This window comes from Gavia stellata, chromosome 32, assembly GCF_030936135.1.
Source record: "Gavia stellata isolate bGavSte3 chromosome 32, bGavSte3.hap2, whole genome shotgun sequence".
NCBI classification, from domain to species: domain Eukaryota; kingdom Metazoa; phylum Chordata; class Aves; order Gaviiformes; family Gaviidae; genus Gavia; species Gavia stellata.
The window spans coordinates 5,196,814-5,266,617 of NC_082625.1; the positions used below are offsets into that span (position 1 = coordinate 5,196,814).

The following is a 69,804-nucleotide window of genomic DNA, read 5'->3' on the forward strand; positions in this document are numbered from 1 at the left end:
CCTCCTCTGGGCCCCTATCACCTTCCTGACTTCCAAAGATGTGACTCCTTACTGCCTCTCTCCTCCCGTCTTTAAGCAAGGAAAGGAGGAGGAGCAGGTGGAGGAAGGAGCAGGGGATGCATCCCTGTTTGGGGGGGCTCTCTGGACATTTGCAGAAAGCTCCCTGGCTGTCTAGGGCAGGCAGGGAGACCTTCGAAAGTCCCCTGAGACCTGCGGTGGGCTGTGGTCCTCCAGGACCTCTTCCACTTCTTCTTACGCCTTCAACCAGAACGGGTGCCTCCATGCAGGGTGAGAGCCGGGCTGGGTGGCACAGGAAAGCCGGGCAGGGGCAGACACTGTGCTGGGTGGTGCCTCTCACCCGGACCACATCCTTGGGAAGAAAAACCTCAGAAATGGGTCGCTCCAGTCCATCCCTAGGTCCGGTTGGGCGTTGATGCAGCACCATCTTCAGGGCCTCTTTCTATGCAGGGCAAGGGCAGAGGCAGGTCAGTGAGGTCACCCCAAGGTACCGTACCGGGACGTGGGAGCGTCACCTGGAAAGGTCTCAGCCCCGGGGGGAGGTTTGGGGTGCCCGGGGGTTGTTTCCCTTGTCTCAGAGCACACGAGGAGCCCCGTGGCTTCGCCGGCTCAGGTCATGACAGCTGATTGTCTCTCCTTCTCTCGTCTGCACTTGGGATTTGACCCACAGAGCTGGATAAAGCAAAAAAAAGAAACAACCAAAAAACCAAACCCAAAGCATGGCGAGGAGCTGGACCCCACGGCGGCAGGTGGGACGGGTGGGCACACACACCGGGGTCCAGTGCCCCAGATACCCTTACCCTGTTCGCCGGGCACGGGGCCACGCCGTGCGCCCCGTCCTCCCCGGGGGTCCTCCGAGCAGCCCCCTGCCTCCCCACATCGCTGCCACGTGATTTTCAGGGTGAGGAAAGGAAGAAAAGAGGCGAAGGAAGAAACCAAGGGGATAAACGACGACTCTCCCGTGGTTGCGTGAGTTGGAAAAAAACGTGATCCATGCAGAGAAGTCCTCATCAACCAAAAACTCGTGGACAAAAAAAGCACAGTTTGTCCCCTCCCGCTCCCACCCGACCACCCCTCCCCGAATAATTATTACATTACTTCAAGAAAGAGTATATTTTTTTCATGCATAAATCAAATTCTCATCTTGTCTTTTTTTTTTTGTCTTTTTTTTTGTCTTCTTTAAATTACATTTGAACACAGAACACATATAATAAATACTCTTGTACGACATGACTCAGAGAAAAGTAACACATCTGAACGCAAAGGTATCATCATCATTATTAGTTTTTCTTTTTTTTCTTTTTTTTTTTAAAAGGACTTGTTTAAATATGAAATCTGTAAACTCCAAGGGTCCTTTTTTTAATCTTTCTCTCTCTCTTTCTCTCTCTCTTTCTCTCTCTTTTTTTTTAAATCGTGAAACTATCCCGCTTTCATTTCCTTAACATTCAATATGTCTCCCATTGAACGCGTCAAAGAAATAAGAACATGCCGTCTTCTGCAAAATTATAATTTAACAGTATAAAGCTTCAAGTCACAAATTCCAAAAACTAGCTAAGTAATTTTTTTTTTTATCACATAAACTATACATTAAATATTTTGAGGTATTTCAGAGAACATTGTCAAAGGCTTGTAAGGTCTGTGCTGGGTGGAAAAGAAGGCTTTCTCCTGCATAGAGAACGTCTTTGGTATCACAAGCCATGTGGGTATCAGGTAGAAGTGGGGTGGCTCGGCCACGGGGTTGGGCAAGATCTGGCCAAGGCAGTAGTGTGGAGGGGGAGCAGGGGGACGGGGAGGCGATGGGGTGCGGGATGCTCTGACCTGCTCTGTCAGGTTGCCCAACATGATGGGGGTCCCGGCCGGGCTTGTTGTCGCCAGGGCGGGTGGCCCTGGGCAAGTTTGGTCCAACTCAAAAGGAGCCACCTCAGCCGGAGCCTGAACCAAGTAGGTACAATTCAACCCAAGATTTCCCTAAACTAGACATTCTGGAGATTGCTGCGGAAGAGCATCTTCTCCGGCGGGTTCTCCCGTTGCCTTTTGCTAAAGCTGAGCGGCGGAGTGGAGCGGACCCAGCTGCACCCATCTCCCCCAACAAGCCAAAAATGCCCTTTTGGGGACTTGGAAACGATTTCTGCTGAAAGGTTTCACAGCTCCAAACCGTTCCCTACAGGAGGGGTTGGGAAAAAGCCCAGGGTGAGGCCTTCCACCACTCCTGCCTTCGTCTTCCCGGACAGAAATGCCACAAACCCTCCCTGCGCTACCAAAAAGGGAAAACGAAGCACAAGTCTGAGCTGAGCGAGGAAGAAACACCCCGTGATGAAACCCATGTCTTCATCTCATCGGCTTCCGTGCAGTCCCAGCGCCAAGCCAGCGAAGGACATGGCGCAAGGCCTTTCCCCAGGAGAAACGCCCCACAGAAGGGACCCAGACACCAGGTCAGTGCTCCTGGGGCAAGGGGGGCTGGATGGAGGGACCCTGGGGACCACGCCAGGTTGGGGGGCACAGGGACATCTGAGAGGGTGGCATGCCGGGGAACCAGCACCCCTCCTGCAGCGGGAGGCAAGGGGGATGTTTTCTCTTCAATTAGGACAAGGGTTGGGTTTCTTTCCTTCATCCCAACACCCAAAGACTACAAGAGTTGCCAGAATCCGACCCTTTGGAGAGCTGAGGTAATAGTGAGTCTTTAGGATCAAAGCAGAGGAGCAAAGAAATGGCCACACACCTTTGGTACAAGAAAAAGGCACTCATCTACCACGCTGCCATCCCGGAGTCGCTCGCTTGCCTTCTCCCTCGCTCTCTGGGGACGGGGCTGGGGGGGGTCTGGGGGCAGCGAGAGGCTCTCGGCCGGGGTGGGGGGCTCTCGGCCGGCCCGTCTGTGGGGAGCAGGGAAAGTGGCGTTTCCAGCACAGACCAGACAAGGCAACAAAATCTTTGGTATCAGACGTGATTTTCAAATCACAAAAATTGAAAACTCAAGTGAGGTAGCCTTTATTCTCGGGTTCTCACTAGAAATGTCTTTTGCATCCTTGAGGGCCTGTAGCATTTACTTTTTTTTTTTCTTTTCTTTTTTTTTTCTTTTTCTTTCTTTTCCTTTTTTTCCCTTTTTTTTTTTCTGTGTGTTTTTCACTTCCCAAACCAAGGCCCCCTTCCTGGCTTTTCAGCCCTTGAATACTACTTGATGGGGTTCAGGAATCCACCACCATCGTCACCACGTCACGACAAGACAAGAAGAAACAACGTTAGGGGAAAAAATCAGTGGCGGGGAGTGGGGTCCTGGGGGGGTGAGATTCGCTTTGCCGTTAGTTTTTGGGTTGTGGTTGGCAAAATACGCTGCGGCACCTGCCCCTTCCCGCTCCTTCCCTCTCTCCATCCCTCCCTCCCTCCCACCCTCTCTTTCCAGCAATAAATTGGTTGAGTTTGGTGTGACCGTGTACAGTTTGACACCCCCGACCCCTCCACTGCCCACCTACCCCAGGAGCTCTTTGGTTAAAGATGTCCTCTAACCCCGCCGGTGACCACGGCCGGTCAGGGCTTCGTGTGCAGGGGTTTTTCTTTCTCTCATTCTTTTGTCCTTTTTTCCCTCTTTTTTCGGGGTGCTTTTTGGGGGGTTTTTTGGTGAACACATACACTTTTTTTTTCCTTTTTTCCTTCTTTTCAACAAGGTGCCTTCCTGTTACACAACAGATCGCTCTCAAAGTAAAGTGAATCGAAGAAACCATAGCGCTAGAACACAGATGGTACTATTTTACCCGCATAAATTCAATAGTGTCCCTCTTTCTTTTTTTTTGGTTGATGGTTGGTTTTGGAGGATTTTTTTTTTTTCCTCAAGTGGTGGGGGAAGGAGGGGACCTTGCCTCCCCTCCATCCCCAAGCCTCTCCCAGCCCTTCCCTGTCCCCAGCAGCACCTCCTGCTCCTCCCAAGGACACCCCAGGCTGGCAAGGAGCCCGTGGGGCGGCTGGGACGAGGGCTGATTGTAAGGGTTTGGCCTCATGATTGCTATTTTATATGGCACAAGTCACCATCGAGAGCTCGGAGGAAACGATCGTTTTGAAGCTAGTACCATTGCTCCAGAAATTCGCGTTTTAAGGCAGGTTGTTAATTGGCACAAAAAAAAAAAATCTGGCGTCTTTTTGGTTAGTTGCCGGTCTTTGCGTTGAGATTGTTTGGTTGTGGTTTCTGTTGTTATTCCTTTTTTTGGGTTGTTTTTTTCCCTTTTGATCTCATCGGGGAGTTTTCCCCTTTCTCACACCCAGGGCTGGATTTTGCCACCAGATCCCTCGGATTTTTCTTTTCCCACCGTACACCGACGTTGGTTCCCAGGAGGGAATTTTTTTGTTGTTGGGTTTTTGGTTTTGTAATTTCTTTGGTAACAGAGAAGAAGAGGGGGGATGGGAAGGGGCAATGGTGTGTGTTGAGAGGTGGATGGGGCGAGACACAAAGCCAACAAATCTGCTTTGTCTGAGTCCATTCCTCAACCGAAAAGTGAACCAGAAATCCAGCGGTGAATGGTGGAGCCAGTCACCAGGAAAGATCAGATCCTTCACTCCAAGTCTCTCCTCCCGTCTCCTTTCAAACAATTATTATTTTTAAATACCCGATTTCTGTAGCTAAAATGTGCTTCTTTGACCTGCATGGGCGCCAGGCGACGCGGTGCAGCCGCGGTCCCCCTCCAGCCGCGGCGCTGGGGGATGCTCGGGCGCGCGGAGGCGGGCGGCCACGGCGAGGCGTCTCCTTTGCCGTGGAGTTTCTCTGGGAGGGATCCAGGGACGGGTGCTCTCATGGGTCAGGGTGCGTGTGTGCATGGGGGGCTGGGGAATGTGGGTGCTCTTGGGGGTGTCCGGGGGGACGTGTCAGAGGAAGATGCCCGTGGAGGAGACTGGGGCTGCAGGAATGCCCTCGGCCAGGTTTTCAAAACTTTCAAGGGAGAGAAGCGCCCGTATGTCAATGGCAGAGGGTCTGGCTGCCTCGGGGAACTCCGCTGCACCTCAGAGGGGAAAAAGCTTCAGCAGCCAGAGACCTGGCAGGAGCCCGGGGTCACCCTCCAGGCACGCGGGGAGCATTTTCCCTGCTCATCCCCCTTTGAACCACGGGGGGTTTGGCCCTGGTTCAGCGGGGTTGTGCCAGAGCCCAGCCCCATGACCCCACTTCTTGTATCTCCCCCACCTTTACCCCTCCACTGTGGGAGCCATGAGGGTGGCTGTGGCAGAGATGTAGGTTGTTGGGGGGGGTCAGGGGGTGCCCCTCTCCCCAAAGACCCTGGTGGGCAGGTGAAGACAAGGTTCTGTGGTCCCTGAGGACCAGGGATGCTTCCAAACAGCACCTCACCCTCTCCCTCCATCCCACATTCCTCCCCTCACTCCACAGGGGTTTCCTCCGAGCCTTTCCGGGGATGGACCTGACCTGGTTGCAAACCCTTTCCCTGCTCCACGAGCTGGGAGGACATGGCAGCAGGATGTGGCACAAGGCCTATATCCAGGGGTGACACCCAGCTGAGGGTTTGGGAGGCTGATGGACCCGCAGCATCCAAAAGCACCCACCCCGGTCGACTCGGGGCACGCGTGTGAGTCTGGGGTTGGCTTTGTCATGAGGAGGATGTCCGGGAAGGGGCAGGGAGGGCTGGGGGACATCATGCTTTGGAGAAAGTGCTTGTAGAAGAAGAGGGGACTCCGGGGTTGGTGCCTGGCTCCTCCTGCCAGCGGTTCATACACCGCCGGCGGGCATTCATGAAGAAGTTGCTGACGGTGTTGAGCTCCAAGCCCAGCTGCTGCGAGATGGTCATCTGCATCTCCTTGGATGGGCGCTTGTTCTCCTTGAAGATGGCGATCAGGGTGCGGCGCTGGAGGTCTGTGAAGACCAGCCGCTGCTTCTTGGGCTGCAGGCTCCTGTCTTTCTGCTGCTCTTGCTCTTTGCGTTTGCAAGCTAGATGTTCAAAAGAGAGAATAGGGCCATTAATTGGTGCTCACCACCCTGGCCCACTTGCAGGTTGCCTGGCTGCCTCCCAAAAAACAGGCCCTTCCCTCCAGTACACCTGCTGGATTGTTGCCCACCACCTCCCTACGCTACCTCCCTCCTCTTCCTCCCTGTGCCTCCTGAGCATCTGCTGAGATGGGACAACAGCCTCTTGCGACAAGAAAAGCCTGGATGAAGCCCATCACCTCTTCAGATGCCCAGGAAAAGCCCAAGTCTCAGCATCTCCAGCTGACCCTGGGACTAGAGACCAAGGAAACTCCTGGGCTGGCTCTGCTCCCACTGCCTGGCTATTGGGACCTGCTCCATCCCTAAATTTTGGGGGTCATCCATCAGCCTCCCTCCCTTGCTGCACTCTGGCGTGGTCTCCCTCGCCTCTTCATTGCCTCTACGGATCTCACTGGAGGACTCAGGGAACTGGTGTCTCTTGGCCATCACATCCAGCTGCCACCTCCGAAATGCAGGGAAGAGCCGGGGACAGGGATGTGAAAAGGCCGGTCTGCAACCACCACGTCCCACGGCAGACAGCCTGGAAGGACCGTTCATGGTTCCACCCGCTCTGGGAAGGGGTTTTCCTGCCTCCGGAGGCTGGAGAATAGCCTGAGCCGCCTGAAACTCCAGGAAATTCAGTCTCCCCTATGTGTCTTTGCTACCAGATCCTTTGGCACATGTGTCAGGTTGAGCCAGCACCAAATTAAAAGCCTCCCCTACAGATTTGGCTTGAGCTAGATCAGGACAGAGGTGCTGTCACCTGAGGACGGGCTGCCGGGAGCCAGGAAAGCCCTCTTGACACCGCCACGCTGTGTGCAAGGGAGGGAGGGAGGCGGGTACGCACCTTTTGGTAAATATATTAATTTTAACTGCAGGAATAATAAGTGTGCTGTTAGTGGAAGGGTTGAGAAAAGGAGCTCTTTGCTATGATATTTTTCTAGAAAATTACAGAATAACTGAGGTTGGTGAAGGCTGCTGGTCCAGTTCCTCCTCAAAGCTGTTGAGGTTAGATCAGGGTGCTCAGGGACTTCGCTGGGTCAAGATTTGGCAAGAAATGTGCGGGCACTGCAGGAGCACGAGATGCCCATGGGCAAGACAGGGCACGGATCTGGCCCTCCAAGGCTGGGGACACAACGTTTCTTCCTGAAAGTTCAGAAAAGTGTCAGGAAACTGTGGGCTAAAGACTTCGAGGCAAGCCCCACTCTTGCCCCAGACAACAGCAGTTTTCAGCCTTTGGGGTTTCTTGGTTCAATCTTTCAAAGGATTTTGCAGGGAGGGCACAGGTCCTTCAAGACACTCGCTGTCGGAAGGTTGCTGGATGACAGATTTCAACTTGCTTCTCTCAGATACTTCCAGGAGCCTCTTTGATCTGGTGCACAGACCTTGGAGGGGCCAGAGGCAAAGGCTGAATGCCACTGCCGCAGCAATGGGACGGCATCTCAGGTCCATCGGACGGGTATTCCCCTCGGGCTAACTACCTGCCTGCTATACAAATGCACCTCCACGGCCAGGCTGAGTAAAAGGGTAGGCAGCTGTGTAGCCTAGGAGTAACAGGAGGGTGTTTGAAGTCATTTCTTCCTCATTACAGAACAAGCAAAGTCTTCCTCTGGTTTTTCTTCAGCTGGCCTGCACTATGAGTCCTCTTTACATCACCTTGAACTAACAGAGAAGGATGACATGGACCCCTTCCACCCAAAGCTGGGGAGATCTAGAGCTCAGTAAAGAGATAATTTATCCAACAAACTTAGCCTTGTTTCCCCAGCTGCTGAGCTCGATCCTTGCCCCGTCCCCATGCGGGTGGTGGGAGCCATCAGTTCTGCTCCCACTGGGGCAGGGGACAGGAGGCACCAAGCTTGGCACAACCAACCACACTCAGTCAAAATCAGCCATCCCTGGCAAAGACGGTTAGTGGAGAGCCTTCCCCTCCCCTTCTCCCCCCCAGGGAGGTTTGGCTGCAAGCCACCATCCTTAGGGACAAGGGACAGTCTGAGCCCTGGAGGTGCCAGGAGACCCTGTCCCAGGGGTACCTTACTCAAACAGCCAGCAGAGAATGGTTTAGCGGAAACCTACCCTATGACCATCAGATGCTTGCAAAAAGAACAAACAAAAAAAGCCTTTATAGAAAATTTGACTTTTTTCCAGACATGAATAATAAAAAAAAAAGACCCCCCCCAACTCCCCCCAAACCAAACAACAAACAGAAGAAGTCCCCCCCACACCGTACGTGCACATTCGGAGCAGCGTGTCTTCGCCATGCTGGACCCCTCGCCCACCCGCCGCGTGCCCTCCCAGCGTCCCCCTCCGCGTGCTCGGCTCCAGCCCCGTGCCAGTGGCACGGGTGGGACCTCGTGTCGATGGTGGGCACCTCGCACGCTCCCTGTGAGCACGGCTTTTGGATGGCACTTAGACTGTAGCTCTCTACCACATATACACCAGGTACATACAAATGTGTGGAGGTACGTGTAAATACACCCATACCCCCACGGGACATGCCGGGTGATGTGCTGACCCAGCTGTAACCTTAGCAAAGCCACTGGGATCCAGGCTGTCCTCTGGCAACCATTCCCACCAGCGGTACTGGACAGCCAGCCTGAGACCCAGCATTTCGGCTTAACCTCACATTCCCCCCCCCCATTCAATTTTTATGAGTAATTATTACAAACTAGTCACCTATTAATAACTCAAAGCTCCGAGGCAAACACTAACCATCAGGGTCTTCCTGGTAAAACTGATCCAGCGTTTAAACCGGTGCTGAGCATTGCTTAGACAGAGGTGACACCCTGCTCCGCACCCCTTGATACCCCTGTTATTTTTGGCCTGCGACGCCAGCGGTGGACGCATCCCACATTTCCTGTGCTCGTTTGTTTATTTATTAATTTCTTTTTCTGCTGACGCAGCCCAACACCCCTCTTCCCCAGTTCAATCTAATTACAGCTCCGCACAACAGAAATCAATAGCGACGCTGGTCAGATCTATTTACGGCGGCCATCAAACCCCCCCAACGGAGGATCTTTTTCCTATTCCACATCCCCGAGGCGCTGCTTTCCCAGGCAGGCTGGCGGTGGCCATCCCCGTGTCCCCGCAGGCGGTGGGAGCTGGGGATGGGGGGCAGCCAGGGGCACAGCTCTGACTCCCACCCAGGTCAGCATAGGGTGAGGGTTTTCCTTTGTGCTTCAAAATGCTTTTTCTCCAAGTCCAAAGGAGAAAAGAGATCCAAAGGACTCATCCTTGGCTTAATGCTGTTCTTCGGTCACGTCCCTCTGGGGTCTGTGGGTTTGGCCGCAGCCCGTGGGCATGGGGACACGCTTCAGGGCGCTTCCACCCCTGCCTCTGCGTTATCTCCCCAGCAAATGCCCAAAGCAGGGACTTTATTCCCTGGCTTGTCCGGCTCCCCACTCCTCCTGGGGCACAGAAGACCCTGGTGGTACCAGGACCAACAGTCAGAGAGAAGGACCGGGGTCCCCTGTGGCCAGGGGGGATGCTCTGATGGCCAGTAAGGGGTTGAGCTCACCCACAATGAAGGTCTTTCTCTCCTCTCTCCATCTCTCCCCAGCTCATTTCACAACACCTGCACCTCTGAGACCTCCACAGCTCAGCCAGGCTTGGCTGAAACCAGCCAACAAGTGCAGGAGTGACAAGGAGGGAATGCCAGATGCCATGGGATGGGGTGATTGCATGGAGCCCCCTCCTCCTGGACACCGGGCACACAACCCTAGCGGTATTTCATCCCTAAGGTAGCTGACCTGGCTGTGGAAAAACCACCGGGAGCAAAGGCAAGGAGGAACCTCGGGGGGGAAAGCAGGAGGAAAGACCTCTGAAAGCGGAGGCATCCCACCTGCTTCCCCCGAAGGATTTCTGCTGAGGGTTTCTGCCTCCCTGGAGACTTATGTCAGAGGGAGCGCGTTTTCCTTGACTTAACCTTGACAGCTCAAAGCAAAATATCTCCCAAATCATTTCTAAAGGGACATAATAGAGACAATCAAATGGCTGCTGTTCAGAAGCTGTGATTATGCCTCCCAGCGTGAACTCCGCAAAGCATTTAACTAATACCTGATGGCTTTGCAGGCTTCCACAGCCTGCCAGACACTGGTTTCTCTATTATACCTGCAAACCTCTGTTTTCTCAGCCCCAGCGTGCTCTCCCTCTCCATTCACTTGCAATACAACCTGTAATTTTCTGCCCACTTTGCTTAAGTGCTGGTGATTTGTTGAAATCACAAAAGACAGCCAGGGGCTTTCAGAGCCGGCATGCTGACTGTAAGCGAGGTTAGGGGGAAAAAAAAACCCCACCAGCTTTTCTCTTTTTCTCCCAGTCAAATCGGCTCACAGCGGTGCAAGGGGACAAGGGGATGGAGGAGCATTTGAGGGTTCAAAGGGAGGTGGAGGAAGGGATGGAGAGGGGGTACCTGGACGTGGTCGGCCAGGTCGGGGCAGGTTTCTTCGGTGCAGAGGTGAGACGGGCTTTTTTCACTGGTGGGCACCTGGTGGGAAATGGCCCTGAGCAAAGCTGGCTTCTCTCCATGCTTTCAAGATGGTTCTAGCCCCTGGGCTGCCTCAGTTTCCCCCTCTCCTTGAAGGGGCAGAGGGATCTCAACCTCTTTCACAGAGAAGGGGGGGCTGGGTGTAGGGTTGTGCAATGGGTGTTACTGGTTCAGACCCTGCCTTGGGATTCTGGAATTTTTTGGGAGCTGCAGCTCTGAGCAAACTGGGATGAGCCCAGTGCCTCCCACAGCAGAGCAGTGTCTGATCCTGAGATGAATTAACCTCATGGCATCTGCTCCCAAACAGCTGGAGCAGAGTCTGGACCAGAGATCAGGGGGCTTCATCTGCAAAACAGAAATCCGCTGGGCCAGCCGGGATGCTCAAAACTGGGGCAACTTAGTAACTGCGAGAGGTTTGTTTGACTTTTCTTTACATTATAGGAAAATGGCTCAAAGAGATTTGTCACAAATAGGCTTCTCCAGCCTAATCTTTTCTGAAACCCAATTTATTCCAAAAACTAATGAACACACAGGCAAAGGGGATGCAATGTAAACCACACAACTGCTGGGGCAGAGCTTGCCCCACGCTGCCCATCCCTGCAAATGGCAACCTGCAACACTGCAACCCTGTGATCCCTTAGACTTCAGCAGCACACGATTAAAAAAAAAAAACCTTCTGGGCTCCAAAACCGGGGGGGATTTCGACAGCTGTGGTCCCACAGCATCTGACAGCTTTGAACCATGCCGTAGTAAAAACTGCCCCACTCTATAAACCTACGGGTTCGGAAAACCGTATGTCAGAGGCCATCCAGAGCCCAAGAGATGCGGTTAGGAGCTGCAACATGCCTGCAGAGCTGCAGACTCACGGTCCTGCTGGGTCAGTGTGACGCGGTCTGGCCAGAGCACCCGGCCCCGTGTGTGCCCTGCCTCGGTGGGAACAGGCTTCCCCGCTGGTGTTCCTGGGAGCTGCCAGCGGACGAGACCCGAGGCCCGGGGAGAGCCCCTGGTCATTGGTATGCAGCCAGCACGCTGCAGGGTGAGCCACTTCCCGAGCCCAGCAAATTAAATCTTCCTCTGAATGCTGCAAATGAGGAGATGAGATGAGACAAAGCACTTGCCTCTGCGTTGCTGGGTGCATTTCCCTTCCCTCGCGAAGGGTTTCAGTGACTCGTTCCAGCAAGCAGCTCCGATCGACCCATCCGGAGCTGCGAGGCATCACCAGCCGCCTGCACTGATGTCCCCAGCGCATTCCCCAACAGCCCAGGGGCTTTCATAGCAGCGCAGGTTGGCAGGAGGAGGGAAGGGGCTGGAAATTAAAGCGCAAGTCCTCGGTCCTCTACTCAGATGACGACAGTCACTCCCAAGACAAGCAGAGCCGCCCAAAGGTGCAGCTCCCCCCAGACCCAAGGAAATCACAGCAAAGCAGCGACACCAGCCCCACGGGACGCCTCGGTTTGCCGGGATGCCTCGGTTTGCCTCTCCTGCGCTTCTCAAGCTTTGTCTGTTTTTTCATGGCGTGGCATTTTCAGCTTTTCCAGTGCTGAAGCCTATGAGTTTGGTCTGAGGGCAGATGAAGGGACACAAAGAAGCTGTGGCAGCTGCAGGTGTGCTTGGCTCCATCCTTGCCTGTTTGCCCTATTTTTATTGTTGTCCTTTCCAGGTAAGCTGCTACCAGCCCCACCAGAGGCAGCCCTGGGCTGAGTCAGCTGCATCAGACTCCTCTCATGGACACAGAAATAAACAGTTTGAGATGACTTAAAAATGTGGGTTTGTTGTTAAAAGCATTTCCTATCTGCAGAGGTTTGATTTTTCACTCGCTTTTCTGGAGACTTTTGCAAAGGGAGATCTGGTGCCCCGCTCCGCTCTCCCCAGCACCGGGCTCAACCCCCGGCTCTGCCATCACATCTGCTGGCAAAGTCGCTTCCCCCATGTGTCCCCTTTTCTCCCTTTCGAGGCCTTTTTTTGGATCAGGGTCAGCTGCTTCTTATTGTCCCAGTGGAGACCACTGCTGTCACAAGCTGCTCGGTGCTCATGCTGCCAGCACGGCCCGGGACTGGACCAGCTGCTGGTGCGAGGCAGGGCCGGGCAGAGGTGCCCTGGGAGTCCTCCCGGCTGCTCCGTTCTCCTTACCCTTCTCCCGAGTCATTGCCACTTAGTGTGACGAGAGCAAATTGGTGCTAATGAAGTGCTGGAGTCAGACAGCGTGGCAGGCAGAAGCCAGCAGCGCCGCAAGGGATGGCAGCAGCAGGGGAAGGTCGTCGCCTTCTGGGAGAGAGGGAGGACACAGGGATGGTTCAGGGGGAGCGGCTGGAAACCCTCTAACCCCTGAAATAAGTTTTCTTTGGAGACGGTGACACTTGCTTGTGCTCAGCTTCGGTGCAAGAGCCCCAGCTGCAGAATCCGGGGGCAAAAAGGGAGTTTGGGGTTTGATTCATGCCACAATGATAGGGAGAACCAAGTAACGCCAGACAAGAAGCCTCCCCCGGGCATCTGGGGCAAGTGACATCCCTGTGACCCACACAGCTGTGGGTCCCGTGCAGTCCACCTCCATCCTCGCTCCTTCGCACAGGAGAGGAGCAGCAAGGCTCTCCCTTTGGCATCAGCACGGGCTACTGCTAAGTGACTCTCATCAGCCCGTTCCTGTCAGGCTCCTTCTGCCAAACTCCTGCTGCCTTCAGCAGCTCCCAGATCTGGCTCTCTGAGTGGGCAGGATAAACAAATTCAGCAATCAATGAAGCATATTTCATCAGAGCACATGTTGCTCCCCAGCCGCTCTCAGTGGAGAGATGGTGTCCAGAGAGGGCTCAGAGCTGTTATTAGCCAAGGACCATTTGCTGGAGAGAGGGGAAAAGAAGTGGGTGGGAAAAACCAACAATTTTCTGCGTTTCCTGATTAAATCTGGTCTCAGGTGGATTTATCGGGTGTGAGATGGGAAGCTCCCTTAGGGTTTGGACGAGTCAATTCTCAGATGGCTGCTGGCTTTCTTGCTCTGCGGTGCTGTGAAAAACAGGAAAATCTGTAATCCTCTGGGTTTCGGTGTTCAAGGTTTGGTTCACCAGGGTTTGAAACCCTCTGAAGGCAGGCAGGAGGGCCTGAGCGGGGACACTGGCTGCTCTCAGGTTATCCCTCAGCTCCAGCAGCGCATCGCAGGAGGGAGCTTCCAGATGTGAGCCCTTCCCTGTCGCCAGGCCCCGCTCTGGAAGGCCTTGGAGCTCTGAAAGCAATTTCCAGCCCAACCTCGACGGGTGCCACAGCCTGGCTCTGGGTGTAACCCAATTCCCGCCTATTCACACCCAGCACAAAGCCGTCCATGTCGCGAGGCAGCAGCCAGCATGGGTGGCACGTGCCCAGGCTGGTCACCGCACACTTGAGGAGGGGGCTGGGGACAAGGGCAGGGCCTGGCGCCCTGTTTTGCCACGTAGGGGGAGCCCGGGGCTGCTCCGGGGAGGGGGCTGACACCGGGCCGCCACTCAGACCCCGCGGGAGGACCCTGCCTGGTCCCCTGGGGCGAGTTCCCCCACCAGGCCCGTGCAGGCCTGGGGCGACGCCAGGCCCCCCTCACCCCCGGCCTGGGCAAGGAGGCCTCGGCCGCACCTGCCCCCGGGCTGGGCCATGAGGGCGGCAGGGCCGAGGCGGCGCTGAGAGGGCTCCCGGCCACGAGGCCCCGGTAACCGCCGAGGCACGGCGAGGCCCACCCCACCGCCCTGCCGCCATTTTGGAGCTCTGGTCCCGGCCGGTTCCCCCCGCACGGCGGGGAATGGTTTGGTCCGCCCCCCCCTCCCCTCAGCCACGATGGGCCGTCCCCGCCGCGCTGGCGCCCCCCCGCGGATGGACGGGCGCATTTCCCCCCCGGGGGGCGGTGGCAGTGGTACAGCTCGCCCCGCCCTCCCGCCGCTGCCCAATGGCGCGTTGCGGCCGCCCCTCGCCATGAGGGCGATGGGACATTCCCGACACCCCCCCGCTCAGCGCGATGGGCCGTTCCAGCCGCCCCTCACACACGGGGCGCGCTGGGCTGGAGCGGTCCACCCGCGTCCCGGCGCGGGGGGGGACGGACGGGGCCAGGCAGGCCAGGGAGCCGCGGGAATGGCATGTCCCGCCCCAGCTGTGGGGTGGGGAACCTCCGCCTGCCCCACGGCTGCCCCACGGCTGCCCCGTCACTGCCCCACGGCCTCCCCATTATCACCCCCTATAGTGTCCCATCAGTGCCCAACGACGGCCCCATTGCTGCCCCACATGCTGCCCCATCACCACCCCATCGCTGCCCCACACACTGCCCCATCACTGCCCCACATGCTGCCCCATCACCACCCCATCGCTGCCCCACACACTGCCCCATCACTGCCCCACATGCTGCCCCATCACCACCCCATCACTGCCCCACACACTGCCCCATCACTGCCCCACATGCTGCCCCATCACCACCCCATCGCTGCCCCACACACTGCCCCATCACTGCCCCACATGCTGCCCCATCACCACCCCATCGCTGCCCCACACACTGCCCCATCACTGCCCCACATGCTGCCCCATCACCACCCCATCGCTGCCCCACACACTGCCCCATCACTGCCCCACATGCTGCCCCATCACCACCCCATCGCTGCCCCCACACACTGCCCCATCACTGCCCCACATGCTGCCCCATCACCACCCCATCGCTGCCCCACACACTGCCCCATCACTGCCCCACATGCTGCCCCATCACCACCCCATCGCTGCCCCACACACTGCCCCATCACTGCCCCACATGCTGCCCCATCACCACCCCATCGCTGCCCCACACACTGCCCCATCACTGCCCCACATGCTGCCCCATCACCACCCCATCGCTGCCCCACACACTGCCCCATCACTGCCCCACATGCTGCCCCATCACCACCCCATCGCTGCCCCACGCACTGCCCCATCACTGCCCCACATGCTGCCCCATCACCACCCCATCGCTGCCCCACACACTGCCCCATCACTGCCCCACATGCTGCCCCACCACCCACCCCATCACTGCCCCACACACTGCCCCATCACTGCCCCACATGCTGCCCCATCACCACCCCATCGCTGCCCCACACACTGCCCCATCACTGCCCCACATGCTGCCCCATCACCACCCCATCGCTGCCCCACACGCTGCCTCACAAACAACCCCACGGCTGCCCCACAAGGCCATCATCCCCTCCTCATCGCCCCCCAACTCCAGCCACACAACCACCCCCCCCCTGGAACCCGCTGCCCCCCGGGGCGGCTCAGCCCGTCCCCCCACACATGTGGGGCTGGGGTGGCTGCGGCCGACGCTAAGCCAGTGACTGTTAATACACCGCTCCGGCCTTATTAGTTCAGCTCCCAAGGTATTTCCCGGAGTAATTGCGGTGATCTGCCAGGGATTACGCGCTGCCGCTGTAAGGACGGATGATGTTTTAATTGGAGCCGGGCCCGGGCCGGGGACCCTCGAGCGCTGGGAGAGGGCGCGAAGAGCGGCCGGAGGCCCTCGCCGCTGGCCTGGGAGGGGGTTTAGGGTAAGGAGCAGCCAGAAACCCGGACCCCGCGGGGCGACCCAGCGTCAAGCGATTCCCTGGCGGGGAGCCTGGCCTGCTCCACGACGGGCAGCCGGCGCCGGGACGCCAGCGATCCCAGTTGGCTGGGGTTCAGCATCCCCGCCATGGCTGCAAAGCAGCCGGGGATGCTCCCGAGCGGCTACGGAGGGTCCTTCCCAACTCCCAAACAGGGGAACGACCAGCCCGGGCTGTGCCCGCTCTCGCTGCCCCCCCGGGTCCTGCTCCGTGCCCCTCTCCGACCCCGTCCTGCCGGGATTGGGAAGCTCCCGGAGGAAAAGGGCTTTTGCTTCCTCCCATCCAAACACGGCAGAGAAACGTCCCCCTCAACGTTACCTTTAAAAATGACCCCCACACAGAGCTGTTCCTTCTGGTAAAGCAGCAATTAATCACGGCAAGTATGGGATAGATTTGTAATCAGCTCCCCCCCCCCCCACCGCCCCCATTTCACAGCCCTGGGTATTTTTCCTGCACCCCCCCCGTGTGCGGGGATGGGGCCAGGGCCAGCGCAGCCCATTGATCCTGCCCGGTCGATTTTATTGAAACTCCCACGAGTGGCTTTAACTGCGTGTTGGATATTGCTGGCACATCAGTTTGATGGCTACGTGACCGGCGGGGAGCTCGCGGAGGGAGGGAGGCAAAGGGGAAGGGGCTGCGGGAGCGGGGGGTTCATCCCGATGGAGTTGGGTTGTTCCCTGGGTTGTTCCCCAGGCTTCTCCCTGGAGGTGGGAGAGCGAAAGGTGATGGCACGGCTTGAGGGGGAGAGTTTGGGGGGGGTGGTTGAAGGGAATGGTTTCTCTTGGCCGAATGTCATTGCTGGGTGGGAAAGGGGCTGTGGGGCAAAGTGGGCTGAGAAAGGAAGGAGAGAAGGGGGGGGAAAGAAAAAAGGAAAAAAGGGAAAGAAAAGGGAGAAGGTAAAAGGGTAAAGGGAGAAGGGAAGAGGAAGAGGAAGAAGAGGAAGAGGAGGAAAAGGAGAAAAGGAGGGAAGGGAAAAGAAAAGGAGAAGAAAAAGAGAAGAAGAAGAAGGAGAAGAAGATAAAAAGAAGGAGAAGAAGAAAGGAAAAGAAAAAGAAAAAGAAAAGGGAAAAGAAAAAAAAGGAAAAGAAAAAGAATAAAAGAAGAAGAAAAAGAAGAAGAAGAAGAAGAAGGAAAAGGAAAAGGAAAAGGAAAAGGAAAAGGAAAAGGAAAAAAGAAAAAGAAAGAAAAAGGAAAAAAGAAAAAGAGAAAGAAAAAGAGAAGAAAAAGGAAAAAAGAAGGAAAAAAAGAAAAAGGAAAAAAGAAAAAGAGAAAGAAAAAGAGAAGAAAAGGGAAAAAATAAAAAGAAAGAAAAAGAAAAGGATAAGGAAAAAATAGAGAAAGAAAAAGAAAAGCAAAAGAAACAAAGAAAAAAGAAAAAGAAGAAAAAATTAAAAAATAAAAATAAAGAAGAAAAAAATTAAAAAGAAAGAGAAAGAGAAAAAGAGGAGAAGAAAGCGAAAAGGGATGGAAAGGAATGGAGCGAGTGGATCCCAGCCGCTGTCCCAGCATGTCACAGCTCTGTCCAAGCCCAACGCCCAGCAGCCACCAGCCCCTTTGTTTTCCCCACGTTCCCGTCCCCCTTTCCCTTCCTGGCTGTTCTCTCCCATTTTGGCAGAACAGGAGACAGCCAAGAGGGGGGTCTCTGCGGGGTGATGGTGCCGCTGCCCGGGGGGCCACCCCCTCCCACCGCCAGCACCCCCCGTGTTCGGGCTGGGCTCCGGCACCTTCAGGAGCATCAGAGCGACGGGTGCGAGGAGCCGTCTGGAATGAAATCATCATCCAGAGGACGTATAAACCCTCCGTAAACACCACTAGAAAAGCTCCCGAGCGGGAGGCCGAGGGGGACGTCTGAGCCCCCCAGTTCACCAAACGTCCCCCCAGTTCACCAAACGTCCCCCCGAGGTCCCTTTTCCTGGGGAGATGGTGGCTGTAACGGCACCATCGGGGCTGAAGATCCCGGATCCGCCCGTGTCGATTAAGCAGTATGTTCTGCGGAGAACAGGGCCGATCCTCTTCCACCCCCGGGCACCCGCCAGCGGGGTAACCGCCTCGCGACGGTGCCAAAAATCAAAGCAAATAAAGAATTGGGTTTTTTTCTTGGAGGTGTTGAAGGCAGAGGAATCGCTGGGAATCATCAATTTGGGGCAGAAAAGGCTGTTTCAGTTTTGGGGAGATGCTTTTGAATTTTCTCTGGGAAAAGCAAGCCGGTTTGAAATCAGCATTATTTTGAATAAATGCCCCAATTTGGATGACTTAGTTTTCAATTTCTTTTTTTTTTCTCTTGGCATGCAAAGCATCTGATGATACCCGCGCCCTTCACCGCCTCTTTGACTCGCTTCCTTTCACCCCGTTTCTGACCCACCCGAACCGAAACCAGCTGCAACGCAGACGCGTGTTCCAACACCCACCTCACCGCAAACACGCAACAGAAAGCAAATGAAACGCCCTAAACCAAGCGTGGTCCCGCTTCTGGCTGCCTGTGTGCGCGGGCAGGTGGGTGAGTGGCTTTGGGGGGGTCCGGCAGGAGCCCCCCCGTACAGCAGCTCCCCTGGGAGTATCAGGGTAGGGGTTCACTGCCTCCTGTGTGAGAAATGTCATCAAAATCCCGAAGTTTGGCCCCAAAAAGAGAATTAAAGGCGGGCATTGATCCACGGATCCATTTCCAGAGGTCTCTTGACTTCGCAGCCCAGCAGCGCGGTGCCACTGTCCCACCCTCCCTCCTCCTCCTCCTCACCCCCTGCGATTTGGGAGGCAGATGGGGAAGGGACCTCCCCGCATCCCAGGGGGGCTTCGGAAGCACAAATCATGGCGGTACCAACCCCGGCACTTTTTCAAGCCTCACATTTGAGCCAAACTGGGCCAGATGCTGGTCCATCCCTCGAGCAACCACTGAGTAAAACCCAACGGAGCTCCATCCCCCATCCTGGGCTGTAATTTATCCGGGGGGAGCAGACAAGGGACCCTCGAAAGATGGGAAAAAATACAAAGTAGGGCCAGATCTCCGGAGAAATTGCAAGGGATGGGATGCTGCTTGCAGGCACCGGTGTCATTGCCACGCGCTGCTGCGCTCCCCGGCCCTGCGACAGGCGCTGAGCGCCGGGGTCTGCCATGCTCTGTAGGGGAGCAGCCTTTGCCAGCGGCAGAGCAGAGCCGTTGATATCTCTGTCAGCCCCTGATACCATCACCCGTCAGCAGCTCCCAATGCATTTGCAATTTTATCCCTAATGGAGAGTTCGCTCATTACCTGCTCTTTATCAGCCGAGGGTAGCGTGACTCCTACAAAGGGGCATCACTCTCTGGAGCTCATCTTCCAGCTTGAAGGTTTGGCCTTTTACGTGGCATCACCGAGTTCCTCGGCTTTAATAACCCAGCGCTGATGTCTTCATACGCTCTGTAAAAGCATTGTCATCCCCATTCTTACATGTGGGGAAACTGAGGCACGGAGGGATTTGCGGATGCTCAGCCCGTCGACCCACGGCCAAGTCACGACTTGTGTCCCTTCAGTCGTGGGGTGGCACTTGGTGTGGGGAGGGGAGACGAGGCTTTGGGACATTTCCCGGTGGTCAGAGACAGCCCTGCCGTGGCTCTCAGCTTCTCTGGGCTGTGCCCTCCCCGTGCCGGGGCTCCTCGGGGAGACCATCACCTTCACAGCCTTTTGAAGACCGCTTTGGCATGAGGTGTTTCCCCTGATTTTGGTCCAGTTTGGGTTTTTTAGGGTCCCTGACAGCCAAACCTGATGCATCGGTTTCCCAGAGCCGTGCCACACACCAATCCCTCCCAGCACGCCCCAAGCCTGCCGGCCCCCAATATTGAGGTCTCCCTGGATTCATGCCAACAGCAGGAGACCTCGGTTCTCCTCCAACCTGGGTGGGAGACCAGCAGCCCCCTGCTCCCCTTGCTGCCTCCTCCTGCCGAGACCCGGCCTCAGCAGAGCTGGGTCGGTTACCGCTGCCTGCGCCCTCAGCAGCAGAAAAAGCTGCAATTTGCTTTTCCTTCGTATTTTTTTAATCAAGATGTCGGGGTTTTCCTCGCTGCTCTGCAAGCAAGGAGATGACAGCCAGTCCCAACAAGTGCCTTCGCACAACCAGCCCCTGCTTCCCCCTTGGCAGGCTCCTGCACGGGGATTTTCTGGCTCCTTCTCCCAAGCTGGGCAGAGCCGAGCCGCCGCCAGCCTGCCAGGGGTGACGAGGTTTCCCACACCCCAAAGGGGTCACTCCCTCTTGGGGATTTCTATACCTTGGGTTTGGGAATGGAAAAAGAAGAGGGACAATCACAGAGATACAGAACCGAGGCGGGACGGCGGGTCCAGGTCTCCCAATGGGGACATTGCCCAACGCAGGGCAGCGGTGGTGTCATCTGCCATTCCCCAGGTTAGGGGCCGGGCAGCAAATTCCACCCCGCAGCTCCCCAAACTCAGCTGACGGCGACACTGAGTCCTCCTGCATTCAGAAACGATCCCGGAGGAAATCAGGACACGGTTTGGTTCAAGCGACAAGGTCCTGCAGTGCAGAGCTTGGCAGCAAAACCCCGGGGATGAGAAGGCGAAGGAAAGGACCGTCACTGATCCCTAATGAGGGGGCAAAAAGTCGGTACCCACGGCAGGATGGGGCCAGGGAACACGAGCATCCTCGCTGCAGCCCTGCTTGTCTCAGCCCATCACCTCTGCCTGCATCCCACCCATCGTGGGTGTATATGGGTGGACGTCTTCTCACCATGCGGCACCTCCGGCAAAGCATTGCCTTCTCCGTGCCTTAAATTCACCACCTGTGAAACACCCTGAACCCCACTGAATCCCTTTTAAAAAATTTCTGGACCTCCTCGCCTTGCACTGCAGAAACCGCCAGGACTTAGAGCAACGGTGCATATCCCTGATGGAATACATGTATATATATATATATATAAAAATATATAAATATATATATAAAGACAGAGTTATTAAGGTCATTCTTGAAATCCTAACCATGTCCCTGCAATTGTGTCTTGATTTTAATAGTGGGTCTTTAATTTTTAAATGTCCTGGCCCCTCCTTCCAGTAACAGAGAATCCAGGTTGCCTTTTTGTTTCGCTATTTTTTAACAACCTGAATGTTTTAAAAATCCATCATCCGTTTTGCCTGTCCGCCCCCGCCTTGGTTTAAATCTTGCTGGAGATGCTTTATATCATTCGAGGTATTAACGAGGTTTTTGAATTTCCGTTTAATCAGCAAAATCTTGCCACTCGATGGCCACCGTCCTGCGCGGAGCCAGTAATAAATGCACTCGGCTGCTGAAACCGGCTGCTCGCCGGCGCCTCGCCGCCCCGGCGCAGCCCTGCATCGCTCCCGTTGCACCCACCCAGCATTGCTTTTGGCTACGGATGGGTGGGCTGGAGGAGAAAATTTTTGTCTCCAACTTCCCTTTTTTGCCAGTTTTCAAAGGCAGGGGCTGACCCCAGACCCTCTGCGCTGCCGTTGGTGCGGGTGGAGGGCGATGGCCAAGAGCGCATCCCGGGTTGACGGGATGCATCCTGGGTTGATGGGACGCATCCCGGGCTGACCGAATCCCGATGCTCAGCTGTAGGATTTGTGCTCCTCGTGGCAGCTCGGCTCTGAAAAGGGAGCTGGGGCAGAGCTGTGCGGGTGCGCGGATAGCAGATCAAAGCTGCCTAAAGTCTCCATCAGTACTTGGGGCTCTGCCCGAGCCTTTCCGAGAAACCTCAGAGGATCAGGCAGCAAGGGGGAAAACTCTTCCCCCCCCAGGCAACAAAGTGCCAGCGGGTCCGGCTTCTGCCCTGACCAGGCAGGCGGTGATTCCCACGGGAAACACAGCCCATCCTAAGGCAGCAGCATCCCAAACTACACCCTGAGGTCCGGAGCAGGAGGACAGGTTGGGTCTTCAAATCTCCACCGAGCTGCAAAGCCCCAGCCCTTTCGAGCCAGGCTCTGGGGGTTTATTTTTAATTTTTCCTCTTTTTTTTTTTGTCGGTGTTGCACGTCGGCCATCGCCCCCCTGCCACGAGCCCTGCGAAGGCTTCGCACAAGGACACCTGTGGGCACGGGAGGTTTCCACAGGGGATTTCTGGTTCCTCTACACCCGGGCGATGCTGGAGGGATGCCGGGGAAGGCGAGGTGCCGTGCCCAGGGCAGGGTGGGGTGTTCCCTGGGGAGGAAACCAGGCGCCTGGGCCCTGTCTCCGCTCTCCTCCTGCCTTCACCAGCCCTCCTCTTCCTCTGCTTTGGCAGAGCCCATGTTTGGCCCCGCTTTCGGCATTCACTCCGCGGCACCGGGGATGCTGGGCAGAAACCCCTGCGGTGGGAGCGCGGGCAGAGCCTCCCCCGCGGACGCTCCTGGGGGGCCCGGCTGCCCTCTCCCAGAGGCGCAGCCTCCCCGGCCCTGCCGCCACATCTGAGCAGAATGAGAAAATATTGGATTTGTTTTCTGGAAAAAAAAAAAAAAAAAAAGAAAGAAAAAAAATCCAATATTCTGTCTGCGATCCCAGACTCCGCGCCTGGTTATGGCAGGAAAACGCTGTAAATCTCCCCTTTCCCCCACCAGCCGGGGAAGAAAGACCGATTTTCTTTCAATATTCTTATTTTCTCTCCTGGTTTAAGCCCCATCATTTTGCAGGTGGCTCTGCAATCTCTTTGTTGACCAGGGCTTAAACCTGCTCTCCCAGCTCCCCCGACCCGGGAAGTCGCCTCGCACACCCTTCCCAGCAGCTCCCAGGCAGCGGCAATGAGATTTTAATAGATGTATTTTCAAATTAGTTCTGGGCCTTTCAAGACTTATCAGTTAAATGAGGTTTTTCAAATTGATTCAAAGGTCACTCTGAGAGTTTTCTCTTCTCTGTTATCTCTCCTTATGGTTTCAGGGGCGATTGACAGGACAGAGGGAAAAAAAAAACGCACCCCGCGTTGTACACCCAGAAAAATTAAAAAAAAAAAAAAAAAACCAATAACCCCCCCACCCACAATGTGCACCCAAAAATGAGGAGGCAGCAAGAAAGGCCCCGGGTTCGGCCGCCGGCGCTGCTTCGGGCTTGGGGGGTCCCTCCCGGGCTGGCGGAGAGCGGAGCCCCGGGGGGGATTTGGGGAGCGGTGTTTGGGGGAGCAGGACCCCACGGCCACGGGTGGGTTGTACCCGGAGCTGAGAGAAGGGGAGGTTATTTCCTCCTGGGGGGGGGAACAACCCGATTTAATATTTAACCCGCGGGAGGTTTATTGGCCCCTTCTGACGCGCAGATTAGGAGCAAACAGAAAAAGAGCCGCGGGCGGAGCCAGGCGGCCCCGCCGCGCTGATAAGGGCGGCAGCGCGGGGCGGTGCGGGGCGCGGTGCGGTGCGGTGCGGAGCGCGGGCGGAGCGGCCGCCCCCGCGGAGCCGGCGGTGGGTGCTGCCGGCGGGCGGCTCCGCGCCGGCGGAGGAAGTTGCCTGGTATTAACGTGCTAAAAAAAAAAAATAAAATGAAAATAATAATAATAATTTAAGAAAAAATTAAGACATTTAAGAAAAAAAAAACACAACTATTTTTTTTTTTCCCAGCGGGGAAAAGGGTGGCTCTCCTCTCGCGCGTGGTGTCTGTGTGTTTTCCCGAGTGGGCATCTCCCCCGTGCCGCGGGGGAGCCGCTGGCGCCCGCAGCCCCAAACTCTCGTTTCCCCCCATTTTACGGCGGCGGAAGAATTCGCTCCCGATCCCCCCCCCCCCCACCTCCCCCGCGGCCGGAGCCGCCCCTCGTCCCGCGGACACGCGCGGATCGAAAACAGCGAAACCCTCCGCGATTTTCCGCCGCTCTCCCGGGCTGGAGCCGCGGCCGGAGCCGCCCCGGGGGCCGCCGGCGGGGGGGAGCCGTCGGTGGGGCCAAAGTCGTTTGAGAGAAGCTGAAATTGAAACAAAACTCGTAAAAAAAAAAAAAATATATATATATATATATATATATATATATATTTCCCGAGTCTTTACGCGGCGCAGTCTTGTCCCTGATTCTGGCAATTCTGTGCCTCCGTTCGCAGTATTAATTAGCGGCGTTAATTATCGGCGTGGCCAAACCTCGCGGCGTTTGTCTTGGCCCAGTCCCGCGATCGTGCTCGGACTTTCGGGCTGGTTTGGGGGTTTTGTTTGTTGTTGGTGGTGGTCGTTTTGAATAACGACGGTTCGCGCTGCGGTGGAGATTTGCTCGGGGGAGAAAGCCGGGGAGGAGAGGGAAGAAAAAAAGAGAAGAAAAGAGAGGAAAAGAAAGGAAAGAAAAGAGAAGAGAAGCAAAGAGAAGAGACGCAAGGAAAATAAAAGAAAATAAAGGAAAATAAAGGAAAATAAAACAAAACAAAACAAAACAAAACAAATCAAAACAAATGAAAACAAATTAAAACAAATGAAAAGAAAAGGAAAGAAAAAAGAAAAGGAAAGAAAAGAAAAGGAAAGAAAAAGAAAATGAAGAAAAGAAAATGAAAGAAAAGAAAATGAAAGAAAAGAAAATGAAAGAAAAGAAAAGAAAAGAAAAGAAAAGAAAAGAAAAGAAAAGAAAAGAAAAGAAAGAAAAGAAAAGAAAAGAAAAGAAAAGAAGAAGGAAGACAAAAGAAGGAAAGGAAAGGAAAGGAAAGGAAAGGAAAGGAAAGGAAAGGAAAGGAAAGGAAAGGAAAGGAAAGGAAAGGAAAGGAAAGGAAAGGAAAGGAAAGGAAAGGAAAGGAAAGGAAAGGAAAGGAAAGGAAAGGAAAGGAAAGGAAAGGAAAGGAAAGGAAAGGCGAAAATAAAATAAAACAAAACAAAACACGAAAAGAAAACAGAACAAAACACGAAAAGAAAACAAAACAAAAACACGAAAAGAAAAGAAAACACGAAAAAAAACCCGAAAACAAAAAAAGAAAAGAGGAGAACGAAAACCCCGGGGGGAAGGCTAAAGGGGAAAGGGAAAGCGGGATGAGAGCGGGGGGAAGGGAAAGAAAATGTAAAGAAGAAGGACAGGATCACGCGAGGGAGGGTGACAGGATCACGCGAGGGCTCCGCGCCACGCGAAACCCTGCGGGGCAGAAAGAGCCGACGGCGGGTGCCGCCGAGCCCACTCGGGCCCGCGTGGCCTCCCCGGGGCGCGGGCAGCGGCCGGTGCCGGTGGACCGGCTCCTCTGGGCCAACCTCCCGCCCCACCCGCGGCCCAAACGCGTCCCGCGAGCGGGTGGATTTCACGCCCAGACACGCGTTTCGGGGAAAACCCCGGGGGCTGGAGCGGCCGAGCGCTCGTTTGACTTAAGGATGAATGAACGCGGGAGCGGGAGCCGCCGTGTCGCGAAAGGGACACAACGATGTTGTCGCCCTCCCGAGTAATAATCACGCGTGAATTTCCTAATGCTGAGTGCGGAATAAATCCGTGGCGGGGAGGGGGTTTCCACCGGCGGGGGCTCTGACAGGATGGGAGCGCACCCACAGACACGCATGGTGGGAGGGCACCCAGGGACACCCACGCTGGGAAGGCACCCACCGCCCTCCGCGGACACGCGGGGATGGGAGCGCGGGAGCGCACCCGCTTCCCACATAACCCCACCAGAACGAAGCCGAACGCCTATTTCACCCAGAGGGCACCATGGCGGGTGGGGGGGGGGGGGGGGGTCGCGAGTGGGCGCTCGAGCCCCTCTCCACCCCGCAGGGACACCCAAAGGTGCCGCGGTGGGAGCTCCCGCCACCCACGGCCCTCGGGGGGGTGCGGGGGGGGTGTCACGAAGTTTGCAGAGCCGCATGCGGAACGGGGCGGGGGGTGCTGCGGCCGTGACAGCGGGTCGCAGAGATGGATGCCCCGAGGGGACGGACGGGCACCGCCAGCTGCTGCCCAGCTGTTTCCCCGGGTTCCCCCCGTGTTTTGGGGAGCCCCGCGGGGAGAGCGGAGCCGGGGGGAGCCCGGGGCCGGGGGGAGGCTGCAGCCCCCCCCCCCCGGCTGAATAATTAATGGGGGGCGAGAAGGGGAACCCGAGTGGAAAGAGGAGGAAAGCGGTGATTGCCCTTGCAGAGGGGCCTGGCGTGTTTATTGATCCGCGATTTACTCCCTCGCACTAATCCATCAGATGGGCTCCTGCAGCCGGGCGGGACCGGGACCGGGACCGGGACCAGGACCGGGACCGGCACCGGCACCGGCACCGGGACTAGGACTAGGACTAGGACCAGCCCTCGCCCCGGCCGTGCCCCCGTTTAACACTCGGTTTTTTGCTTGCACTGGGAGGGAAAAAAGCCGATGGCTCCGCGGGTGGGGAAGGGGTCCCTTCCCCGCTTGCCGGGGGGGGGTCTCAGCCCTCCGGGCCCCCCCAGCCCGGGGCGGCCTGAAAGGAGGAGCAGGCTCGACCGGCGGCCCCGGGATGGGTCGGGCTTGGGGGGGGATTCGCCTGCTTCGAGGGGGGGCCGGGCACGGCCCCCCCCCCCCCCCCCAGAACCCCCGTTTCTCGGAGCAGCCGGCCCGGGGCTGAGCCCGAGGGGCTTAAACCTGCCCCACGCCCGGCCCCGCGTGGGCGAACCGGCGGGAGGAGCGAAACGAAAGCGGGGCCCGGCGGGGCGGCAGCGGGGCCGGGAACAAAGCGGCCGGACCGGGGGAGGCCGCGGGGGGGGGGGGGGGGGGGGGGAGCGAGGCGGGTCCCCCCCGCCCGGGGTCCCACCGATCCCCCGCCACAGGGGCGGCCGCGGCCCGGTTCCGCGTGGGGAGCCGGGGTTCAACTGGGGCGAATTCATGGCGGGGGGGGGGGGGGGCGGTTCGTTGTTTTGGTGGGTTTTTTTCCCACCGTCTTGGCAGAAAGCAAAGAATTAACCCCTGTCCCCAGGAAATCTGGGGGTTTGGTTTCCGTCCCTAAGGCCTCCAAGGCGCCTCTGGGGCCGAGGGAAACTCAGCGGGGGGGAATAAAAACCATTTTGGGGAGAATAAACCTCCCCCGACGCGGCGGGAGGAGCGGAGCGACGGCAGCGGGGACGGAGCCCGAGCCGGGCCGGCGGGCAGGGCCCTCCCCGAGCCTCCCCCAGCCCGGGCCGCCTGTTTATCATCCCCATCAGGGTTATTATTTCAAATTTTGGCGAGTCAGAAACCAGCCACCCGCTGCTCAATTAGCCCGAACAACGGGGGCATTAAACGGCCGATCGCGCAGTGTTTAAATCTTTATTTACCAGAACCTTGTAAAGCCAGGAACAATTTGCATTCTATTAACTGCTTTTCAATAGGGCATCGACTGGAACTAAAAGATGCCACTACCCTGCCCTAATTAAAGAGCAACTGAATTACACTAAATACATATGGACGCCGCTCTCCTCCATAAATAACGGCGAGCTCCCGCGCCGTGCGGAGCGCCCGGCTGGCCGGACTCTGCCCGGCCCCAACGGGGAACTCGGTTTTCTTAAAAAAAAAAAAATAAATAAAATAATACACGCGTGGGCTTCACCCCACGCCCACCCCCGCTTGGCCCCGCGGAGCCCCGGCGCGGCTCGGCCGGGGACGGCGCGGAGGATCCGCGGGGAGGAAGGGCCGGAGCGGCTCCGGGTGCCGGGGGGTGGCGGCTCGGGCCGGGCACGTCCCCGCGGGGCGCTGACACCCCCCCTCCCCGCCAGCCCTCGGCCCTTTCCCCCGCGGCGGCTCCGCGCAGCGCGGAGCAGCGCGGCCGCGCAGCAAACGCGCGTTTTCTCCAGCAAACCCTCGGCCCAGCGCCGGCCTGAGGCCGATCGAGCCCCGCCGGGAGCGGCCGCGGGGAACGGCGTTGCCGCCGCGCTGCGCTGCGCACCCGCGGAGCTGCGGGGGCAGCAGCCGCCCCCCGCCCAGGCCGGGAACCGGGGGCACGGGGCGGGGGGGTCGCTCCTTCCCCCCCGAGGGCAGCCGGTGCCCCGGAGGGAGCGGAGCGCGGCCCCGGCGCTGCCCGCCCCTCCCCGCCCGATCCCCGGCCCCGCAGCCGCCTTCCCGGCGGGGAGCGGTGGGGCAGCGCGGGGACGGGCCGGAGCTTCCCCGGAGCGCGGCTCCGGTACCGAGCGGCGGTGCCAACCGACGGCGAAGGAGCTCGACGAGCGGCCCCGGGGCCGCGGCTCAGCCCGCACCCACGGGCGCAGGGAGCGTGGGCCGGGGGTCGCCCGCGGCTCTGCGGGGTCCGCCCGGGGGGACAAGGGGCCGGTTCGGCGGGCGGGACCGAGGCGGGAGAGCAGCGCCGGGGGTAGAGGCAGCCGAAGGGGCGGCGGGGAGCCGGCGGGGAGCGGCGAGCAGCTCCGGGCTGCCGCCGCCCGGGCTCCCCCGTTTCCCGCGGGCAGGAGCAGGCCCGGGGAGGGGGGATTCGCCTCGAAGGTGATTTCCTTCCTTTCTTCGCAAGGCTTCACGCCAGGTCGGCAGCGCCCGGCCCAGCCCCAGCCCCAGCCCCGGCCCCAGCCCGCGGTGGCTCCCCGCGAGCCAGGCGTCCCCACGCGTGTTCGCGGTCCCCCCATGCCCACCCGCCCCGAGGTGTGGGGCGGGCGGCCGGGGTAGCAGAGCGTGCCGTGCCCTACCTGCCAGCCTGAGCGCCGACATCCTCTGAAATTCCGGCTCCTGCAACCATTTCCACATCCTCCGGAAAGTCTCCCGGCCCGACTTGAGCTTACTCCAGGGCTTGGGGTTCCGCAGCAGGTCCGAGAGGGTCCCCTGGGAGCGGCACAAGATCCTCTGGGCGAAGATGGCCTGCGGGATGCTGTAACGCTTCAGCTCGGCCGTGATCCGCTGAGCCACCTCCTTGGTGTTGATCTCCTCCACCTGCCCGGAGCCGCCGGGCTGAGAACCGGCGGCCGAGGCCTGCCGCTCCCGCTCGCCCAGGAGGGAGCCACCGGGCTGGGCGTGCGGGTGGCCGTGCGGGTGCATCCCGTTGAGCGGCGGCATCATGGCCGAGCTGGGCGCCGCCAGCCCCCGCGCCAGGTGCTCCTCGCCCCGGGACAGCATCGCGGCGTGCGAGTCGAAGCCGTTGGGCGAGAGCATCTTCTCGTTGGGCAAGTGGCCCCCGGGGCCGTAAGGGGCCAGCGGCTGCTGGGCGTTGTGCAGGCTGCTCAGCCCGTTGGGCAGCGGCGAGAGGGGCTGCCCCATAGCCGCATGTCCTTGGGGGTAGTGGCTGTAGAGGTTGCCCATGGAGGCCAGGCTCCGCTCGTCACGCAATGAGGGTGAAGCTGCCGCTCACGTTGCCGGCCAGGCGCTGGTGCGGGTGGTGGTGGTGGTGGTGGTGGTGCGGGTGGTGGAACTTCTCCGAGACGGTGGAGATGGGCGGCAGGGTGCTGCAGGGGGGTCAGCGTGGTGTAGGTGCTGCTCAGGCTCATGCCGGAGGGTGACTCGCAGGACATGCTCATGGCGGGGTGCAGCGGGGCGGCCAGGCTGTGCTCGGCGCGGTAGTCACCCCCCTCCAGGATGGAGGCCATGCCCGAGACCATGGCGGGCCGGCCGTGCGGTACCAGGTTGCGGTGCGAGCCCTGCCGCCCGTGCGCCGGGCTCAGCAGCTCGGCGGGCTGCGAGTGCGGGACGCCGTGCAGGCTGCCCAGGTTCTCCATCGCCAGCTCCATGGTGGCCGCCGGGCTCTGCCGCTGCCTCGCCCGCTCGCTCGCTGCCTTCCTCCCCCACCCCCCCGCCGCCGCCGCCGCCTCTCCTCCTCCTCCTCCTCCACCGCCGCCCCCCCCTCCCCGCGCCGGCTGCCCGGATTAATTCAGACTCCGCGCTCGGGGGATCGATCTCCCGCACCCCGCGGTCAGGCCAGCATGATGCGCCGCGCCCGCCCGCCCCAGCCCGCCTCGGTGCGCTGCGGCGCGGGGGCTGCGGCCGGGCGCGGAGCGGGGAGCGGGGCTCGGTGCGGAGCGGAGCGGGGCGCGGGGCGTGCGCTCGGGGCGGCTGCGGCGCGCCTCGGCCGCCGGCTCCCGGCAGCCTCGCTCTGGGCCGCGGCGTGACGTCAGCGCCGCCCCGCCCCCCCCCCAACCGAGCTGCACCGCCCCCCCCCCCCCCCTTCCCGGTGCGGGGCGGGCGGGTGGGGGGGGAGCGCGGAGCGCAGCCGGCGGCGCCCGGCACACGGCGGGGCCGCACCGCGCCCCCAACCCCCACCGGGGTGACCCCCTCCCCGCCCCCCCCGAAGTGACACACACCCCCCCCGCGCATCGGGGTGACCCCCGCAATGGAGCGACCCCCGCCCCGAGGTGCCCCCCCCCCCCGGCACCCAGCGCATCTGGCGGCGCCGCACGGCTGTGCCCACCTGCGCCCCCGCACAGCTGGCGGGCCCCGACCCCCCCCGGCACACATCTGGACGCGCCTCTCCCCGCTGCCCCCCAGCACCCCCCCGCTGCCCCCCCCCCTCCCCGCGCTCCCCCCCCCCCTCCGCCCCTCCCAAGGGCCTGGCTGCCCTCGTCTACCCCAAACACGCCTGTCCCCGCACCCCCGTGTTTCCCCACGCGTGTCCCCAGCATCACCCCCTTTCCCCCGCCCCCGCGGCGGGCACTGCCTCCCCTTCCCGGGCAGCGGAGGCTACCGGGAGGTGTGGGGGGGGTGCCTTGGCACGGGGGGGGCGGGGTGTGACAGGGACACGCGTGGGGCGGCGCACGGCGCTGTGCTGCAGGGCCCTGGGCAGCGGTGGGGGAGAAGGGGAAACGGGAAAAAGGAAAGAAGGAAAGGGAAAGGGAAAATGGAAAGGGGAAGGGAAAGGGAAAAGGGAAAGGGAAAAGGGAAAGGGAAAGGGAAAATGGAAAGGGGAAGGGAAAATGGAAAGGGGAAGGGAAAAGGGAAAGGGAAAAGGGAAAGGCTAAAGGGAAAGGGAAAATGGAAAGGGGAAGGGAAAATGGAAAGGGAAAAGGAAAAGGGAAAGGGAAAAGGGAAAGGGAAAAGGGAAGGGGAAAGGGCAAATGGAAAGGGGAAAGGGAAAAGGAAAAGGGAAAATGGAAAGGGAAAAGGGAAAGGTTAAAGGGAAAGGGAAAAATGGAAAGGGGAAAGGGAAAAGGGAAAGGTTAAAGGGAAAGGGGAAAGGGAAAGGTTAAAGGGAAAGGGAAAAATTGAAAGGGAAAAGGGAAAGGGAAAAGGAAAGGGAAAGGGAAAAATGGAAAGGGGAAAGGGAAAGGGAAAAGGGAAACGGAAAATGGAAAGGTTAAAGGGAAAGGGAAAATGGAAGGGGAAAAGGGAAAATGGAAAGGGAAAAGGGAAAGGTTAAAGGGAAAGGGGAAAGGGAAAGGTTAAAGGGAAAGGGAAAAATTGAAAGGGAAAAGGGAAAGGGAAAAGGAAAGGGAAAGGGAAAAATGGAAAGGGGAAAGGGAAAGGGAAAAGGGAAACGGAAAATGGAAAGGTTAAAGGGAAAGGGAAAATGGAAGGGGAAAAGGGAAAATGGAAAGGGAAAAGGGAAAGGGAAAAGGAAAAGGAAAGGGAAAGGACGAAGACGGGATGAAGAGGCGACCCGAGCCGGGTGTAGGCCACCGGAGGGGCTGGGACTCGGCGTCCTTCCCAGGCACGTTTCCAGCCGGTCCCGGCCCCGCCGCACCGAGCCGGGCTGCCCGCGGGGGGGGCGGCTCTGGCAGCTCCCGGCCGTGCCCGCTCCTCCAGGCCGGGACGCGCGGGTTCCCCGAGCTTTACCGGCCATACCGAGAAACCAGAACCCAAACTGGAAGCCGTAGCTTCCCGCGGGGGGGGGCCCGCCAGCCCCGCGTGGGCTGCTCGGTCCCCGCTCGCTGCGGGCGGCCCCCACGGCCGAGGCCCGGGCGGGCGGGCCGGGAGCTGCGGTGCGGGGCAGCAGCAGGTCCCCGCTCCGCGGGGCGGGAGGCGCGGGCCGGAGCTCCGGGCCTCAGCCGCCCCCCGCGTCGCAGTCAGTAGTGCGGCAAAGGTTGACATCCCGTCCGAACTCGGAGCAGTCTGACCCATCCCATCCATCCCATGCATCCCGCCCCATCCATCCCATCCATCCCACCTCATCCCACCTCATCTCACCTCATCTGTCCCATCCATCCCACCCCACCTCATCCATCCCATCCATCCCGCCCCATCCCACCTCATCCCACCTCATCCGTCCCATCCATCCCATCCCACCTCGTTCATCCCATCCATCCCATCTCATCCCACCTCATCCCACCTCATCCGTCCCATCCATCCCATCCCACCTCGTTCATCCCATCCATCCCATCTCATCCCACCTCATCCATCTCATCCATCCCATCCATCCCATCCCACCTCATCCATCTCATCCATCCCATCCATCCCATCCCATCTCATCCACCCTGTCCATCCCATCCCCTCCCATCGCCTCCACTCCCCTCCCCTGCCATCCATCCCACCCCATCCCATCTCATCTCATCATCCTGTTCATCCCACCTCATCCGCCCCATCCATCCCAGCCCAGCCATCCCATCCATCCCATACCCTCCCATCCCATCCCAAACCATCCATCCCATCCCCTCCCATTCCCTCCCATCCCATCCACCCTGTCCATCCCATACCCTCCCATTCCATCCCATCCCGTCCCCTCCCATCCCATTCCCTCCCATCCCATCCTATCCTATCCATCCCATCCATCCTATCCATCCCATCCCATCCTAACCATCCCATTCCATCCCATCCCATTCCATTCCCTCCCATCCCATCCCATCCCATCCCATCCCATCCCATCCCATCCTATCCATCCCATCCACCCCATCCATCCCCTCCCATCGCGCTCCCAGCAATTCCCTCAAGTGCTCAATTCGAGAAAGGAAAGCCGCGCAGGTTCCGCGCAGGGGATGCTCCGGGGGGAGCGGGGTCCCCCCCCAGCGCCTCTTCTGCCCCCGGCACCCCCTGACACCGCGCTCCAGCCCGCTGGAGCCGGGCCGGGCCGGGCCGAGCCGGGATGCGGGAGGAATCCGGCCCCGCTCGGCCCGCGCCCCGCTCCCAGCTCTCAGCCCCGGCCCTGCTGGGGGGGCCGCGGGCCGGACCCCGGCACCGGGAGGGACCCGCGCCCCGGGGGCTCCGGTACCGGGGGGCAGGGGGGGCTTCCGGGCAGGTAACGGGACATAGAGCCGGGCAGGGGGGGCCGGAGCCGGGCAGGGATGGACAGGGGGGTCGGAGTCAGACAGGGATGGACGGGGGGGGCCGGAGCCGGGCAGGGATGGACGGGGGGGGGCCGGAGCCGGGCAGGGATGGACGGGGGGGGCTGGAGCCGGGCAGGGATGGACAGGGGGGCCGGAGTCAGACAGGGATGGACGGGGGGGCCGGAGCCGGGCAGGGATGGACGGGGGGGGCCGGAGCCGGGCAGGGATGGACGGGGGGGCTGGAGCCGGGCAGGGATGGACAGGGGGGGGCCGGAGTCAGACAGGGATGGACGGGGGGGCGGAGCCGGGCAGGGATGGACAGGGGGGGGCCGGAGTCAGACAGGGATGGACGGGGGGGCCGGAGCCGGGCAACGCCAGAGGATGCGGGGGGGGGGGGGTGGGGGTGGGGGGTGGTGTCGAGGTGCGCAGCGAGGAGGAGATTGGGAACAAACCAGGGGTGAAGCAGCCGCGTCTGAAGGGTTTCATTGAGTGTAATAATGGCGATAGCGCATCGACCGGCCCATCGAGCGCCCACCGATAGATCCATCCACCCCTCATCCATCCATCCATCCATCCATCCATCCATCCATCCATCCATCCCCTCCGTCCATCCATCCCTCCATCCATCCATCCATCCCTCCGTCCATCCATCCCTCCATCCATCCATCCATCCCGCAGCTGCCCCGCGCGCCCGCCGTCCCGCACAGCGTCCCCGGGCCGGGCTTCGCTGCCCCCCCCCAGCACGGCCGGGCCCGCAGCACCGGGGGCCCCCCGGGGCAGGGGCCGGACTCTGCCCTCCGCCGAGCTTTGCACCGAGCAAACAACAAAAAAGAGAGAGACTTTTTAGTAATTAGTGCGACATAATTGAGTAATGCGGTGGCCCCGCGCTCCCCCCCCCTGCCCCCCCCCCCCGGCTTTTCCCCGATCGATGCAATATCATTAGGCGAGAGGCACCGAGACACGCGGGGCCGGGGGAGCGGGGAGGCGGCAGCAGCTCCCCGGGCCGGGCCCCGGAGCCGGGCCCCAGCCGCTGCGGGCTCGTGTGGGCCCGGCGGGGTTTGTCACCTCCGCGGCGGCCCCAGCCCGGGGGAAGCCCCTCGGAGCGCCCAGAGGCGCTGGCGATGGGCCGGGGCGCAGCGCGGGGGAGAGGCCCGGTCTCCATTCGCCAGCTGGATGCTATTGATCCCTTCCCTCGCCTCCTCTTTCTTCCTGAGCTCCCTTCTCCCTATTTAAATTCCCATCCCTCTGCTCCTCCGCAGCCGCCCGGACAGCGCTCCGGGAGGAGCCGCGCAGTGCCGGTGCCCCGGGGGCGGAGAGCGGTAAGTGCGGAGGGGGAGCGCGGGCCCGGGGCAGCCCCCCCCCCCCCTCCCCCAACCCCCGCAGCCCCCCCGTTGGGACCGACGGCTTCGCTTAGACGGGACGAGCGGGGAGAGAGGCGCAGCCGGGAACACCCAGTAACCCCCCCCCCCCAAAAAAAAAAAAGCAACCGCGCAGAGCCCCGCTCAGCACCCCCCCGCCGCCCCTCGCTGCCCCCCGGGCGGAGCGGGGCTCTCGGCGCTGCCCGCACCGCAGAGGCGGCCCCGCTCCCGGCCGGCCCGGGCAGCCAGCGGCGGCGGGGGGGGGAGGGGGGGGCGGCCCCCGGAGCCCGGGGAAGGTGTGGCGGGGGCGGGCCGCTCCCCCCGCCGGTACCGCTGCCTTCCGGGGCCGCGCCGGCCCGGCCTGGGCGCTGCGCTCAGATCCATCCCATTTTCCTTCTCCTTTCTTCCCCCCCCCCCCGCCCCTCCCACCGAGGAAGAGCCCGAAGGACCCGGCCGGAGCCAGCTCCCGCGGAGCGGGGCGCGCACCCGCGGGCGGTGTTTATCGCAGCCGGTGAGCAGGTACGGGGCGGGGGGTAAACCGTTTGCTTTTGCCGGGCCGGGGAGGAGAAGGAACCGGCAACGTGGCTCCGGCGCATCCCGCCATAGCGCTGCCCCTACGGAAGCCCAAGTTCCTTAAAGTTCATGAAGGTTTCGAACCACCGGCCCCGTCGCCTGGCAGGTGAATTATTCAGCGCCTATAGATCCCTCGCAAACCCTTTCATTTCGGTTCCAAATCTTCCCCAGCCCAGCTTTTGCCTATGGATGTCTCGATTTTCCAACAATCAAGCGGGAGGCAAAGAGCGTGGCAATTTCTGCTAATCGATTTTCCATACAATGGGCCCCAGATGATGTTTTAAAATGTGAGAAACTAAAATGTGTTGGTTTAAATAAGACTTTTGCAATCAATAGCTTTTAAAAAAAGAGACTTTGATACCGGTTCTTGAAGGGGATTCAAACGCTTTCACTTCCAAAACAAAACAAGGCAGGAAAAACCAGCGACGCTGGAAAAGTTCCGCCCGGATTTGGGGTTATTAAAGCGGGATATGGGGAAACCCGCTTCGGGGGGCGCAGCCCCGGGAGCGGAGCCCCCATCCCCGCCCGTCCCGTTGCGCGCCCCCGCCCCGGGGCTCCGCGCAGCTCTGCGCCGCCTCCGCGCAGCGCAGGGGCGGCCGCGGGCGGGGGCAGTCCCGCACCTTCCTCCCCCCCCCCCCCCCGGCTGTTTTGGGGGGCGATTTGCCCTTCCCCGTTGCCCCACCGCACCCCGCGCCGGGGTTTGAGGCGCTTCGGGCAGGAATCCAGCCGGGAACAAACTCCGGCCCTTTCCCCACCGACATTTTCCTCTGCTAAAAATCCCGCCCCCCCCGGCCCCGCGCTGCTGCGCGCCCGCGGAGGCTTTTTTTTAAATTTTAGGGCAATTTTAGCTGCAAGATCAGGCCCTTTCCCCGCCGCTCCCGGCTTTTCCTTTCCCTTTTGCGGGATAAAATACATATATATTTTTTTTTTTTAATTCCCCCCCCTCGGTGAAAAATTTTCCATTTCTCTGCAGAATCGGCCCCGGAGGCGTTTAGGGAGGGGGACAGCCCGGGGGGAGCTGCCCCCCCACCCCGCCCGCCTCTGCCGCCCGCCTTCCCCCGGGCTCGGTGGGTCGGGCCGGGACCGGGCTGGGAGCGGGGGAAAAGCGGCAGCAACGGGGGGAAATCAAGCGGTGGGGCGGTGGGGCGGGGGTGGGGGGAGAACCGGCCCCTCCACAGCCTTTCCGGAGACTTTTCTCGTTTACCCCGAAACTTTGGGCCGCCCCGAAACTCGGCGGCCGGGAGCGGCGGGGCCAGGGCGGCGGCGGGGAGCGGGGCCGGGGGGGGGACTCCATCCAATTTCGCCCCGGGGGGGCGGCTGGAGGACGGGAGTTTGCTCTTTTCGATGTAACCCCCGCAGGTTTCCCCCGAACGAAGCAGCCCCGCAGAGCCCCGGCGCAGCCCGGACCGGGGCCGTGCGTCCCCGGGGCTCCGCACCCACCCGCGGCCGGGGGCCGGGCCGGGCCCCCCCCGCTGCCCCCAGCTCCGGGAAAACCAACGGGGGCCTCGGGGAGCCTCTTTCATCCGCAATTTGTTTTCAAAACTTCCCGGCGGAGCAGCACTGAACTTTACACCCTGGCAGCGGCCATGGCGGGCTCGGCCCCGCCGGGGCTTTCGGGGGAAAACCGGTGAAAATCGCTGAGATTTCGCTCAGCTCCGAGGTGGGACATATTTTTTTTTTTCTTTCCCATTTTTTCCCCTCCCTCCCGTCCGCTCTCCGCCTTTTCCCGGTCGGGCCCGACGGTCCCCGAGCCGGGCTGGAGCGCGGGTGGAATTATAAACCACAAAGTGAGACATGCAACGAGTTTATCGGTGCTCGGCGGGGTGAGGGTGCCCCCCAGACCTCCAAAACGCTCCTCCTCCCCCTCCCCGCCTCTGCCCTCTCCCACTTTTCGCTCCTTGTGCATTTCGGGGACCCTCCAGCCCGAGGCTCTGAGCACCCCAAAGGCTCCCCGGGGGCTCCCGGGGGGGTTCGGGGGGGCCGTGAGCGCAGCCTCGCCGCGGGGCCGGGGCCGGGGCGTTGTGAACCGTCGAGGAAACGAGAGGAACCGGGCGCTTTCCGCCGCGCTGCAGCGCGTTCCCGCATCACAACGCGCACGGAAAGCACGCACGTTCATCAGACTTATTTTATACATTGTATATAAGGAGATATAGATAGAAAGAGACCGTATTTATTTTATATACATGCGCTATATATGTACGTGTATTCTCTGCTTCTCTCCATTCCCCGCAGGGGTTTTCTTGTCGCCTCAGGGCTCCTTCTCCCGGCTCGGAAGCTTTTCCGAAAAGATCCCGATTTTGGGGACTTTCCTCCCCAAGCCCGAGGGCAGCGGGACGGTACGGCCGCCCCCCCCCCCCCCCCCCCCCCTCCGTCCCCGTCCTGCGCGATCGCGCTCCGGCTCGGCCGCACCGCGGAGCGGCGGGGGGGGACCCGGGGGGGGGGCCGCTGCCGGGCCCGGAGCCCCCCGGTCCCTGCGGCTCAGCCCCCGCAACAGGTACCTCCGCTCCCGGGGGCTGCGGGCACCCGCCGCGCCCCGGGACAGGCAGGGGTGGGGACAGGCAGGGACGGGGACAGGCAGGGGTGGGGACAGGCAGGGATGGGGACAGGCAGGGGTAGGGACAGACAGGGATGGGGACAGACAGGGACGGGGACAGACAGGGATGGGGACAGACAGGGGTGGGGACAGGCAGGGACGGGGACAGGCAGGGGTAGGGGCTGGCAGGGATGGAGACAGGCAGGGACGAGGACAGGCAGGGATGGGTAGGGACAGGCAGGGACGGGGACAGGCAGGGGTAGGGACAGACAGGGATGGGGACAGGCAGGGACGGGGACAGGCAGGGATGGGGACAGGCAGTGATGGGGACAAGCAGGGACAGGGATAGACAGGGAGAGGTAGGGACAGGCAGGGGTGGGGACAGGCAGGGATGGAGACAGACAGGGATGGGGATGAGGCAGGGGTAGGGACAGGCAGGGACAGGGACAGGCAGGGACTGGGATGAGGCAGGGATGGGGACGAGGCAGGGATGAGGGTGAGGAAAAATGGGAAATGAGGCAGAGATGGGGACAAGGCAGGGAAGAGGACAAGGCAGGGACAGGTATGAGACAGGGACGGGGGTGAGGTAAAACAGGAGCCGAGGCAGGAACAGGGGACGAAGCGGGGACGAAGCAGGGACGAGGCAGGGACCTGCCGACCCCCAGCCAGACCAGGCAGCTGCTCGGGGCTCAGCGGGGACGGGCAGCGGGTCCCCGCAGGATGGAGCCCCCAGGCCTGCCCCTCGCCCACCCCGGATTGCTTGGGTCGTGCTGCGCTGGTCACTAAAATAATCCAAAGCGGCTCCTGTCCACCCAGGGCTGTTACACACACGGACACACAGACACACAGACACAGACACCCCCCCTGAGCGCTGGCCAGCCGTAGCCGATACCCATCACACAGACCTGTCCAAGGGAAACACCTGCATCCGCTGCCCCCAAACCCACCCCGCTCCAACCAAACCCCAGCACTGTCCTGGGCACAAAGCCACCCCCATGGCAGGTGCCACGCCTATGGCAGGTGCCACCCCGACAGCCAGCCTGGCTGGGGTGCGAGGCGGTGGCACCCCTTTCCCCGTGCCCTCCTCTCTAGCGCAGCTATAATTGCTGCTGTATTTATCCAAACTAGGAGGGGGTGGCAGAGAAAGACTTCGAAGAGTAATTTTCCGGGAATTCTCCTCGGTGTAATTGTCTTGATAATAAATCCAGACACTTAGCCTGTGTATGAATTGCTTTTTACCATTTTCATTTATTATTGAACACAGTGGGGAGAAGGGGAAACGCAACAGGGCTCTTTCTTGTGAGAGAGAAGGGGCGAAGGGGCCGAGGAGACGATTTCTCTGCAGATCCGGGAAACTGGATGTGTTCATCATCTTGTGCTCTGGTTTTTTTTTCCTCCCCTTAATACTTAGCCCGTTTCCCCACCCCCCACTTTTTTTGGGGGTATTGAAAACTAATTAAATAACCCGTTAGCTAACACGTTAAATTAAGATCCACTCTTGGATTTAATGATGTCTCCGGAAGAATTGACAGAAATGTGAAGACAGACTGTCAATAGATTCCTTCCCCTGGTTACACTGTATAAATGTGATTAAAACAGATCTCAAAGAAGGGTGTCCCGACACGGCACCCACGCAGGGATGGAGCCCTCGGGGCATCCGTGGGTGTCTGGAGACAAACATCTCCTGAAGTGGGTGCTGAGTGGGGGGATGGATGGCAGGACAACGCTGCTCCTCCCTGGGGGTGGCCCGCAGCGGGTTGGGGATGAGAAACCATGCTGAGACATGGTTTGGGTTGGAGCAAGACCCCAGCAAAGGCTCGTGCCTCTGGGGAAGGGGGAAGCATCCCTCGGCCGATGTCCCCAGCTGTCCCCCCGGCAGCCGGTGCGCTGTAGCACCGAGCGATGCTGCCCAGACGTGCTCCTCCGTCCCCAGCCCTTGGAGCGGTCCAGGGCAGGCTCGTGCTATGCGGATGGACGCCAAGCTGAGCCTTCGCTTTGTCCTGGCTCCAGCAATGCAAACAGTGGCTGGTACGGTGAGCGTACACCCATCGCTTGCTGCTTAAGCTCTCAGGTAAAGGTTACCTTAGCATCCAGGCTGAAAAAAATCAATGGCTGATACAGCATGAGATTCAGAAAGACAACATACATCTATCACTTAGGGATTCGATGGGCTTAGAATAGTCTTGTCAACAAATGATTGTTTAAACAGAATATCTCAACTGTTTATGGCACCCTTAATCCATACATCTAAGCACCACTGTAACATGTCGTGAGCATGGATTGCTCTGTAGAAACCTCTGTTGTTAGGTCCGGAGCTGCAGAACACTTAAGCATGTGCTTAAGTCTCTTAGACTTCAAATTAATCATGTACTTAAGTGTTTTGCTTGACGAGGCCGGGCCTAAGAACAGGGAAATACCTGTCATTATGTTAATGGATGAAGTTTTTTGTTTCCTGGCCTTCATTTATGTAGTGTATAAAGGGCTAAATGCACACACGTGTGCTCTGGACACCGAGTCTTCTGGCTGATTTATCCAGCCGGTGCACAAACAGAGCCTGTGTCGCCGGGCTATGGAGGTTATTTTGTAGCTCTTCCTTCTCCCCCGGGCTCTGGGGTCCTTGACGTGGCATTTCAGGGAGGCTTTGGGCCAGCGGAGCTGATGGTGGGGGGTGAAAACCCCCCAGGGGTTGTGAGTTAAATGATGCAGGGGGAAAGAGGAGAGGAGCAGATGGAGAGGGCTAAAAAAAAAGATGTGGAAGGGAGTGAAGAGCAAAAAGAGGCTGGAAAAGCATCGCAGACCCAGAGCAACAGCTACGGTGTCCACAGGGACCTGAGCAGGGAAAGCGAGGGAGGCCGGTGCCAGCTCCAACCAGCCTGGAGACCTTCTGGTGGGGACCCGCAGCCCCCGCGGAGCCCCAGCGCTGGCTGGCGCCCGGTGTCCCGCTGGTCCCTACACCGGTGGCTTGGCCATGACCTGGGGAGCAAACCCCAACATTGTCATCCCCTTCTTGCGTCTGTCACCTGCCCAGGCTGCTCCGAGGTCTCTGGGGCAGGGGAGATCTCTTGCTGTGGGCTCCGCTCTCAACACGTGCCTCATGTTAATTATACAACAAATTTAAGTGTGTTGGGAAGGGGGAGATTCTGTTTCCTCCCCCAAATAACTGCAGCTTCAAATTGAATTTGAAAAGAGGCTTTCAGGTGTTTGGGGGCTTGCAAGGGGACAGGGGCTTATGAAAACACAAGACCTGCAGAGCAAAAAATACAGCGAGAAAGAAGAGAGAGCAAAATAAATAAAGGAGCATTAAAGCATGTATCAATATTTCTCCTCAAAATGTAGAATGCATTTTCTTTCCTGAAAAATTAATAACCTCACTTTGTCAATGGACTCTTTCCCCCTCCCCACTTCCCCTCCCTCCCGCTCGCCTCCCCTCCTCTTCCTCCCTCTCCTTGTCTGCAGAAGACGTTCAATGAAAAACAAGCAGAGAATAAAAAAAGTCAGTTAATCCTCAGCAGTTCCAGACTTGAGCTTTTTCATGGCCTCTCAGGGTTCATCTCCCAGCCACACGATCTCTGCAGAGAAGGGGAACCCTCCCCGACGGCTGCTGGCCGGCTCCTGGCTCCGGTTCAACCGTGCATCTTCAGACAGCGCAACGCCCGGTGTGCTGCGCTCGGGAAAATCAGAGGCCATGGCCTCAGTTCCCCTGGGGGGAGTCCCCACGCAGCCTCAGTCAGTCCGAAGGAGGTCGCGGGGAGAGATGGGGTAATTGCCAAAAGGATTTGGGGACTCGGCCCGGGTGTTCCGGCGAGACTCAGCCAGACGCCTGCAAGGACCAAGCGCCCGGTGCATGGGATGCTGAAGCTTATGTCTGCATTTAATCTCCACCTTAAAGCCAAGCAGCTAAATAAATGATGCATCCCCTGAGCAGTCTTGCTGGAGGGGACCGGGGTAAGTCCTTCCCGAGATCCCACCTCCCTCTTTTCCAAGCTCAAACCCAGCAGCCGGTGCCCGAGCCGAGGGAGACCCTCACCACCCCCGGGAAGCCTGGCCGGGCTGGAGGCAGCGCCTGGGCCCCTTCTTGTGGGACCTTCCCCGGGGCTCCCTGAGCAGCCGGCAGAGACGTCGTCGGCAAGAATCCCTATTCACCAGCACTTCAGCACATGCTTAACTTCAGCCGGTTATGAAGTGCTTTCCGTGCCAGCGTGGTGCCTGGAAGGCTGAGGGAGGCTGGGGGAGGGATGGCCGTGGTCCTGCCCGCTGTGGGGACACCACGAGGGGCTCAAGCTGGGGATCAAACCCGCTCCCCGTCACTCTGGCATCCAGTGGCTCTTGAAGGCAGAGCAGTTCGGAGGCTGCCAGACCCGGAGAGCCGGGGAGAGGCGGTCGGGAGAGCAGGGGAGTATCCGCCCTGCCAGCATGCCGTGGCTCAGGATCAAACCCGAAGCTTTCTGTGGTGGCGAAGACCAGGAATATTTTCCCGAGACGCTGCTCAGCTCTTGGGGCCAGTGGAGAGCTTGTCAAATATTGAGCAGGCACGTCAATGTTGCAAGCTCTAAGTGAAAGCAAAAATCAGTTAATGGTCTTCCCAAGCCGTCCTCTTGGCGTGGGGAGTCCTCGCAGAACCTGGGGTGGACGATTCGCGAGGGGTTGATGCGCTGCTTAGTAAAGTGATCATTCAGCAGCCATTAACATGTGTATAAAACAAAATATCCGAAAAATCCCAGTGGGAAGAGGAAAGCACTGCCCCGATTCGAGGAAGTGGTGCTATTCATCAGAGCCCGTAAGTACCCGCTTAAACCCCCCTGGAAATTTGGAGAAGAGTTTTGGGACCTGACAGGAGATGGGTTCCTCCTTCTGTGAGAATTTATGTGAATTTTATGTTCTTCAATTAGGAAAAAAATCAAGCAATTGAAAAAAAAAAAAAAATCAAAACCATTACAGACATTGTCAATCAAAGCAGGTGGTTTTGACAAGCTTTAAAGTTGTAGCTGAATTTAAGCTTGGGCGGTTTTTCAAATTTCCTTTTAGTGTAAATTAATAATAATTTAAAAACAAAAATAAAATCACAGGGAGCTGGAAGAGGAAAATTGTTCTTTTGGAAAATGTTGAAACAGGACAATTTGATGACTCCCACTCTTCTCATGTGGCCAACGAAATGTTTGGAAGGGGTATTTAATGAAACAGCTGGCTCCATTGGGAAAAGGATTTGTTTTGATGAAGTAGCATTTTTCCGATTTTTCCAAACTTTTGGAGTATCCCCGATCTCTGCTCGATGGGGAAGGGCGTTCGCTGCTCCCAGGAGTGGAGCCCTACACTGACAGGGCTCTCAACCTGTCGTCCCTCTCCTCCGAGGTTTGTGTCCTGACTTCCTCCAGGGGAAAAATTAGTGTAGGACAAGAAATGTGAAGGACGCAACTGCAGAGGAGAAGAAAATTCTAGCTGCAGAGTCAGGACGACTCTTTATGCCAAAGGACTTGGCTCCTTTTGTCACCCTGTGGCAGGATGGGGCTCACAGCTGAAATTCAGCCCTACCTGGATGCCTGCGTGTAAAGTCTGAGTGAGAGATCGTAACCCTGCCTCGGGCTGAGTTACGTTCAACTCTTCTATCTGATATAAAACTACTGGAATTTTTAATTTACAATAAAATAATAATATATTCTTTAAAGATAATAATGTATCTTTAAACTAGGATAATAATATACATGTCCTCTGATGCTTCTTCCTTTGGCTGAAGGATGCAAGGTGAGATGAGGGTCTATCAACCAGCACACCGTATCTGGCGGGTCAGATCCAAGACCCATCCAGCCTGGTTTCTTGTCTCCCTTGGTGAGCCGTGGTCTACCCAGATGCAATGCAGATACTCGTTGGAGGGTGCTGGTCTCTTCTCCCAAGTGACAAGTGATAGGACAAGAGGAAATGGCCTTAAGTTGCACCAGGAGAGGTTTGGATTGGATATTAGGAAAAACTTCTTCACTGAAAGGGTTGTCAGACACTGGAACAGGCTGCCCAGGGAGGTGGTTGGGTCACCATCCCTGGAGGTATTTAAAAGACGTGTGGATGAGGTGCTTAGGGACATGGTTTAGTGGTGGACTTGGCAGTGCTACGTTAACGGTTGGACTTGGTGATCTGAAAGGTCTTTTCCAACCTAAATGATTCTATGATTCTACTTGTTGACTCACCTTTCCATCAGGAATGGGTTAGTGAGCTTCTCCACTGCAGGTTGACCCTGAACTGTTAAGACAGAGAGCCCAAGAGTCATTTGTTAAACCCAAAAATTAAGCAAAGAGGTGACCCAAAGAACTCCTGACCCAGTGGTAATATGGACATACCGGTGTGGGGGACCCTGAGATTAAGTGGAGTCAAACAGGCTGCACCGAGGGCTGAGGGTTGGGATCAGAGGTCCATCCTTGCTGAGCAAACACCGGTCTCATGTTTTCTGTCTGGGAAGCATCTTTGCATGTGAATTACCTCTTGTGGTAGCTAATAAAAGCGGTTGGCTTTGATGACCCTGGAGAAATGTGGCTTTTCCGGGCTTTTGAGGGAGCCAATCAGCACTTGTGGAAATGAGGCCACTTCACATAGGTGTCTCCGAGGGAAAGCATCCACTTGTGAGCACTTGTGGTCTGGTATTAACCTCTCTGTCCTTCGGTCTCGTGAAGATAATCACAAAATAAGGATGGTAAAGCTCTTGTACGAAGACTTTGGGATCTCGATACGACATCATCTAGGGGCTGTAGCAAAAGGCATCTTTAGAAGACACGCACACACGTGAGATGCATGTATCTAGGGTGGGATGGATTGAGAACAGGATCAATATCTGTACAGTAAATACTCTACAGCACCTGGGAAACATCCACCCCACCCCCGATCTTCATCCGACGAAGAGAAGCAAAGCCTGGGTACCACTTTTAGGATGAGCTGTTGGAGGCTGCAAAGATGACGCCGTTGGGGAGGCCATGGGAGCGAGAGCTGAGAGGCTTTTGTGGCGGTGAGATTTGCCTAATGAATGGCTCTTTGGAGAGGAGGGATGGACCTTGTCTACACACAAAATTGCAAGCCAAAATTGGTCTTGTGTAGACACTCTTAAATCATTTTAAAGCAGGTTGGTATTGGTTTGTATAATTCGATTCCTTTACCAAAGCGAAGCGAAATCGATGCAAATGGGGTTTACATTGATTTCAGTACATCCGCACAAAGGTTTTGCCCCAGTTTAATGAAATCAGTTTAAAAACACACCTTTAGCTAAACTGGCATAACTTTGTGTCCGGCCAAGGTGAGAGAGAGAGGGAGAAGGAAAGAAGGCAGCATGATCTACCCTAAAAAGAGGCGAGGGGGAAGTGTTGATGAAGTACATGTGCAGCAGCGAAGCCCCCGTTTGAGCAGGCTGCAGTGGCGCAAAGTGATAAGGAATGGGTCAATATAGTTTTCTCAAAGATTTTTTTTAAAGAAAGGTTAAATGTGAGGTGATATCGATTTCCCTTTTCTCCCCGTCCCTCCTCTCGCCACCCCCGGCCCCTTCCCCTCCTCCCTGCCCTTTCCCCACCTCCCCGCGGCCCGGAGCCATCCTTGGAGGAGGAATCGCAGCCCAAAGTGGCCAAGTGACCAGGGAGGACCACGGCGCCCGGCCGCAGCGCTGACCAATGGCCGCCCAAAGGAGCCCCCGTTGCTTAGCAACCCGCTGCAGAGAGAGAGGCAGAGAGCGCAAAAAGATGGATTTTCAGATTGCAGCAGCCAAGCAGATCAATTCTGCAACATGGGCTACAGTGGCCAAGCGGAATCTCTCTTGCTCCCAGCAGGTATTGATCCAGCCATGCTATAGGCATTGAATGAGCTCTAATAAGTCCTGAGTAAACAGGAACAAGGACTTAAGTGATAGCCCAGCAGTCAAACATCAACTCCCTTTGTCTTCTTCTTCCTCCTCCTCTTCTTTTTTGTTTTTTTAATTGCTGAAGGTTTTGCAAGAAAAGGACAATAAAGTTTATTGATAGAAAAATAAAGAGTCAGAATATCACGTCGTTCGCAGGCTGGGAGGGGTTGGAGAGGAAAAGAGTCTGCCTCAAAAATCCAGGTTGGCTTTGCAGAGTGGTGACCCATGGGCACACGCGGTGAACGTGGCTCCCAGCTTCCCTGAGCTTCCCTGGGCATGTCCAAGACTCAATGACGAGGTCCTTCAAAGTGAGTTTTGCCAGGGACAGGCTCATGAGGGAGTGCGGGTGTCCGGAGCTGCCCATTTGAAGCAGACACGGAGATGGGCACACTCAGGAATTTGGGCTCAGGTGATGAGTCTCCTCCAGATCTCCAGGGCTTTGGAAGGGGAGATTAAAACTCCCTGCAGGGAAAAAAACCCAGGCCAGCCTTCAGCAAAATTCCCCCTTTGTAGATGCCAGGGTAGGCAGCAAAGCTGCGTGTGAATGCTGCAGAGCCTGAAGGACACGTCCAGAGCTGCAGGATGCTCGGGAAGAGGAAGGGAGCAGACCTGACTTTGGTTACGAGAGGGGCTTTGTTTGCTGCAGGGAGATGCCAAGGCTGAGAGCAGAACCAGGTGAGAAGGAGTCTGGGCTGATCCAGGACTCTGACGTCAAAGAAAGGGACACAGGGCAGCGTTAGGGGGGACACAACCAAGCTTGAAGGACCTGCTTTTGTGGGAAGTGTGTGGCTGAGACCAAGGAAGAGCCCAGATAAATTCAACTGATGAAGACTTGATTTGGTGGGTCCCAGGCACGCAGCCGGGGCCAGGCTTGGGCAAAAACCTCCATTGCTTGGGGTTTTCCAGCTGCCCTCTTCTCGGGGGCTGTAGCGACCAGCCCATTGCAGGCCAAGAGCCTGGAAAACACCCTGTGGGTGTGTCAGAACCCACTGCACTGTCCCTGTCCCTGTCCCTGTCCCTGTCCCCCTTCCACCCCTCCCCATGTGGCTGTTTCACGCCCCGCTCCATCCCCACGCCTCCTCCTGCAGCATCTCCATCCCCTCTTCCTCATCTCCTTCCCAGCCTTCACCTCCCTGCAGTGAGGAGCCCCACGGGCTCAGGACCCTCCAGCTATTGTTCCCCCATCTCTCTTACCTGTTCTCTCCTAAATCTCCTAAATTTCTACCTCCAGCTCCGTGCCACGTGAAGCCTCCAGCCACTGCCGTCACCCAACTGAATAATTGATGCGGTCAGTGCGGTTAAATCGTCGGCAGGAAGGGCAAGGCTCCCATCCAAAGGGCTGGATGCTGCTCTCCAGCATCGCTGGCAATTCCCAAGTGACACCAATTAAATACCTGGAGCTGCTCCAGATTTATGCCCGTGTAACCGAGATCACAGGCCAGGTCTGCCTCCAGCGATTACGGGACCAGGGAAATGAGAGCCCTTTGCTTGCACTCTGAGATCTCTCAACCCACATTTCAGCAGCCTTCGTCATAACAGGGCTGATAATTAATTGATCTGATATTAAGGTGGCTGGCTCCCGCGCTCACCCGAGCTCCCTGCTGCAGTTTAACACCAGTTAAATCAAGTGAGTCCTTGAATCTTTAACGTGATCCGTGCTGAGAGGGAGCAAAAGGGAGGGAGACAGGCACCTCCGTGCAGATGCACATGGGCACGGGTGCATGTGCGCGTGTTAGCGAGTGTCCACACGTGTGTCTCGATTGCTCTGGAGGTGGGACAAGGAGAAAATAGACAAGCACTGGCCCATCCCCAAAGATGTTTGCCGTTTTCCAAGAAGAGAGAAGATGCAGTCTCTTTTTCCAAAGGTTTCTGCATTTCAAAGTAATATCAGAAGGGCTTGAAGCTTAATCTTCGTTACCCAGGAGGCTGTAGGAATCAGGCAAAAGGAGAAAAAAATCGAATCGATAAGGCAGTATGAATTTATTCCCAGGGGGGTCCGAGGCACCAATATTTTCTCTCCCCTCTGTTAAAGAGATAGCTCCAGCCCGATGCAGAGGCCCCTCACGCGTTCGGTGCAGGAGTTATGCCGCGACAGTGGGTATGATGACATGGGGGATAAAAATCATGGGAGGTTAAAGGGTATCACCCGGAGGGCTGGAAGGAAAACTCCCGACCAGTCCCCAGTAGCAAATGATGTCTTTTATTTGCAAATGGTTTCCCGCATCCCTTGACTAGGAATGCGGGGAGAAGGGCAGGGATGATGAGGGGAAGAGGCGCTGGGATGCTGAGCAGGTCCCAGGGCTCCTGAGGTGGAGATGTGGGAGGACTGAAATACCTGCAGGCCCCGTGGTGCTGGGATTCACCTAAGCTGGTGCCCCGTAGCTGAGCCTCAGCTCCCTTTGAGGGGATTGATAACTGCAGAAAGGACTCATCCCAACCACAGATCCAGGCTGAAGGCAGTGGGATGCACAGTTCTGGGGAGATCCAGGTCAAGTTTAACATTAAACTCATCACCCTGAGGAGCCCACCTTGGGCAGGAGCCCACAGCATCCAGGGCTCAGCGCGACCAAAGCAGGGAAGTCTCCAAGCGCTCAGTGCTCATGTCCTGCCCATCAGAGCCATGTCCTCGGGCCTGTGAGCCAGCCCCAGACATACCAGGAGAGTAAACCAGAAACACAGCAGTTCATCTGCACACCAAAATCAGTCGAAGCTTCGCTTCATCGCCCACTGGCGGGAGCGTGAAGCCCCCGGTGTCCCAGGGTACGTGGGTCTCCTCTCCCGGCATAAGCAAAGACGGGCTGTGCGCATGGCTGGCGGTGGAGGAGGAGACCAGCGTGGTCCCAGGTCTCACCTCGCTTCTCTGCCGCAGGTTCTTGCCCTTCAGCAACAGCACGGGGAGATGCTGACCCTCCGGGGCCAGTCTGGCTCCACGGTCACTGTTGGTGGCTGCTCTGCCGGGGGCTTCTCCTCCCCAAGCTCTGGCTTTGGCCAAGGTCTCCTGGGGATGAGCAGCATGGAAACACCAAGGATGGTGAAACTCACCTTCCCACCCTGGAAAAAGCTACTTCTGCAGCCAGAGGGGAGGGATGCATCCTTCTCTCCATGCTGCCAGAGCCGAGCCAGTATCTCCCTGTTCATACTGGGAGAAAAACCCCTCCTTTTCACTCGGGCCACCCAAAGCTCAGGCTTTTCCTGCATAAACCAAGTTTGGGGAAGCCTCAGGGACTCCACAGCCCTGAGCAAACCCTCCTGGGGCTGCATCACCATCACATTAAATCCGCTGGAGCATCAAACCAGGCACAGCCGGGGGAGCTGCGAGTTGGAGCTAAGTTGTATTTCCTGAATTTTGGGAAGGGCAGCGGGATCATGGGCTGAGCGGGGCTGGGATGGCGGGCGAACAGCGCGGCGGGTATTTATGGCCTCTTGCTGCACGGCTCTAACCAGAGCTATCAGCTTCCCACCACAATGCGCCCAATCGTTTGAAATTTAAAACAAAATGTAAAACAAGGAATAATGGTAACAAAAAAGGCTTAATTAATTGAAGTAAATTGCATCACAATAGTGATTTCTCAGTAACACAGCTAAGTGCCCCATTATTCTGATTTCACTCAGTATTCATGGATACTAAATAAATCACAGGCCCTCCACTTACAGACTGCTGCAGAAGGGCAGGGGGATGGGGGTCCTGCCATCTCCTCGGTCTATATGTCGATAACCCCAGCACTTCCCGAGTGTCCGCCTTAAATGGCAGCCAGAAAAATTACCGTCAAAATAAATTAATTGTCCAGCAGGTTTTTTTCCTTCCTTTTTTTTTTAACCTTTGGAAAAATTTCCCCTGGAGATTCACTAGGAAGCTTTTTCCCTCCTTGCTTCCCCTCAGTGCTGCCCTGGTCTGTTTATCAATATCCTATTAATACCAGTTTATTTGAAAACATTTATTTTCCCACTGCTCGGGCAGCTTGGCTGCCCCCAGAAGCGATCAGTTCGGCTGAGCTCGGTACCGTAGCCCTGTGGTTGGCAGCTCCCTGGGCATCATTTGGCAAGTGGTTTGTTGGAAAGAATGGGTGAGCTGGCACCCGGTGCCCGAGACCACGGTGAGGGCCAGGGACAGCCTATAAAGCGGCTTGAGGAGCACATGTGGGAGCTAAGCAAGAATTTGCTCGTGGCTTTGCTCTTTCCTCCCGTGTCCATGCTTTATCCAGGGCTGATACTGTTTCAGGAGCAGATTGGAGCCCTGCTAAGTGCCAGCCCGGAGAAGCTTGGAGCTGATGAACTGCTGTTTTGGGTGGTTTGATGGGCTGCCAAGCTGGAAAGATGGCCCTAAAGCTGAGACCAGGAGGAAGATGCTGGACCGCAGCCCTGCAGGCACATCCCCTCGACGCCTGGAGCGGGGTCCCGCATCCCAGCATCCCCAGCACAGACCCCATCGGGACGCTGGCAGCGGCTTTGTTCTCCTGCCCTTGCTAACCGAGCCAGGCTGGGAAGCACTGTTGGATGTACCAAGCGTGTGCAGCCCAGAGGCATCTCCTTCAGGAGCCTAATGATGGAAAAACACCTATTAGGTGCTGCAGCCCCGTCCCTCCTCCCTGCCGGCGCAGGGCTTGGTACAGCCAGCATTGATTTCGATAGCAGGTCAATGGAAATCAGCAGCGGGGAGGCACAGGGGTGTGTGCAGACCCTGCGATAAAGAGGCTTCATCAGCCCGCGGCTCAGCGGGATCCCACCCTGGGATCCGCTCTCGGGATCTCATCAGTGTCCCCAGCTGCTGCGCGGTGCCCAGGGTCCCCAGCGGCTGCGTCCCCTCTCTGCCGCGGGTGGCTGCATGGAGAAGGTGACGTTACGCAGCCAGTGCTGTGGTGTTAGCACTCGGGCACGGCGGGAGAGGGGACGTTGGCTTTTCCCTCTCTCCTCTTCTCAAAAGGAACGTGCCCTCCCTCCTCTCAAGGATCCCCTGAGCCCCCGTCCCCAAATCCCACCTACGGCCAGCCCAGCCATCTCACCACTGTGCAATTCTTATGGAGGGGCTGCTGTTGCAAGCAGTCCAGGAATCAATTAATCAATCGCAATCAAGATCCCAGGGTGTAATCATAATTAATGTTCAGCCCTGATTGATCATGTCATGGTTTTGCTGTGTTCACGTGAGCTGGGGTGATAAAACCGACTGTTTAATGGTGCTTTTGGAGATCCCTTCCTGTTCCCAGCCCTCCCCAGGGCTGTCCCCTCTCCTGCAGGAGGGACAGAGGTGACCCCCCAGGAGACCCAAGGAGCCATTTGGGGAGGGGGACAGCACGGTGGGGCCTCGGGGGGGCTGGCTCTGCTGGGAGCAGGCAGTCGCGGGGTGTTTGTGCACAGGGTGGGTGACAGCAGTGCTCCGGGAGGGCACCCCTGCCATGACGGAGAGCATCAGGATGACACCCATAGGGTGGGTGTCACCACTGGGTGCCTCAGGGGGCACTGGGGGGGGATCAGCGGCCCCTTCCCCAACTCGTTGCTCCCAGGAGTGGCTCCCAGCTGTGCAGGTCTCTGTCCAAACGAAATCACCGGAGCCGGCAGACGCTGGCTGGGAGCCCTCTGAATGTCACAAACACGGTGTAACTAGACTTGGATCAATCCATCAATGCGCAGCGGTGGTTAAATAGTGCTGTGTTCACCTCCCTCCAATTAAACTATCATTTCTGATAGATCCCTTTGTGTCTCCGTCTCCCCGCCGGGCCCCTCTGGCCGAGGGCGATGGCTCGGAGGGTGCTCTCTTCTGCCGCAGCCGGATCGACGCCGGCCGTGGGCATGGGGCATTGGAGGGATGCGGAGTTTCCTTCACGGCCTGTGCCGTGCTCGCTTGCTGCCACGCTCGGGAGCCCGGGAGAGGATGAGTCCTGGGGAGCACCAGCGCAGCCGGGAGCGGTGGGGAAGCAGACGGCTCTGCTGCTGGCGCGTTTCTCCTGCATCTCGCTGTGCTGCTCGGTGATCCCTACCCGTGGCTGCGGCAGTGGAAGCGGTCCCGCTCCCTGAGCTGCTGGGTGCTCTTTGCTTTCTCCCCGCCTGGGGAGTGGGGACCCCACGCCGGAGCTGGCACCGGCTCCAAACTCTGACCTCCTTTGCAGGTCAGAGCTGCTTCCTCAGCACCCTCCCGAATCAGCTGGGGAAATGCAGCGGCTGGGGCTCAGCTTGGCTGCGAGTCCGGTCCCTCTGGTCCCAGCGGGGATTCAGGGCATGGCTCAGCCCCATCCGAGCCCCCCCGAAAGCACAGAGCCCCCCGCTGCTGTGCAGAACTTTGCCCTTAGCCTTGCGCTAGTGGTTTGGCGGAGCTTCTCACCGGGATGTTGAGATTTCTCCTCCTTTCTCCCTTCTGAGGGGCTGCGTGGGGGTGCCAGGCCGGGGGGTCTCACCGGGAGCCGTCCCGCGGGGTGCGGGAGGTTGGGGAGCGCCCGGGGAGCGCGGTGGCAGCAGGGCCTGGCGGGAACCCACGAAGCAGAGCCGGGTATTGATTTCCCATCGATCCCATGCAACCACATTCTGCAGCGGCTGCTGTCCTACATTTCAATCCCACACCTTCGCCTCTGACTTTAATGGGCTTCATCACAGCCCAAAGCTTTATTTAACCAAAAGGGGAGGGAGCCAGCAGGCAGCTGCCAGAAATCAGAGCAACGCGGCCCCCGGGGTCTGCCCGGGCACAGCCGCATCCTCCAGATCCCTCCCAGCTGCAGGGAGCTGTGAACAGGCTCCCCAGGGTATTTGGGGGGATGCATGTGCACCCACGCACCCGCAGCCCTCAGCTCCGATGGGAGGGTGCTGCGGGTGTTGGTGAGAGCACCCTGCTCTCCAGCAGCTCTTCCACCTTGAGGTCTCTCTCCATCCCATTCTTGCTGTACCTGCACAACTCCATCTTCCAAACAAAGGGCTTCCACTGCTGCCGGAAGGGCAAAATTAAGCTCCACCTTAACGGGGATCTGCATAATTGTGTGTGCATGTGTAAGCGCTGCACACCCACCCACCCACCCCCAGATGTGAGGTTACAGACAACACGTACGCACCCACGACAACTGGAAGATGAATATGGAGGAGCTGGATCCGGTGGAGGATGCCTGCGTCTTGCTTGGGCGTTCCTCGAGCATCCATCACAGCAGCAGGCAGCCCCAGCGCCCGCGTGGCCCCATCAAGGCGGGCCGTAAGCAATCCTGATTTATCCTCCGTATCCCTCCCTCCCAATCGCATTTTTAAGCCTCCCTAGACCGCGGCCCTGTTCTCAGATGAAAGGAGACACAATCGTCCTTTTATATTTAAAGCTCTGCCCCGACGCACGCTGCCGAGGACCCCAGGCTGCTTCTGCGTGGCGGGGGGAGTTCAACTGGCTCATAGCACATCGATGTTATGGCAATCTGAAATGTTGGGAGCCAGATCCTGCAGGCAGCCCCGGGGCTGGGCAGCAGGCAGCCAGTGCAGGCAGGGGCGGGAAATACAGAGAGAAGCAGCGGGGATGGGGTCACAGCTTGGAGCATGAATGGAGAGGACAAACGCTTTGGTACGGCCATGGTCCAGGCAAAACCCGCTTGGACAGAAATCCCAAGAGATGGGCGAAGGAACCAGTGACAAGGAGGGATGGTTGGTGCTGGAGACCTGCTCAGGCACGCGGTCCTGGTAGAGGCAGGACTGTGTCCTTACCCTTCCTCCTCCTTCCTTTCCAGGTTTCCCTGGACTGTGCGGGTGGCAGGCACTGACGTGCCAGCTCCGCCTGGTGACTTCCCCCAGCATTATTCCAGCAACCCAAAAATGTCGCTCCAGAGGCTGCCGGTAGCTCAGGCAAGCCACAGCTGGGAGCAGGAAGGGATGGAGGACCTGGGAGCAGGATGGATGGAGGACTTGGGAGGACTTGGGAGCAGGAAGGGATGGAGGACCTGCGAGCAGGAAGGAGTGGAGGACTTGGGAGCAGGAAGGGATGGAGGACTTGGGAGCAGGAGGGATGGAGGATTTGGGAGCAGGAGGGATGGAGGACTTGGGAGCAGGAGGGATGGAGGACCTGGGAGGACTTGGGAGCAGGAAGGAGTGGAGGACCTTGGAGCAGGAGGGATGGAGGACCTGGGAGCAGGAAGGGATGGAGGACTTGGGAGCAGGAGGGATGGAGGACCTGGGAGGACTTGGGAGCAGGAGGGATGGAGGACCTTGGAGCAGGAGGGATGGAGGACTTGGGAGCAGGAAGGGATGGAGGACCTGGGAGCAGGAGGAATGGGGAGCAGGGCACTGGAAACACCTCAGGCTTTCCCTGCAGCAATGGGCTCACAGCCCAGCTCCACTGGTCCCTTTCAGGTCTCATCTCAGGAAACCTTTTAGTGCCAATTTCAATGGGAGAAACTCAAAGCCAAAGCCAGTCTCTTCCGAAGAGCCTCCACTGGCATCTCATCCTCCCCCTGTTCCAAGGCAGCTTGGAGGGGCCAGGGGTACCTTGCTGCTGAGCCGGCTCAGCATCTTCCAGCCCACGCGCCTGCTCTCCCTGGGGCAGAATGTGGATGCTGTGTTTATTTTTGATTTATGCCAAGCCGAAAAAGAAATACATTTTCTTCAATTATTAATCAGCGAGGTGTGAGAGGGGGACATGAGCTGGAAATTAACTCCATGACCTTTGGGGGTGGGTTTTTACATCCCTGCCTCCCTCCACTCTCGAGCCCAGTGCGTTTTACCAGTCAGAAACTGGGCTGCTCCTGTGAACAAACTCCCGGCAGATATCCCTCAGGCTGCTGAGGGTGTTGGGATGATGGGGAGGTCGTACGATGCAGGGACCCCAGCCCAGGCTATGTAGACATCCAAAGCTGTCCTGGCTCTGTGGGTGTGCATTCACACACCCTGTGCCTGAGCCCACAGGGTCTTTCTGATGCCAACCCACCTTCCCTGCTCTGCTCCGTCCCACCACAACTTTCTGGATGCCTCTGGGTATCTGACTGCCCCTTGATCCTGCCATGCACAGGTTCTTGGGCAGGATAGGACATCCCAATCTGCTCCTATGCAGCAACTGTCCTATAGAGAGATATGGGCTCTTGAGGGAGCAGGAATGGGTGCCCCACAGCTCCCCACATTCACATGGGTGCGCTCAGTGGGTTCCAAGGCAGGATGAGGACCACACCTACCTCTCCCTCCTTTGGTTCTTGGCTTCTGCTCTTGGCTTTGGATGGATGCCCAGTTTTAGGCATCTAAGGAGGCTTTGGCAAGAAAGCTGCTGGACAAGAGAGAGGAGGCTTTTTGGACTGCTCTGCCACCCTCCTGCCTCGAAAACACCCCCTGAGCCAACGTGCGAGGCCAGAGCTCAAACTGCCTCCCACAGAAGGCAAGACAGCCCCGAGGCTAGCAGGAGAACACAAAGTTGGCCTTGGGAAGTTGGAGCATCTCCGGCGCAGGCGTGCTCTCGCCTCCCTGCCCCCTCCTCTGCCTCTCCCTCCCTTCCCGAAAGCAGCACTGCGGCAGCACACACCAGCAAACTGATCAAGGCGAAAGGACTGATCAATAGGCGTATTGAGCACTTTTCAAGGTACGGTGATTTTTGCGGATTCAGTGCTAACCTTATGCCAGAGCCCCGAGCTACCTCCTCTCCCCCAGCACCGTCACCCCCAACACCAGCTGTGCTGCCCCCTCCCAACACACGTCCTGGTCACCCCCTCCAGGCTGGCAGGGGCACCCAGCCTGCTCCTAGGAGGAAGCAGAGACCTTGCAGGCTCGAGTCACTGGTGGGACTTTCAGCTGGAGGGAGAGGGAAGAGTTAGCGGCTCCCGGGGATATTTCTTCACAGTGGGTTCGTACTGCGGTCTTGGGGACCACCTTGCTCTGGGACAACTCGTGGGGTTCAGAGACTCTTAGAGAGGCGCACCTGAGCTGTGAGGTTCCCAGGGATGGGGACGGATGAGCTGGGGTCATCATGATGGTGGGAAGAGGAGGGCTGAGGACCACCTTTGCAGCTCATGGCGCTGAACCAAAGGCAGTGGTGGGAGGGTGGAACCTTCCAGCAGCCATCCTTCCCGGCAGTGTTTGGATGGAAAGGGCGGGATGAGTGAGGCCCTACCCCGCGCTCGGTGGCTTTGCAGGAGATCTGGCTAGAAGGGACCTCTCGAGGTCCTCAGCCCTGGCTGAGTGTTCCTGGGCCGCAGCTCCCAGGAGAAACCCATGGGATGTGCTCCTGGCTCAGCTGGGCTGGCTGAGAGCTGGATCGACACCGTCTGCGCTGAGGTTTTGATGGAAAAGGATCTTTGCATTTAGCATCTTCCAGCTTGCTGACAGCCCGCGAGGGGAGGGATCGGGAAGGCAGATAGCCCAGAGAGGCTGATAAGGTGCTTGGAAAGATAACACAGAAATTAAACAGAACTTCATGTTACGAGCTGCTGCTTTAAACATGTCCCAACCCCTTTGCTACCGAGGCATGGATAGATATTACACCTTGCAAGGTAAAAATAGCACATTTAATGAAGCTGGGAAAAAACGTCAATTGTATTTTGTTGGAATTGCAGAGACCTCATTTCCACGTCCCCCATGAAAATGCTTCGCCGTCGGAACGGATATGAAAGCCCCACATGTTGATTTGCAAAACGTGCTTTAAGCAAGAAAACCAGCAGAAATCAAACAAAAACCCAATGTTGTTCCCCACCCCTGGGTTTGACCTTTATTGTTCTCACACAGTTCAAGTTTTCAGATTTTGGTCACCTAGAAAAAAAACCACTACTGTATTTTAACCCTGCTGAATTTTTAACAGAAATTTGCCATCTAAACAGAATTCTGCTCCAAAATTGAAGGCGTTTGGGCGTGAATGGTGGAGGGGATGGGAGACCGGCCGGGGCTGCTTCCCTGTGCCTGGGGACACGTGCTGCTCCGGGAGGTGCAAATGCATTCACAGGGGAAGGGATGGACCGTTTGCCTCTACAATGCTGCCTTTGATTTAGGAGAAGGGAAATGTCTGTTTCTGGAGAGGAAGGAAATGTCTTTGCTCACTTTAAGCTGGAGGGAAGGATGTGTCCTGGCCCCCGTCCCAATGCCACTCCAGGCGGATGGTACTGGTATGGATTTTCGAGGGTGGAGAGCAGTGGGGAGGGTGAGGGATGCTACCTAATGCCATTTCATTTCACTTAGCAGCACTCCGCTCACGCAGTCTCCAATACACCCATCCGTCACGCTCCTCGTTAGGGAAAATCTATTTTAAAAATCTCTAATTTTTATTTTAAAGTCTAATAGAGCTCGGTGGTAATTTTCACTTTAAATAACGATTACGCGTTTCGAAGTACAAGGTGTGCTTGCGCGCTGGACCGAGTACCCGTGCCAGCAGCGAGAAGTGGTCCCTGGCTGTTCTATTCACTCAGGGCAGGACCCAAGTGATGGTGCTTGGTGCTCCACAAGTGTAATTCCTATTTGCACCCCTTATGTCAGTCCTTTTTATATTTAGAAGGAGGGGTTTGGGGCAAACTTTTTATTTGGAAGTGCCGACGCCAGGCCTGATGCAGCTCTTAAGCAGAGATGGTGACGCGAGCTCCATCGCTGCTTGCAGAGGGGCTTCGCTAAAGGAGCATCTCTGAAACCCAGACCACGATGTGGCACCTCCCAGGCAAAGCCGAAGGGGTCCCAAGAGCACCCTGAGAAAAAATGATGCAAGGTGAAAGGGGCTCAGTCCCTGAGGTTTCTGACCTTGCTGCCCACCTCCTCTCATCTCCCCTGCCCTCTCCTCCCCTCTGTCCCTGCCATTTCCCATCTCCCTGACCCCAAACGGTGAGCCAGGAGTCACCGCTGTGCACCTTGGAGAAGCCGGGCTGGCTCCGCAGAGTCTCGTGTCCCCGGCAAAGCCCTCTGCTGAAGAGTGGGTTTTCCCACGGGAGCTGCCAGCGTGCTCCCCGGGGAGATTGTCCAGTGGATCAGCTGGGGGAATCCTCTCACTCAGAGCATCGTCTACCCAGCCAGGATCTCCCGGTCTGGCCGGGGAGCTTGCAGTGCCCAAATAAAACACACGACAATGGCCGAGCTCTGCCGGGGGCTCTGCACATATTTGCAGCAGCCCAGCAAAAGACCTTGCAGGAACTGGAAGCTTTGCTGGAGACGGCGTCCGCAGGAGCAGAGCACCAAAGGGAGTGCTGGGGAGAGGGCAGGTGCCGGACACCCGCCCTGCAACACCGGGCTGCATGGATCTGAGACAGCAAGCGGGCTTTCGGCAGGGCCGTATCCCCCCTCCCCGAACACACAAGCTGCTCTGGAGCCTGACCCTTCCCTCATCCTCCCCCCCTCCTTCTGCATCAGCTCCTGTCCTGCGCATCAACTCATGACGCAAGGTCTCAGCCCACCGAGCAGGGCTGCCTCGAGCTGGTCAGACCTCCCAGGCAAATAAACTCTCCTCCCTCTCCCATGCACCCATCAAGTCCCGTCCATCCTCACCCGCCCTGACAGCTGCCATCTCCCCTTTCGCCTGGCTGGGACCCAGAGGATGCGTGGGGAGGGACGGGAGGGCATGCCGGGGCCCTGCCAACCCACCCAAGCAACAAACATAGAAAGAGATGCAAGGATGGAAAATTCCCCTTCATAATTAATAAATGAAGAATATTGTTGTTAATCGATGTAGCTGTGAAGAGAATATCGATCCCAGCCGCATGCTATTTTTTGTGCGGCTTAGATTTTTACACCTCATTTAGAGGCAGGTCTCTCTGGGGACCTCTTAACACCAAAAGATATTTGCAAGAGTCCAAAGTGAAGGGAAGAAAAGGGGGGAAAAAGATTAATTATTACCAGCGCTGGAGAATTATGTGTGTGTCCCGTTGTGGCCAACTGCAGTACTGATTTGAATATTTGATTAATAGCGAATTATAGCCGCAGTTGATAACTTATCTCCGTGCTGGCTATTTAGTAAACAAGTGGGAGCCATTAGAAACATTTTTAATATTAATCCCAGGAAATTATGTTTATGAAGGTCGTGGCTAACCCTTCCAGTGCTAGGGCTCTGCGAGGAGGTTGCTCTGCTCGCTCGCTTCATCTATCCTTGGTTGGTTTAAATCTCTCCGTGCCTCAGTTTTCCTTCTTCAAGATGAATAAATCCTGAGTTGAAAGTGGCACTGGTTAAAGCACTGAGCGAGGAGCTTTCGTTAGCACCGAACCTTTAATGAACTGCCAAGGAGATGGTTGGGGATGAGCAGTGCGAGCAGCGGGCTCAGGGGGCTGCTGGGGGGGTCCTGCAATACCTCGGCCCGAGGGTGGGTTTGCTCCAGGAGGGGTTTTATGTTGGTTCGTGGCTCCGGGATGACGCCGAGCAGGGAGCTGTGCATCCCCATGACAAACTACATGCGGTGGGGAGATGGCCGCAGCCTTCAGCACACCTGAAGTGTTAAGAACAGATCAAAGAGCTGCCGAGAGCAGCGGCATTCCTGCAAACCTGCTGCTGCCTCCCTGGCAAAAACCACATCAAAGGCAGCAAGAGGTCCCTGGGACACGGCGAGCCGCTCAGGGACAAGACAGCGGTGGATCTGCTTGTCCTGGCTTCCAGGACGTGCTCCTTCAGCAAACCGTGCCGGGTTCGTGCAGCCCATCGGCCGTGTCGTCGGGGCAGGGCCGGAGGGTAAGCAGTGGTACCCAGGGCCAGCTGGAGCAGGGATGCACGGAATCCCCGGAGATGGGAAAACAAGCCGTGAAACCTCCAGCCCTGCAGTCAGCAATCCCTCCTGCTGCAGGGCTTTAAGAGAGGGTTGGGAAGAGGAGAAAATAATTCCTAACTAACAGGAGAGCCTCCGCTGAGCAGGGCAGCATGGCTGCGCAGTGCCCGATCCTGCTGTGTGCCGGTCCTGCCAGTGCCGTCCGCCCAGGGAAGCACGGAGGAGTTTGGGGCTTGTGGGATGTTGAGAGCAGGTTTGTGAATTTGGGTCAAATTTTAGCCAAGGAGGGAGGGAAAAATGTGTGAGAAAAAAAAAAAAAGTAGAAAATGCCAAATGTTCGGCTTTCCACCGTCATAAAATGTCCCCCAAAATAAACACAGGGAGAAAAGTCACTAGACAGAGGAGGCTGAGCCTGCCTGAGGTGGAATAAACCTCGGCATTTGGGCAGGATGCAAAGAGGGAACCGGCTGGACTCTGTCGGCAGGAGGGGTGGGATTCACCTGGGCAAGGCAGGGGGAAAGCAGCAGCTCCTCGCACCAAGGCTGTTATGGGGGGGCACCTCTGTCCCACAGGGTTTTCTGGATGTGAGATGGCAAAGGGTACCCTTGCCCCAAAAAACCCCTCCAAGGTACCACTTAGGAGATAGGGAAAATAGTAAAGGGTGTGGGAATGCGTGTAGGGATAGCCACGGGAAGAGGATGGGACAAGATCTGCCGGGATGTCCCACCCCAGGCAGGGTGCTCCCAAAATGAGTCCCTGCTCCTTCCCTCCTGGCCCTGCTTCAAGGACAGATCTGTCACCTCCGTCCGCAGGACCTCGGGACAGGGGGACCGGGATGAGCTGTCAAAGCCGGGCTGCGGGAAGAGGAGCGGCGTGCCTGGGATGTGCTCCCTCCTCCACACTTCAGCAGGGCTCACGCATCCATCTCCTCCTTCGCCCGTGATAGGCCCTGGTGCTGCAGATCCATGCAGATCAATGCAAAATTAATTAGAGTAATCAACTCAGCTGTACCACAGAGATCATACAGGCAGGGTTTTAGGTGACTAATTGGTGGAAGCTGACAGCCAGTGTCCCCGGTGTCTTAGAGGTATTAACACTTTTTTCTCTGTAGATTAATTACCTTTTTCCACCTTTCACTTGATGGGTCCGTCTGTGCCGCGCTGTTTCGGGGGGAGCGGTGATGGAGGCCAGGCCTGAGGAGCATCCCACGGAGTGCGGTGCCCAGCTTTGGGAGGGGGCAGAAGCCTCGGTTTGCTTTGTGGGTGACAGCTTTGGCACCAGCAGCCCGGTTAGGGGAGGGATGGGTGTCCCTGTCCCCCCTGCTGAGCCTCCAGCCCTGTGCCATAGCAAAGTCCCCCTCGTGCATGCGTATGGCATGGGGCCACCCTCCTGCCGTGCCTCTCCCAGATGATCTGTGGCCCCTCCAACGCTGCATCCCTCCTGCTTCTGTCTGGGATAGGGGTTTGACACCACTGGCCCATCCTTCGGCAAAGGCTGGCGTCCACGCCAGAAGTCTGAGGCTATTTCACAGGTCCACGAGAAGGTTTTGCTCTACAAATACTGAGATGGGGTCTCTGTGGCAGAAACCTAATGAGACATTTGTGCTGCTGTGATCCAAGCTGGGAACAAGGCGGATGCTCTTAATAGCACGGGTAATTAATCATCACCAGTTATCTAGCGCTAGAGGTGGGTTCTCCATCACTTGGACTCTAAGTCGCCACTGGGCACCTTCCTGCTGAGTGTCCCCTGGCTCAGACGGAAATTATGGCTTGAGAGAGAGATGGACATGCGGTCCCTTGTGATGGTCCTCGTGACCTTCACATCCCTGAGCCTGGGGAGCAGTGGGAAATCTCCCCTTGGCTTTGGCAGATGATGGGAAACCACACGTGAGTAACCAAAAATATCTGCGGCCTCAGTGAAACATGTAAAAGGTGTCAGTTAGACATGGAGGAGGGTGGCAGATTCTTACTCCTGGTCCATGGTCCAGGACTGTCAGGACTGAAATGAGGGAATGGCCTCAAGTTGCACCAGGGGAGGTTCAGACTGGATATTAGGAAAAATTTCTTTACTGAGAGAGTGGTGACACACTGGAATAAGCTGCCCAGGGAAATGGTGGAGTCACCCTTCCTGAAGATATTCAAGGAATGTGTGGACGTGGCACTGTGGGACGTGGTTTAGTGGGCATGGTGGTGGTTTTTTTGGTTGATGGTTGGACTTGATGATCTTACAGGTCTTTTCCAACCTTAGTGGTTCTGTGATTCTGTGTGATTCTGTGAAAACCCAACGAGCTGAGACCTTGGGCGGCACTTGTCCCCTCAAATCATGGGAGAGGTGGCGGAGGGGACCTCCACTAGGTCAGGTCAGCAGCGGCTTTCCCCAGATAAGTCTTGGGCTTTGGCTGCCCAAAAGCAAGGTGTTAAATCCAGACTGGTCACCTCCATCACACTGCTGGCCGGCAGAGAAGGATCGCCACCTCCAGAGAGCCATTTGTCCCTTCTGACGGCTGGTGTCCGATAGCCAGGATGAATTATCCTCTCGAGGAGGCCGTGTTGCCCCAACCAGCTGCCCTGGTCACCTCGCTCTCATCCCGCTCAGGTGATGGGAGATGGATCCTGCCATCATTGATCAATCTCAGAAGCAGGTTTTATTGGTAGAGAAAACAGAGAGGAAAGCGGGAGGTGCAAGTCAGGGAAGCAAAAGCATCCCAGCCCAGGTGGTCCATCCGGGCACAAGACAAGCTCCAGTGAAATGGCACTGCTTATTTGAACAAGCAGGTAAGTGGAGTCACCAGAAGCTGTTATTTCTGTTACAGGAGCATCCCATATACCCAGGGAGAGTCAGTACTTGCTGCGAGTTGCTCAGCAGCATGGACAGACGGCCACTGCCGGCGAGCTGCGGAGCCAGTGGCCAGTTAGTGACTCTGTGATGGAGCTGACACCTGACTCCAAATCTCAGCAGCGTCAGACTTGCATCAAAATCATACAATCCTGCCTTTTTATCTACTTTTCTTACAATAAAAAAAGGAAAACCCTGTACCTTTCCTGCAAGGGAAAAGGCAGCTTTTCCAGGAAAAGTGCCTCCCTTTCCGTGTGGCTTCAGGAACCCCTCTCCAAAAATCAAACTTCCAGATGTCCTGGCTTCCCCAGGGAGGGGGTTTAAGGGTTATTAAAGGGGTTGTGCAGAGAAGGCGGCACCATGAAGCCACGTCCCACAGCAGCATGCGTGATGGACATGTATCCCCAGCAGCGGGAAGTGATGGAAATCGCTGCCCCAGGATAGGGTAGGCAGAAGGATGCTCATGCATCCGTGTTCCCCATCTTGATACCCAATTCCTGATGGCACCGGGTAAGTCGCACCACCCCAGTGAGCTCAATGCCTCCATAAGACACCGACCCACACCCCGCACCGGCTCTGGTGTTCCGAGGAGTGAAGATTTGCTCCCAGCTTGTGGCGTGAAGGTTGGTGCGAGTGCGGTGACCCTGCCGCTGCCTCCCATGCGGGCAGGGGGATGAAGGAGGGGGATTATTCACTACTCAGCTCCAAACACCGAAGCCAGCACTTTAGAGTGCTTTCATCCCTGAAAGCTTCGGCAGGGAAGAAAGGCGAATGGACTGATCCCCCAACAGCACCGTAAGTGCTTTCTTTTTTTAACAAAGCATCAGCGAGGCGGGAGGACGGGAGTGCAGGCTAAGCAGCACGACGGCCTCCGAGCAAACCCTGCACCAGTGCAAGGCGCAACCCCTCCCGCGGTGGGTTATCGGGATTTGCCCAACCTTAAAAATAAATCTTCCCCTGTTTCCTTTTATAGGGCCTTTCAAGCTGTATCCCCCAGGTCCTCGTGGAGGGTAATGAACGCGCAACGCATGGCTTAGAGCTGCTTGAATTATTCATTGAGAATAATATTTGTTGCCCTTTTCTTCTCTTGGTGAATCAATGGCGATTTATGGTAGAGGGTCCCCGTTATTGGGGGACCATTCACCGTGTGTACAGCAGCATTTGCAAAAACTGGGGTATTCGCCACCCTCTCCCTGGGCCTTAGAGCACGGAGGTCCTCACCCCAGCCGCAAGGATTTCGCTCGCCGTTGGCCAAAGTCAAGCTGGGCCTTGCCTGGGGGTGGCACAGAAGCCGAAGGGGCGGATGGTCCACAGTGGGAGGGATGACTTCAGACCACCCCAGCAACACCTGAACAGCCGGGGGGAGCACCGCATGCACGGGGACACTTATGGACACGCGTGCTCAGAGGTGACGTGGCAGAGCCCAGCATGCTCAGAGATGTCTCCTCACATCCTCGCTGGCTTAGTTAGGAAGTTGGGGTTGCCAGCCTGAGCAGGGGTTTAACTTTGTGAGAAAGCTCTTCTCGAGGAATTTAAAGCAGAGCGATGCTGCCGGCAAAGCTCCGTACACAGGGCAGCTTCTCCGGTGCTCAGGAGTCCAAGGAAACTCCTAGGAGAAGACCTGGACCCTTTTCCTATCTCTGCTGCCACCTCCAAGGTCTCAGCTTGCATTTCCTTCAGCCTGGAGTGGGGCGAGGAGAAATCTCATTCCTGCCTCCGTGAGGGTATTTAATGGTGCGTTGAGCCCTGCATCCCATCGCATCCCATGCCATCCCATTGCATCCCATGCCATCCCATTGCATCCTATCTCATTGCATCCCATCCCATCGCATCCCATCCCCAGCATCCCAGTGCCGGTCCACCCCCAGGTCACCGGAGTGGGAGATGAGGAGGGTGGACCTTGCCTTCTCAGCCCAAGCCAGAGTGAATGAACCTATTTCTTTCCGTGATTCCCAAGAGTCAGGTCTTAATTAGAAAATGAAGCCGTGGCACAATCGCAGACACGATCCCAGCTCACTAAGGGGGCAGGGGAGGTGTGCGAGGGCAGGGTGTGTTTTCCAGCTCTGGCACCTGCTGTGTCTGATAAATCCCGACCCTGCAGCTCTCTGAGATGGCTGCTCTTGAAGGGAGTTTTTCCGAAGGGCAGGGGATGGTTTTGCCTGGCAGGGTTCACATCGCACAAGTCCACGCCTCCTCTCTGTCTGGCCTGTGTAAGCACGGAGGCTAAATCCTGACTGAAATCAGCAGCTCTCCATTGACTCCCACGGCCAGTTTGCACCAGCTGATGAGCTGGAGATGTGTTTCCGAGAGCTCCTTTTGGGGGAATTGCAGTTTTAACCCAGCTGCACGCTGGGCTGAGCAATTTTGAAGGGGTTCATCCTTTCTTTCTGTTTTTCCCCCCACCAGGGATGAGGCCCCGCCAGCAGCTTTCTGGGCTAGCACTGTGAAAGCTTCACGGACAGGTCTCCTTGCAGAGCCACGGAGGAGCTTTGGGAAAATGCCTTTTCTCAGCCCCTTTTGGAATGGGAAGAGCCTTGCTTGGAGCAGAGGAACCATGCAAGGAGAGCGACTGTGGATGGCTCAGAGCTGGCAGAAGCGATGTCCTGGTTTTAAATTTAAAGAAAAGATCCGAAAGTGGACTCAGCCACCTGCGAACTGCACCCAAGACGAGGGATTTCAGATCAGCTTGTCCTTCAGCAACATCTCCTGAGATGTAAGACCTGGCTTTTGGATCTGAGATTTGGACCTGCGTCCCCTCCACCCCAAAAAATCCAGGCGGGCTTCACAAACCCCCATCCCCCAAGCCCCCACTCAGCCCCCCCAGCTCCCGACACCCAAGCAGCGGTGGGGCCAAATCTAGGGTCTCATCCTTCATCATCCACCACCTCAAAGTGACGGCAAGGGGGTGGCTTTTGCTTGTCAAGGTGGCATGGTGTCATGCAAGTGATGGCCTGGGGCTGGCCCGCAGGAAGGAGAAGAGCCCTAATGCAGTTTTGACAGCGAGGCTGTCAGTTAAGTGCTCCATGTGGATATTTCTCCCCCCTCTATTGTTTATTATTGGAAGTTACAAGTAGCTAAAGACCTCCCCAATTATCTGGGAGCCACTTAAGAGCAATTGAGCACCTGTCACCCACTGAATGGGCTGCATCGCCCTAATGACAGGAGCAGAGAAAAGATGCAGGTCAGCAGTGATGGGGGTGCTGGCGATTTACAGCTTTGCAGTGCCAGCTCCCAGCTCTGAGAGAGGAAGAAAAGCCACCCGAAGAGGCAGAAGGAGGAAAGGAGCCACGAGAAGTCTCCCCAGGGGTCCCTCATGGGATGGGTGGGTGTCGTGTCTTAACACCAGCCACCAACTGATCCCCACTCAGTCGCTCGCTCACTGCCGGCCGGTGGGGTGGGGGAGAGAATCCGAAGGGTAAAAGTGAGAAAACATGTGGGTTGAGATAATGACAGTTTAATAAGTAAAGCAAAAGGACTTCATCTGCTGCTTCCCATGGGCAGGAAGGTGTTCAGCCATCTCCAGGAAAGCAGGGCTCCATCACGCGTAACGCCTCCTTGGGAAGACAAAACGCCATCACTCCGAACACATCCCCCCTTTCCTTCTGCTTCCCCCAGCTTTATATGCTGCACATGACATCGTATGGTATGGACTATCCCTTTGGTCAGTTGGGATCAGCTGTCCCGGCTGTGTCCCCTCCCAACTTCTTGTGCACCCCCAGCCTACTCGCTGGTGGGGTGGGGTGAGAAGCAGAAGAGGCTTTGATGCTGTGTAAGCACTGCTCAGCAGTAACTAAAACATTTCTGTATTATCAACCCTGTCTTCAGCACAAATCCAAAACACAGCCCCATACTAGCTGCTGTGAAGAAAATTAACTCTAGCCCAGCCAGAACCAATACGGTGGGAGACTCGACAACCACAGCTTGAGGGTCACCCCTTGGTCCATGGAGCTCTGCAGCTCCCAGCATCCCAGGGGATGTGGAGCAGGTCATGCCATTAGCTGCTCAGTCCCGTAAATAGGAAAGAAAAAAACGTGAGGAATCATTCACTGCTCGTCAGCCAGCATAAAAAAATCATTTATCTTTGCTTTTTTTTCTGCTTTCAATGACTGGCTGCCCATGGGGGTATACAGCCCATGCTGGGGGATTTCTTTGGCTACTGGAAGGGCCGGAGGTGTTGCAAAACCCCAGACGCAGAGCCTGAACCTGCAGGATGAGCTGCAGCCTCTGGGTAGCGGGAGCGTGACTATGTTTCTCGTACGAGGCCATTTAAGACAGCTTTGCATGTGGGATCATGAAAACGATTGCTTTTGAGGGATCATTTTTATTAGATTCATTATAATTTCTATGTGATATAAACATATTAAGTGCGTCAATTGTATAGAATAGCATGAAAAATAAACACAGCCCAATACCAGCAAAATCTGACGCAATGCACCCCCATCACGAACGAGAAGGTATGTGCGTAAAACGTCACAAAAATCATATCGTAGGAGGGTGCACTCAGCTCTGTGAAACAAAGCCTGGTACCCAATCCCTAGCAAACCAAGCCTGAATCCAGCCTCTTCCCTCTGGCTGTGCCTGATGAGCAACTTCAACTGGGAATCATCTTCTCAGGAAAAACAGAGATTTTCCTCCCGAGTGGAGGAACCTGCCCATGCACAAACACCCTCTCCTGCAGGCAGCTCCAGCTCTGCATACGGCTTTTTGGATCAAGGATGTGAGAAGAGGCTGGCGGAGCCCCACCTTGTCCCCAAGGAATGATCGCCCGCACGGGGGGGCATGCAGTGGGGTGTCCCCGGGAGTGGGGGGCCAGGAGGTGCGGGATTGGGGGAGAAGGTGCCAACCTGGAAAAGTTCATCAATAGAAACATAAAATTAAAATAATTTGCGTCAATTCTGCTGAGTGGCTGTTAGGCCTAATTGTTATTGACTCGTCACTGTAATTATTAAAGCTCACACAGAGCTCAGCTGGCAAAGGAGGCGGGTTTGGGATCCCCCCACACAATGTGTTCCCCCCATGCCAGACAGGGCTGGGAGGGGGACAGCAGCGACACCGGTCCCTCTGCCGCACAGGGACACGTTAACTCCTTGGTTCTTGTAAATAGCCCCCAAGAAGTCACTATCAGAGCGAAGGGGGGATATTTTGTCCGTTTTCAGTGGGCAGGAGCGAGAGAGGGACGGCAGAAGGGAAGATGGAGAAGGGACGAACGAGGGGAAAACTGGGGGCAGATGGCAGAAATGGGAAGGGATGAGGATGTGGCTCCGGAGAGACCCCGTAGATGCTGCCAATGCTATTTGCTCGGTGCGGTGCTGGGTAATTTTCTCCCCTCCTTCCTCCGGCCTTTGTTTCTGCTGCCAGCGCAGACCCCAAGCAGCAAAGGAGCCTGATCAATAGGAACACGGTGTTTGCATGGATCATACATGCGAAGAGCACGTTCCCGGATCAATGCTGAGGTCTCACAGAAGGAGAAGAAGGGAGGGGAAAAAAAATAAAAAAACCCCTGCCAGGATGCGCATCGCCACAGGATGTACCGTTTCCATGGCGATGGGCTGCTCTCCCGCCACCCAGTCCTCTGCAGCGATGCTGGGGACCCCGCTCAGCACCCCAAGGCAAGGCAGCCATCCCGCCAGGCTCTCCATCAAGGGGTGATGGGGGTCCAGCTGCCCTCACGGCCACTGCGATGGGGGTCAGCCCGTCCGCGGTCGGCTCTGCCCGCAGGCTGGATCAGGCCCCTCACATGATGTGACGAGGGGTGCCACCACTGTATGGACAGCAGCAGAGAAAATCCTCATTCTGTTTTTATCTCCTTCCGACAGACCATAGCTGAAATCACGGCTCCCAACCGCCCGCGCGCCCATGCAGGATCCCCGGCTCCACCTCCCTACCTGCCTCCTTCCCTGGGGGCTGGGAGGAATTAATTAGATCATGTCTTTAAAGTGCTCTGGAAATGAAAAGCACTTGAGAAAAGTGGTCAGAAACCTTAACGGAGCCAGAGGTTGCCCAGCCAAGGATGGACATCCCCCGCTTTGCTTCCATGCAAGCAAAGACACCCAGGGCCACATATCCTACCAAAGCCCCCCCAAAACCGTTCCTTTGGGGCTTGCCCAGGCTGTGGGCTCCTGGGGTTTTCTCGCCCACCGTTCACGCTGGGCTTCACCTGTGGCTGGCCGCGCAGAGAGGCAGGAGGCTGTCTTTGCAGCAGAGCCAGCCAATACTTCTCAGCCAATAAAGTTATCTAAGGGTAATCATTAAGCCCTTACGAGCAATGCAGCTTGCGTGGAGCTGGGGGAGACAGTGAGTGAGATACCGCTGCAAATGTCCTTGCAGAAAGCGGCTGACCTTGGCGAGGCAGAACCGTGCAGCTGTGCCGGGCGCCAGCAGCTGGCTCCCGACCTCCTCTGAATTTGGGGATGAGCGATCGCTGCAAGACAGGTTTCCCTGCGAGGAGTAGAAGGGCTTGTGGTGGCAATTGTGGCCAAGCCATGCTTGAAGCAGTCATGTCCCTCCTGAAGCGAGGAACCGGCACAGGGTAGTGGGAGGAGGGCAGGGAGGAGCTGGTCTGAAGAGGGGCAGGCTGGAAGCACAGGGGATCACAACTGGATGAGCACTTTGAGAGGAGCTCCTGAGCATCACCAATCCATCCCTGAGGTCAAGCAGTTGTTCTCCATGAGAGTAAATCCCACCCTTGGAACCTCCAGAGCTGCTACCCAAAGCGGCTGCCCCGGGTGCTGGCAGCTTGCAGGCATAGCTGGCTTCGAAGCGTCTCTGGCAGGGTTTGCCTTAGCACCAGCTTGGCCCCTGCTATTGCTTAGAACATTTTTCTTTTAATCAGCCAGCAAGTAAATTAAAAAAGTTGGCTGTGCAGGAATTAGGCCTTTTGGCTGATAGTTTGGGAAACATCTGTCTCCATCGTCTGCAAATTAGTCTTGCACAGGAGAGTAATCAGATGGTTAATGCAGCTGCAAATGAAATCACCCATCATTAACTATTCAAACCAAGAGGTCTGTAAAGGATTGGCCCAATAAATCCCACCTGGAGTGAGGGCAGGGGGAGCTGGAGAGGGGCTGGACTCACCTCTTTAGGGCCATGAGTTGGTGATGGGGACAGGGGGACCGGGGCCACCCGGGAGCACCAAGAGCCACATTCTGAGCCTGAGGTTTTCACCAGTCTGAAAATCACATGGAGAGGGGTGGCTTTGATGAACCAAAGCCCAGCTGGTGTATTTGGAGCAAAACCAGAGATACTGGTCAAAAAATACTCATTTGGGAAGGCTGAGGGGTCAGCGAGGCCGGGTCCTAGACCCCACAGCAGGTCCCTGGGGAATGGCCTTTCAGAGTTTGCTGAAGCAGCTTCTCCCTGTCCCTGGTCCCTGTAAATGCTGCCGATCCCTCACCTCAGGGCCGGCCACGAGCACCCTGCTAGTGAGGCAGCATCACCTCCTCCTCCTTACAGCTCCCTGCCCACCCCTCACCCCATCCCGGAGCTGCAGGGCGCAGGTGGAGGAAGGGACACGTGGGGCTGGGGACGCACTGGGGACGTGCCGGGAGAAGCAAAGCCCGTTGTGGCGTCCCGGCTGGTGCAGCAGGAGAGTCGCTTGGGCCTAAAGCCTGGGTGACAGGCTGGAGTTTTGGAGCTGGGAAAACCAAGCGGAGAGGGCAAAAGGGTCTCTTCTCCTGGCTTTGGTCTCGCCAAACTCCTGGCCAGCAAGCTTCTGGGAAAGAGAGGGTAAAGAAAACCAACCAAGAAGCAACACCCCCCACAGTCATGGGAAAGGAGAAGATGCAGATGTTGCCAGCTGTGCCCTGCCTCACTGGTGGGCACCCCCATGGTTCCCCATGGGGGGGACCCTCTTGTCCCTGGCACCTGTTAGGGCTGGAAGTTCATCATCTCGATACAGAAAAACAAGGGAATTGTGTCTCTTGTTGACACTGCCACATGCACATGACAAACACGGAGACCAAGGGAGACATTTACTCCTTCGAAAGAGGTCAGCACAGAGGTTATGTAGCATCCGAGCCCCGGGGATGCCATGGGCTGCCTCTACCCACAGGGCTGCGTTTTGCCCTTAAAGAGTAATCC

The 69,804-nt window shown here is 57.4% G+C and overlaps 2 protein-coding genes across 2 annotated transcripts in view; both read right to left on the reverse strand.

The window, feature by feature from the left end:
- Positions 1 to 5,642: 5,642 nt before the first annotated feature.
- Positions 5,643 to 29,508, reverse strand: ONECUT3 (one cut homeobox 3). The gene is given in 4 exon segments (XM_059831850.1): positions 5,643 to 5,935; positions 28,477 to 29,110; positions 29,112 to 29,222; positions 29,224 to 29,508. Coding segments are annotated over 4 exon segments (1,323 nt in total).
- Positions 29,509 to 41,157: 11,649 nt separating this feature from the next.
- LOC132319851 (hepatocyte nuclear factor 6-like) overlaps positions 41,158 to 69,804 on the reverse strand; it is a 62,363-nt gene continuing 33,716 nt past the window's right edge. The window contains exons 2-3 of the mRNA XM_059831646.1: positions 43,611 to 43,662; positions 41,158 to 41,254 (exon numbers count right to left, since the gene is read on the reverse strand). Of these exons, the coding sequence (XP_059687629.1) occupies positions 41,158 to 41,254; positions 43,611 to 43,662 (149 nt within the window). The remainder of the gene's footprint in view (positions 41,255 to 43,610; positions 43,663 to 69,804) is intronic.